Source organism: Chenopodium quinoa, unplaced genomic scaffold (assembly GCF_001683475.1).
Source record: "Chenopodium quinoa cultivar QQ74 unplaced genomic scaffold, ASM168347v1, whole genome shotgun sequence".
Taxonomy (NCBI): Eukaryota; Viridiplantae; Streptophyta; class Magnoliopsida; order Caryophyllales; family Amaranthaceae; genus Chenopodium; species Chenopodium quinoa.
Window position 1 is genome coordinate 3,030,323 of NW_018745177.1, and position 71,115 is coordinate 3,101,437.

Here is a 71,115-nt window from a genome sequence, read left to right on the forward strand (position 1 = left end):
CACATTACAGCCTTAACAGAAGGCACTAATTACGCTAACAATAAGGAAAGAGCTAACTATGAACAATATACTAGGCTATAAACATGGTAACTAAATTATCAACATTGACCAAAGATATATTAGAATAATATATCTTAACAGTTAACACACCCCCATAGTCTAAGCGGGAGGAGGACGGACACTTAGATTATCCTTAAAATCTTCAAATAGCAACGAGGGAGCCCCTTTGTGAAAAATCTGCAATTTGGTGCCTTGAAGGAACATGAAGAACACGAACCTCACCCCGGGCTAACTTTTCTCGAACAAACAAAATATCCATCTCTATGTGCTTTGTTCGTTGGTATTGCACCGGATTGCCAGAAAGATAAATAGCACACATTGTCACAATACACCATTGTTGCCTTTTTAATCGGACAATTTAACTCCAAAAGTAAGTTTCGAAGCCAACACGACTCAGAAACTACATTAGCAACGCCCCTGTACTCTGCCTCAGCACTAGACTTGGATAGAGTAGGTTGTCGCTTTGAGGACCAAGAAATCAAATTATCACCCAAATACACACAATATCCGGATGTGGAGCGTCTAGTACCCGGACACTCGGCCCAATCAACATCTATATATGAAACCAGAGATGAAATAGAAGACGGATATAGGTGTAAACCATGGTCAATAGTGCCCTGAATGTACCGAATAACCCGTTTGAGAGCAGCCATATAACTCTCCTTCGGATCATGCATATGTAAGCAAACCCGTTGGACCGCATAAGATATATCTGGTCTAGTAAAAGTAAGGTAAGGTATTGCAAGGCACCTGCAAGACTACGATATAATGTAGGATTGGCACACGGTGAACCTGTGGAACTGTCCTTCGGTTTTACCTCAACGGGTGTAGCCGAAGGTTTGCACGAAGCCATCCCTGCTCGGTCAATAATTTCCTCCGCATATTTGCGTTGTGACAAAAATAATCCACCCTTATGTCTTGTCACTGCTATGCCAAGAAAATAATTAAGATGACCCAAGTACTTCATAGCAAATTCCGAGCTAAGAAGGGACATAATAGAACGCCATAGAGTATCAGAAGAAGCAGTAAGAATAACATCAACATATAAAAGCAAATGAGCCACATTTTTCCCATGACGATAAATAAATAGGGAATTGTCACTCTTACTATTAGTGAAACCATAGAAGCAACAAAATCTGCAAACCATTTATACCACGCCCGGGGTGCCTACTTAAGACCATATAAAGAGCCCCGCAATAAACACACATAATCAGGGTGAGTTTTATCACGGTACCCAAAGGGTTGATGCATATAGACTGTCTCCTGAAGCTCACCATGTAAAAAAGCGTTCTTAACATCAAGTTGATGGATCGACCAAGCTTTAGACAAATTAAGGCTAAGAATAGTACGAATAGTAGCCGGCTTCACAACCGGACTAAAAGTCTCCCCACAATCAATGTCAACCTGTTGTGTTTTGCCATCACCTACAAGACGGGCTTTATGCCTCTCAAAAGAACCGTCAGATTTTACTTTGTGAGTAAAAATCCACATAGAACGAATAACATTAACATCCGGCGGACAGGGCACCAACTCCCACGTCTTATTTTTGATAAGAGCATTAAATTCATCATCCATGGCCATTTTCCAATTCGGGTCACGAAGAGCAGAAATGGGGTTACGAGGCAAAGGTGATTTCGTAACGTTAGTAGTCATTGCACTAAAATTATTATACTTTGGATTATGCTCGACTATACATACCATGTCTACTACGAGTCATGATAGTAGGAATAGAAGGTTGCGGATGTGAAATTGGAGAAGGTGGAGCGGCTGTGGGCTGTGAGGAGCAAGCTGTCGGCCTTGCTGCATGGGTAGGCCTCTCCTGGGCCGTGGTTGATTGAACTGGCCCACAGTCCAGTTGAGTCCCATTCTGCCCACGGTCCAGCTTGATAGCCAAACTGGGCTGCTGGGAGGAGGAGGATGTTGCGGCCCAGTTTGTGGTGATGAAGGAGATGTGGTGTGGGCTGGTGTGGACGGCTCAGATGAAAATTATACCCTACATCCTAGTGTAGGATGGTCTACCTACACCCCTGATGCTACGCCGTTTTGTAGTTTGCGGGGAGTACTCACGAGCTAATTCATGCTTCAATTCTTTCCTTTTTTTTTTTTTTATTTTTTTAATTTCTTGTTTCTTATTATTCAAGCTATGTATATAAATGATTTTAAACCCAATATTTTCTCTCTCCTCAATTGATCAATTTCCATTTTTCTACCTACATTCTCTCTAGTTAATTCATCTTCTTCATTTGATTTTATACTAATTTTGCCGTTTATTTTTCCTATGATTTTGATAATTGTTGTTGATCATCAATGGCTGATTCTTCCTCTGCTAATTTCGATCGTGATTACGAAAGTATGTTTCCGTCTTCTAGAGTTCGATTGATTGATTCGTTTGTTCATCAACAATGTGAGTAATTACAATCATAATTTTGTAATTTTTATCATCAATACATTGTTGTGTTATAATGCTCTGTTTATTTCAACTTAGTTTATGTATTATTATTCTTTTCGTTGCTTCAATTTTCAAAATTTGATTATGATTATGATGAACGTTTTTGGATTGTTCATACTTTGTTATGAATATTTCGCTGCTTCAATTTATTTCATTGCTCTATGTTTGAAAATTGCGTGATTTTGTTTTTATGCTTTTATTTTTATTTTTTTTTTGGATCATTTTTATATTTAAAATTAATCAATTATGTGTTATCATTTGTACTTCTTAATTTTTTTATGTCATATATGATTATTTGTTTTTACCATTTTTTCTTGATAATATTATGTGTCAAAATTTTCCATATTGATCATGTGCAATTTTGCTATTGAACATTGTATTTGTTAATTATTGTTCATTTTTGAAACATGTTATGTTCATTTATAATTGTACATTAAAACTTTGTGCAATGAGAAAAAAAACTGATATTTCATATCTTGCTAAGGTTTTGATCTTATCTGTTTATTTAAGTGTTTGAAATTGAACATTTATATATTTTAATATGATCATTTAACTTTTATTTGAAGGCGAAGGATTTAGTGTTTAAAGGATTTAATATGATCATTTTTTGAAACTTGTTATGTTCATTTATAATTGTATATTAAAACTTTGTGCAGTGGGAAAAAAAGCTGATATTTCATATCTTGCTAAAGTTTTGTTTTTCTTATCTGTTTATTTAACTGTTTGTAATTGAACATTTATATATTTTAATATGATCATTTAATTTGTTTTGCAGTCGAAGGATTTAAATATTCCTATAAATAAAAGTGTTGCTGGTGTTTCTGCTGCTCAAGCTCAATGTAATGTTCAGATAAAAAAAGGTGGTGCTGGTGTTAAAAATGATGCTCAAGTTAATCCAAGAGTACTAATGCGTCTACAAAATCTCAAACTAGATATTTTGTTCCACCCGTAGTTCTTGGCATTGTTCCAACTTCAACTCAGGATTGTTCAAACTTCAATCTAGAAATGTTTAAACCCCATTCCAGAAATGTTCAATCGACAAATGTTTAAGTTATTCCTCCCACGGTTCCAATAAATGATCAAGGTGCTCTTGTTCAAAGTTCTTCAAGTGTTAAAGACATAAGAATTTGTTTCTATATAGTACCTTTTTTAGTATATTGTTTTTTTAAAATTCAACATATGTAAATGATTATTTATCAATTTGAAAATGAACAAAAGTAAAGAACCAACAACCAATTCATAAAACCTAAAAATTATATATATTTTTTCATACAAATAAAGATTAAAATGAAATATCAATTACAATAATTTTTTTAACAAATAATATCTATAAGTCTATTTTCCTCCAAAAAAAAATCATCTATAAAACTATATACTTCCTCCGTTTTCTTTTACTTGCAACACACCTTTTAGGCACGCAATTTTAGGAGATGATTAATGAGGGTAAACGAGCTATTTTATCAATATAATTTTTACACGAAGATTAGAATAGGGTTAAGTATCATTTGTAAAAATTATAATGAATAATTTATCCGTTTACATTACATAAACCCGACCTCAAAACACGTGCCACAAGGCTGTGTTGCAAGTAAAAAGAAATGGAGGAAGTTTAAGATATGATCATATACACATTCATTAATGAACATATACACTTTCATAAATGAACATATAACATGTACTATTCATTTGCAAACTTCCTTGCTTATCTTCGATTTAACCTATATTTAGTGTTTTTCTTCAAATAGCATCAGTTCCGCATCCTTGCTTCCTAATTTGGTTCACCTGTTGAACAAAATGAATTAACAAATGTTAATTATTATATACACTACTTTATAAATGAACAATATATCTTACATTATTGAACATTTATCACTTTTACACTATTTGGTTTCAAATCACAAATCTAACTCTCATTAAGTTTAGTAGTGAATGTTTCTATATGCTTCATAATTTATACTCCGCAGTTTGTATAATCAGCGTTGTTAAGCCATTTTATCTTCTCCAAAACAACTACGTATTCTTCAATTCCATGTGCAAATTTATATCAAATGTGTAACTTTGGACATCACTACAATATAGCTAGATTGGTTGTAAGATATTAGTTTTAATGCATACAAATGAACATTATCAATATTATACATGAGGATAATGTATAAAAGAAATGAACATTCGTTATTTAGGCATATAAATATATATGTAAACTGAAATGAACCAATATTAACATATATTTTAAAATGAACATTACTTTATATGTAAATGAACATTATGAATTTCATAAATGATCAAAAGATTTGATAGAATAAATAAGTCAGTTTCTCAACTCAAATGAATGATTATTTATGCATTTCATAAATGTGCATAACATATCATAAAAATGAACATTATTTATTTAGGCATATAAAGTCAAATATAAACTCAAATAAATTCAAATATACAAATGAACATTTATAATTCTATATATGTTCATATATTAACTCGGAATCGTAGAAATGTTAACATCTATACCATAAGACTTTTTAATATCTTTTAAAAGTTCTAGATCTACAACTTGAGACTTTTGTTCGTTGTTTTTTTTAAAAAAAAATTTCTACTCTTGTTTAAATAGGTTTTTGAAATAATACTTACGTTTCTTCAGACTATGCCTTGTTATGTTCAACGAACATGATTCTTCTCTGAATCATCATTCTCTTTATCTCTCTAATTCGAAATATATTTTTCGGTTCTGTAAAAAATAAAAAAACAGAAAACATAGTAGATTTTAATGATTTTTGCATAAAATAGTTCTAATCAAGTTAGATTATGTTTCTGAACATGTAATTTCAAAATGAAATACGTAGTAGAAAAAATAGGTTCATACAAAAATTTTTAGTAAAATTACTTACTATTTCTGTGAATGTTGTTGCGATTGTTGAATTTCTTCGCAAATGTAGACATTTGAAGGAATTTAGCAATATTTTGAAGCAATTTTGTAGTATTTTGAAGCAATTTTGTAGTATTTTGAAGCAATTTTGGTTCATATTTTCTGGTTTTGATGAGAGAGAAAGTCTAGAGAAATGAAGAAGAAGGTTTTAGAGAGAATGGTGGGTAGTTACAGTAGGTTAGTGGGTTATGGGATGTGGGTAACATGATAAACGCATCGTTTAGAGGGGGGTGTAGGTATCCCTACCTACACTAGGGTCTAGTGTATACCAATTACGGCTCAGAAGAGGAAAGGTAGTGCATCATATATGGGCTAAGTCCCTCATCTAAAAAATCATAAGCCTGGGAAGGGGGAGTATACAAATTTGCAAAAGGAAACACACTTTCATCAAACATAACATGTCGGCTAATGATGATTTTATTAGAAGATAAATCATAGCACTTGTAACCCCTATGATTCGTTGGATACCCCAAAAAACACAAGGTGTAGATCGAGGTTGTAACTTGTTTATGGTAGTGGACTGAATTAAGGGGTAACATAAACATCCAAAGACACGTAAGTGAGAGTAAGATGGTTCCTTTTGATAGAGAATTTGGAGAGGAGACTTGTACTCTAGTAATTTACTTGGAAGAATATTATGAAGGTAAGTTGCCATTTGCAAAGCATGATGCCAAAATGATGGCGGTAAAGATGCATGAGCAAGAAGAGTTCGAATTATATTATTTAATGATCTTATTTTTCTCTCGGCTTTTCCATTTTGAGAAGATGTATGTGGACACGATAAACGGAATGACATACCATTAGACTCACACAATGCCCAAAAAGGTCCATTATCATACCCCCTCCCATTATCACATTAAAAAGTTTTAATAGGTCGTTCAAATTGGGTTTTTATGAATGCTTGTAATGATAAAATTTTGTCAAACACATCCGACTTTTTGGCTAAAGGAAAAGTCCACAAAATTTAGAATAATCATCTAACACAAGCATATAATAACGATGACCCGATGAACTCAAAACCGGAGATGTCCAAAGATCACTATGAACAATATCAAAAGGCATAGAAGTGATAGAATTCGAAGACAAAAAAGGCAACTTAACATGTTTTCCAAGTACACATGAACGACAAACACTAGAACTAGAAGAGTGAGTACATTCAATGTGTTTATTATTACTAAGAGTTTTTAAAATAGAAGAACCCGGATGTCCCAATCGATCATGGCAAATAGAAGATGCTAAAGCTATAAAGGTTGATGGAGAAGTCTTTGAAAAAATGCTAGTGATAGGATAAAGGTCCCCTTGGCTATCACATCTCATTATTGGGCTCCCCGTCCGATAATCCTTCACAGAAAAACCATAAGGATCAAACTCAACAGACACACAATTATCTTTCGTAAATTTCCGAACAGAAATTAAATTTTTAATGAGTTTGGGTGCATGTAGGACATTATTAAGGGACAAAGGTGGGTTCGGGGAAGGTAAAGTAGTATGACCACAACCACGAATTGGAATAGTATGACCACTACCAACAATAATACCATTATGATGATTGCTCAAATTAAAATAAGACGAGAGATTACCGTTGGAGGAGGTCATGTGAGAAGTGGCACCGGTGTCCATATACCAAGAAGGATCGGGTTGGTGCAACGTCATAGTATGCAAAGCTGAGTCAATATCCGTAGGACCATAGGAATTGGACTGTTGAGCAACAAAAGCTTGTTGAGGACGTGGACCAAGGATACCAGGCTGCTTCTGTGGGCCTTGTGGACGGGCCCAACCTTGGGTTGGATAAGGAGAAGGTGGGGCTGCCCATTGAGGAGCCCACCCCCAAGGTTGGTACCCGTAAGCAGGGAACTGCTGCCATGGAGGGGGAGTCATCCAAGGCTGTTGTTGCTGACCAGGAACACCACCGGAGGACCGACCACCACTGCTGCCGGAGGACTGGCTGCCATCGCTGGAGGACTGTCCGCGGCCACCGCCACCCGAACCGGTTTGTTTCCGGTTTTCGGATTTCTTGTGAGGCTTGTTTTTGCCACGGATTCCTCTAGAATCACCACTAGAATTTGACGATTCTCGTGGAACACTCGCCACCATAGCTGATGCCATTGCCGCCTGCTTTGCCTTACTCGCTTCCTCCAAAGTGAGCATGGAGCGTGCTTGGTAAAAATGCGGTAGAGGGTTACTCTGCCTAATCAAAGTTGCAACACCATTATAAGGCTCCGAGAGACCCGGAACCAATTGAAGTACAAGTCGGTTGTTATCAGCCGGTGCTCCAACATTCTTCAATTGACTCTTAAGGCGCTGACAATACGCCGAAACACTAGGGAAATCTTCCATATTGGTGTTGGAAAACTCTTGTTCAAGAGTGACGGCACGGGAGTTTTGATTGTCTTGGAAAATGTCACGCAAACGATCCCAAGCCTCCTTAGCCGTTGAATCAGGTTCCATGATAGTGTTTAATAAGTCACGCAAAATGGTCGAATAAATCCAACCGAGGACAGTAGCATCCAAAATTGACCACACTTCCTTCTCCTCGTCTGTCGAAGGTGCAGGGGCTTTCTTTTTCGGTGGGATTATATGGTGTAAAACCTTATGAGATTTCACGTGGACTTTAAATAACTCCGCCTACATAGAATATTCAACATTCTCCATCTCAAGAGTGACGGGAATATTGGTTTTGATATACTGACAGTCATGGCAGGGTGAAATTTGGTGTCTGACATGGCTGTGATGAGAAGAGGGAAGAAGAAGAGGAAGAATAGAGAAGAAGAAGGATAGAGAAGGGGCGGAGAGCTAGGTTGCAGCGGAAGTTAACCTAGGAAATCTGATACCATGAACAATATACTAGGCTATAAACATGGTAACTAAATTATCTTATTAAATGCAACATATAGGCCATGTTATTTTGAGCTTCTGGGAAGAGAAGAGCAGGGGTCAGCAGAGTAGAGCAGATTAAATTTCAGCAGAGCTGAGCAAAGCAGATTTCAGGATAGCAGAGCAGAGCCGAGCAGAGCAGAGCAGAGCAGATTTCAACATTATTATTAATACTATTATTTATGTTATTATTATTAATGTTGTTGTTGTTGTTGTTATTATTATTATTATTATTATTAATTATTTATAATTAATAATAATAATTAAAAATAATAATAATTATTATTAAAATTATTATTATTAATTATTATTAAAATTATTAATATTATTAATTAATAATAATTATTATTATTAATTATTAATATCATTATTATTATTATTGATATTAATAATAATAATTATTATTATTAATAATAAATATTAAAATTATTATTATTATTAATTATTAAAATTATTATTATTATTAATTGTTATTATTATTATTATTAATTATTAAAATTATTATTATTAAAATTATTTTTAATATTAATAATTATTATAATTATTCAAAATAATAAATTATTATCATCAATTACAATATTAATTATTATTGTTGTTATTATTAATTATTATTTGAAAATTAAGCAGAGCAGATCAGAGCAGATTTCTTTTGAGTAGAGCAGAGCAAGCCTACTCTGTAGCGACTGAAAATCTGGAATCTTTCTATTTTATAATAATCTACGAAACCTCAGATTTATGACCTCCCAAAGGAGGGTCGATATTGAGTAGAGCAGAGCAGCTCTAAAGAACGGGGGCATAGAATATTGAAATATATATACCGCAAATGTCTTTAATTAGTCATTAGGACTTTAATAATGTTTGTTGGTATTAAATTATAGTACTGGATGTTATAGTCTTGGTATGGAGATATTTTTGTATTAGTATCAACAATCTCCTAATCAAAAATGGAATTTTCTCCAAATAAAGTGCTACCACATAAAACAAACCGTGGGTACCTTATTTAGGTCAGGTGTTTAACAAATGCCAAAAATGTTCCACCATAAATTCTTGATGGAATCAACTACTCCTATGAGATTCTATTCAAAATTTTCCTTGCATGAAAACTAAAGTAGCAACTAAAATACATGGAGTGCAATTAAAAGCGACAGCTGCGCTACTAGCCATACCAAAAAGAAGAGGAAAGTAGCTAGAAACACATTCCATCTGTCAATTTAATTAGTTTTTTTTTTTTTTTTTTTTTTTTGTATAGGTCAATTTAATTAGTTTCACATCTTTTATTTTAACATGTACTCGTAATTAATTTATACTCTCTTATAAAAAATAAATAAATAAAAATAAAAATAAAAATAAAAATTATACTCGAACTCTATCCATTACAATATTCTTTCTCATTTGGAATTTTTTTACTGTAAAAAATAAGAGGAGTTTATTAAATTCTTCTCTATATAACAAATATCTTCATACGGAATCCTATTTGATTGGTCTCCATAAATACATTATTAATTTTTTAAAATTTTTGCTGATATGAGATTAAATATATTTGCTTGCGATGAAAAATTTGCATCGCTATACGCATACATGTTAACCATTATGAAACTGAGAGAGTATTTTTTTTATACTCCCTCCGTTTTTTTATATGCATTATTTTTATTTTTGCACTATTCGCATACCATGGTTGACTTAATTTATTCACCTCTATAAAATACATAAATGTTATTATATAATATATCATTAGATTAGTCATAATGTCTAGTTTCATAATATAATTTTGTTACAATTTTTTTTTACTAAAGCACGATTAAAGATATTAATAGTCAAAGTTATGTCTCGACAAATGTGTCGGTCAAACTGATGCATTTAAAAAAAAACATAGGAAGTCATTTTTTATTCCGTAACAATGTAAATTCCATATTTTAACCAATTAACTCAAATTCATAAATTTTTGCTCGAATCAAATTGTTGAATTTAAGTTGAACGGTAGGAGTAAAAAGATGGATGTGATCTGAACGAGAGTTAGGGAGATATCTTTTTTTTTTTTGTGTCTAGAGAGTCACAAGGCCACAGCTCACAAGGGCAAGTGATGAGATTCGATCTTAGTATCACCTGGAACCAGAAGGAGGGCTCTAATCAGTTGAGAATTGAGATATCCTTCATCGTCTTAAAGATTGCTATATTTAACTTTTTTCAATCTCCAAGACACGTGTTAAAATATAAGAGTAAACATAATGGTTGCCTACAATCATTGTGGTTATCACTTATTTATTAATTTCTCTATCTTGCACTTCACTTATAACCACTCTTATACCCACTTACTAACCAATGTACCCCAATGGTTGACCATGGTTACACATTTTTCTCTCTCCTAATTTTACCCAACCCCATCATACAATGACCAAGCTTGATATTTCTATTTCACACAATAACCAAGCTTGATAACCTGGTTATTTTCCCAATCGGGTTATTGCTTTTTTTTTCTCTCTCTCTCCTTTATTTTTAAATTATTCTTCCACATTCTCTCTCCTAATAACCATCATAAATGGTTAATGGCTAGATATGCTCTTAAATATACTCTATAAGTATAACTAAAGTAAAAACTGCTTATATCGGCCATGTTTGGTAATTGGCTTTTTGGTTAGCTTTTGGCTTTTGACTTTTTTAGGTGGTCAAATAGCCAAAAAATGTGTTTGGTAATTGGCTTTTTAGTCACAAAAAAGTTGGCTTTTAAGCCAAAATGAAAAAGCTGCTTTGAGTAGCTTTTTTGTTGGCTTTTGGCTTGTTGGTCCACAAATTATCTAATAAACCGCTAACAACCAACAATTAATTTACCAAACACTTTTATAAACAGCCAGCTTAAACAGCCAAATTCAAAAGCCATTATAAACAGCCAAACATTCTAGCTAGTCAAACAAGCCAAGTGAACCAACCAACAGCCAACCGCCAACAGCAATTTGCCAAACAAGGCCATCATCTTTATACACATGTTATAATCTCATGAAATAAAAAATATCCCACCAAAATTGCTTATGACTTATCTCTTTTCTTTCCTATATTTTTCCCTTCCAAATTCAAGATTGGAGAACACAATTCTAAATAAGAGCAAATATAGCCCTATGTCTTAAGACAATAGGCGATATAATCAATATTTAATTTTGTGGTTTTAAGATATTTTGTGGTTTTAAGATAAAACCTTTTTTTTTATGCATTTATGAAGTTTGATCTTAATAAAATTTGAAGTGGAGTCTTGAAAATTCAAGACTTTTTTTTTTTTGAAAAACAAGAATATTTCATTAATTATAAGTCATACGACATCTACAATGATTCGACGTCAACAAATACATAAGATATTGAATCAAATAAAATTTCCCTTCATAAAAACTACAATATAATCGTCGAGTAGATCTTGTACTATGGAACATCTCCCGCTTATATCACTGGGAAATACAGTCTTGTTGGAGAGACAATTTAACGATCCTTTATAACCGTGAAGATGTCTTCTGATTTATCTGTTTGTATTCGAAAACTTGATAACTTTTTCACCAACAAAATAATTTCACGACAATCTATATATTAGATCTAACATCATGGATTCAAAACTAAGAAATTTCTTCTCCGAAAAGAGGAGATAAACCTTGTCTTTTGAAGGAGATTGAAAACTCTTTCTTTGAAGGAAGAAAAGTTCCCCGTAAAAGGAGGAAGCATTATCAATAAACCTGCAAAAACTTTAAAGAAGCAAGGATTGGGGCTTCCCACCAGTTAAAACCGATGGAAGCCCCTTCAAAATTCAACAATGGGAGCTAGGGTTTTAGAGAGAGCAAGGAAGAGATAGGAGATAAATTATATTATTTTGCCCATTCAAGAACCAACTTAACAATCAATTAACTTTTTTATTTTAAAAAAAAACATTAATATAGTTTTTTTATATAAAATAAAAAATGAGTATGAAGATGAAGAGTTAAATCTAATCAAGTCTTAAAGAGTATTAAAATAATTATAAATTAAAAAAAAACCTAATAATTGATGTCACAATGGATTAATGTTTTAAGACAAGACTACTCTAATCTTGCTCTAAAGACATAAAATTGTGAATACCATTCAACTTAAAACGCATTAAGGATTCTTCTCTTCTAAAAAAAACCCTCTTAACGTGAATCAATTTTTTATACTCTATTTTGTTGATTTTTTTATAAAAAAAATATTCTTCTCTTCAAAAATTCCTCATTTTGTGAATGAATTATTCTACACTCTTTTTTGTTGACATTTTTTTGTAAAAATATATTCAAAATTATGTATTCCACAAATTTTGATCTAGTAATTTGATATTTTAAAAGTAATAAACATAAAATGAAATCTAATAAGATCCTATTAGTTACAATAACTCTAATATTAGTGATTTGTGGTCAAAGTTTTGTGAATTTTATTTGTGACTTACCAAGGGCTTGTTCTAATTACCTGAAAACAACTTAAGTGAACTGAACTAAACTGAACCGAGCTGAATAGAGCTAAAATGAATTGTTTATGAGAGAAGAAAATTAGGAACTGAACTGAACGTATTGAAACTGAACCGAACTGATGAAGTGGAATTAAGCTGAAAAGAACAGACCCTTAAGTGCAATGAATCAATTAATGAGAGAAGTAATTTTTTTGGGAAGTGAATGAGAGTGCGTGTGTGTAACTTGAAGCCTTAATTTTTAGTTTTTAGTATTTATTTAATTTATTTTTTAAAAAAAGTGAGTCTTACATGAAAGTAAAAAGAAAAGGGAACGGATGTAATAAGGAGAAATGTGTTTAAAAAAACAAAGGGTGGGAAACAGAAAAGCATATTAGACAAACTAAGGGCTTGTTTGGCATCGTTTTTTGTTTTTAGTTTTTTTTTTTTTTTTTTTTTTTGAAAAGCAAAAACCAAAACAGGAAACAAGCAAAAGATGTTTCCACTTTTTTGTTGTCAGTTTTCAAAATTATCATGATTTTAATAAGTTTGACTAATTTTTAATTCATTATATGACATATATCATATGAAATTAAAAAACAAAAAATCAAAAAACAGAAAACCACAATGATGTAAAACAAACTCTAAACAAGTAAACATGGACAAATGAAAAAAAAATAATAAAAAAAAATTTGACAGGGTATGATTTTTTTTTTTTAAAAAAAAAACTCATAATTATCAAGAAACTAAATCTTTTTAATTACTTATCTCGTTGATTAGGAGGATACAATGTCCAAATTAAGAACTAGCAGCGATTAAAAGGATTACTAACCATATAGACTTTTTAAAAGATATAAAGGAACATCAGAATGTCCACCTCACAAGGAAATTTCTAATTTATAAGAACCTTTGCAATTGGTATACTTCCTCTGTTCTTTTTTTATTGCACCATGAGGGATTTCACGTTTGCCAATGCATTTTTTTAGCTATGAATATCTTCAATTATACTTTTGTAAAAATTATAAAAAAATTGATATTTGAAAAGAACATTTCAAGACAAATCTAACTAGATCCCACATGACTATATTTTTCCAAATGGATTCACAAATGATGGTCAAAGAAGATTAAGTGAATAGTGTAAAAGTCCTAATGGTGTAATAAAATAAAAACGGATGAAGTATATAATTCATTAATACCTTTTAGCATTATATGTAGTACCACTTCGATTACCATTACTATATTCTTTTATTGTATTCCGTACAATAGTTAAAATTGTTGTAATAATGGAGTAGTCTATTATAAATAGTATAGGAAAATCAAGCAAGATTGAAAAGGTGATCTTACAAACAAATGAAAAATATCGGTGTATTGTGATGCAAATCACTGACTTGAAAATGAAATTCTGGCGCAACTACGGTGCTCAATTGTATATGTCGGCACGTTCCCTAAGGATAACACACCACTTCCACACAAAGACACTTTTGGGTGGAAGGTTGAAGTCAAATATCTTATGCCAGATGGAATTGTGTTTAAGCTATTGTGTTTGATTTGTATGTATATTAAAGTTTATAAAATCAGAAAAATCATCCTTCAATTTATATGGATGGAGGAAGATAGAAGATCATAGAGGAATATTTTCATCAAAGGAGGAATAAGATCAGAATAAACATAGTGATTTAATCACCACAATAGCCTCTTAAATGGGGGGTTACAAAGAATCAAAACCAGAAATCAAGAAGGAAATAATTGTTGAAGTCCAATAGGCAAGTTCGTGCTCGGTCGGGCGAACTACCAGCGAATTTCCAGACATCTCCTCGCACCCGGTCGGGCGAGCACCCAGCCAAAAACCAAGCTGCTCTCGCGCCCGGTCGGGCGGCAAAACTCCAAAATTTTACGACTCTTCTCGCGCTCGGGCGATGCTAGCCCAATCGGACGATCATCTTTGACCCTTTGAATTCCCTTTCTTTAATTCCAACTAACAAAAATGACACCAGAGAAGAAAAAAAAGCATGACAAATCATGTATGCAACCAGGCTCCACGCATCTATGTGTCACCATATTCATACGCGGATGCACCACCGTTGCTCCACCTTGCGTAGATGTGCAATGGTCTACTTGCATGGACAATAATTCTCGGCAAGCTTTTCTTTTTTGTTGTGAAAATGCTCCCTTCGTGATGTGTGGCTGCGCAAAACCTTATGTTTTCTAAAGTTCGTAATCTTTGTAGTGACACGGTTTGCTTGAACAAGTTAGTGCGAACGTGCACTCCCTCAAGTAAATACGAGTCACACATAACAATTCTTCACCTTGACTTGAATCCAAGAGATAAAAATTACGAGTTGATGCTCACCGTGAAGAATAAATACTCGTATATATCTTCCACTATATACAGAAGTCCATATACCTAAAATTAAATTTATTGAAACTTATTGGAACTATATATATTCTAGTTGTAATTTTGCAAGTTGAACTTAATTGGGTAATTCTTATTTGAATTTATTTGAGCTTAAATTTTAATAATTTATCTTATACGAAGTATGAACTTCTCCAATCTATTTGAACTTATTTACTTGGAATAAGTGAATATAAGTTGAATATAGTAGGATTCAAATACAATAAGAACTACTACATTTTAAGTGTTCGCAATTATTGCATAATTTTTCCATAAAAGGAAATCTAACATCATAAATACCTAATATGTCTATACTAGTGTTAATTCCTACACAAATTTTTTTTATGTGGTCGGCCACACAGTGTAACCAACAATTATGGGGGCTACTTCATTAGTGTTATAATTAAAGGTTTACTCGGTCAGTAATTCAGTATTACAAGGCTTATTTGGTCAATGTTATAGGGAGCAAGGTACTTTTGCTCAAACAAGCTGAACTCCATTCATATTGTGACATGTGTAGAACTATCTATTTTTTTAAAAAAAGATTATTTTAGTTGTTGCAAACTACAAAATTATAGTAACTCACCTATTTGAACACTTTGTATGTATCTAAAAAGTGTTGTAGCTTAAAAATTGATGTAGTAAACCAAGCTACAAGGTAACTTACGACTTACCATTGGAGATGCTTTGACCTACCGTGTTCTTTTCACGTTAAAGAAATACGAAGTAATGTCCAATAAATTAATTTAAGTTTACAGGCTAAAAGAAATAGGTTAGGTTATTTAAAAATAAGTTTTAATTAGCAAAAATCAATATACTTTTAAATAAATATAATACAAAATTAGTCTAAATAATTTTTTAACGGTAAAAAATAATATTTTGTTTAATTATTATCACCTTTTACATGTAATATCTCTAAAACAAACAACGTATTTAATGTATTATTTATATTACACAAAGTATTAGGTGAGCCGCACACAATGTTTCGTCGGTCGATAAGGTATCGTCATCTTCTTGCGAAGAAAAACAAGTTTCCGCCTAATGACAAGTTGGTGGTGGTTATAGCGAAGGAGAGGAGCGACGTTATCCACGACGGAATAGAGAGAAAGTTAAATTGCTTGAGATTCTCAGATTTTTCGAAAAATACACAAAAAATTGAATTGGGGCTTTCTTAAATGATGTATAATTACCCAAAAAATCGAATTGGGTTTTCTTAAATGATGTATAATTACGAAACATTTTATAAGTCCGGACTCACGCAATACATTTTCTTTAAATTATCATCAAAATCAACTATGGAGTACAACGTTTTCTCTTGGAATCTTCATACATCTAAAATAATGAAATTGATTAGAAATGAAAATTCTAGAAAACAATAATTTATTTATCAAATGATTTGGAGTAGAGGTTTATTTTAATTTTTATAATAGTGGAAGAGGTATAGAAGGTGCCTACAGCTCTCCAATTCCAACCGTTTTTTGGATTTTTTACGAAAGTAAGCTTAATTGGCAAACAATTTACCAATCTAGACGCGTGGCCAAACTATTTACGAAACTGAGCTTCTGACATAAAACGCTGCCTCGGTCAGCGTTTTACCTTTGGTTATTATTTTTTTTTATAAAATTTCGTATTATGTGAAATACAAATTTAAAAAAAAATTGGAAATACAATAAAACGCTGACTCAGTCAGCGTTTTTCTTGTATCCATAACAGAGAAAAACGCTGACTCAGTCAACGTTTTTCTTGTATCCATAACAGAGAAAAACGCTGACTGAGTCAGCGTTTTACACCTAAGCATAAAACGCTGCCTCACTCAGCGTTTTATCTGCTGGCTGAAGGCAGCAACAGCAGGCCCCCAACAGCAGCCAGTGCAGCCCCCTTCCACATCCACCACCCTCTCCACATACACCAACACCACCACCCTCCTCCTCCACATCCTCCACCACCCTCCTCCTCCACATCCACCACTACCATCACCCTCCTCCTCCACATCCACCACCACCACCACCACCACCCTCCTCCTCCACATCCACCACCACCATCACCCTCCTCCTCCACATCCTCCAACACCTCTACCACCCTCCTCCTCCACATCCACCACCTCCACCACCCATCCTCCTCCACATCCACCACCTCCACATCCACAATTTATTTTGAACGAAATGAGTCAAACGTGGACAAATAAGGAATTTGAAATTCAAACAAGACATAAATTCATTCAAATAATTATTCAAATAATAATGTAATGTAAGTGTTATGTACAACAAACTAGAGAAGGTCATTACAGCAAATAAATCAGATAATTCTATCCTATTCTGACTCATCAATTTGGTGTAACGGCTCTCTATCCTGTATGTCCACTCTCGGCCTTTGACGACGGCTGTAGTGACGGACCGTGGTAAATGGGTTCGGGCGTACTAGCGGAGTCAGCTGGCTGGAAGATGGGTCATCAGGATGACGTAGGGGCGCGGAACTGCGAATGTCGTACTCCTCTGCGCCCGTGAATGACGAAGGATCACCCCCACAGCTACTCTGGCCAGCCTCGAACTTTGAGTGACTAGAGTGGCCGCCATGATCGTCCTGGGGGTGGACGAGATAGGCGTGACCATATCTCTGCAAGGTAGCCATGCCCATATCTCGCACCCGCTCGACCTGTGCTCTGGGCGGCTCAAGTATGCCTGGAAGGACGTCCGACAGTGCGTCAACCATCGCCGTCATATCCAACGCCTGCAGTAATTAAGGATGAGTTAGTTGAATGATATACAAATTTAAAATTGATAAAAATAAGTTAATCAAATACACTTACATATCCCCTGATCACGTCAAAGGATGGATGGTAATGTGCGGATGGCGGTGTGTAGCTGGGGTTGATGAAACGCCGTGTAATCCGCATGTACCACTCCATGTATGAATCGTATGGATCCATAACGCCGTGGATGGGGTCACCAGTGACGACGAACTCCAATCGTCGATGCCACAAGTTAATGTACTGGGCATGCTCCGTCCGCCAGTTCCTGTCGCTCTTTCCCCGACGGTCAATGCGGTGCAGCCGGGCACTAGTGTCACACTGCTGGGGGACAGTCTGTCGTAGTCCAAACTATCGCATGACTCGATCTGGTAGGTGACCCTCGACGACCTCAAAACAGATCAGGGGAACCCTAGAACGCCACTGCGCCTGATGATCTAGCAGATGTGGAGGCATGGCAGCAACTAAATTAGCTTCATACGGGTCCCATGTCATCTGCGATAACACATAAAAAGTAACATAATAAACAGGTTAGTGCATATTAAATATGTTAAGAGTATACATAATAAATAACAATTTCATAAACAAATTAAAGATTTCACCTGATCCTCGGTCAGTCGATCAAGGGCGTCTCGGTAGTACGGCAGGCCCCTCGCCGTATGCGCATATGTCAGCTTGGGGACCGCCCATCTGCAAGCGTATGCCTCGTTAGCGGAAGGCCGTGGTGGAGGAATGTACCGCTCATACTGCTGGTCCTGATCCTGCTGCCCCTGACGATGTATAGCAGGCCTACCTGGCCTGCCTACATGGATGTGCTCCCAAGACCAATACTGGACATCAAACACACAAAACTAGGTTAATTGTAAACTAAGTAAGAACTTTCCGAATTAAATTGTTAACAGATAGGTAGGTTACCTGAAGCAAAAATAACGGTCCGCTGATCTCACGAGAACCCCGGCGGGATGCTCTACACATATGGCGATACAACATCGCCAGACAAGCACTGCCCCAGCTGTAGCCACGAATATGCTCCCAGTCGTGGTCTACCAGCTGCAGGTAAATAATCTGTAAATGGCTGCCACTCTTGCCACCGAACAACACACCCGAGATGAGCAGAAAAAGGTACGCTCGAGCATGTCTCGCAATAGTAGCCTCATCAGCACCATCAGGCAACACACGAAAAGTGTCGCGTATCCAGCCGGTCCTCAATCCGCCGCCCCTGATATCGTCCGGTCCTGGCTGAACCCCGAGAACCTGAGCTACATAACCGGGGGGATCGGCCAACGCAGATCCAGACACCGGACTCCCATGAATGGGAAGCCGTGTGAGTATCGCCACGTGAGCTACATAACCTAGGTTTTTAAATTTTAAAAACAAATAAGTGAGAAGTACTAACAATGTGATTATAAAGAAGAGGAGAGGCGCGGCGGCAGCAGGCAATAGGCGGCGGCGGCAGACAGCAGGCGACGGCAGAGCTTTGAGGAAGATAGGCTATTGCGTGAGGAGGAGTGAGTTTGAGTTTTTAGTTTTGAGGAAGAGTGAGTGCGCGAAAAATATACCAGGCAAAACCGCTGACTCAGTCAGCGTTTTAAGGGTTGTTACAGTGACAAAAACGCTGACTGAGGCAGCGTTTTTATGTATTTCCATATTTTTTTTAAAAAAAAATTGTATTTCACTAAATAAGAAATTTTTTAAAAAATAATAACAGAGGTAAAACGTTGACCGAGGCAGCGTTTTACCTCAGAAGCTCAATTTCGTACATAGTTTGGCCACGCGTCTATATTCGTAAATAGTTTGCTAATAGGGCTCAGTTTCGTAAAAAATCCGAACGTGGACAAATCAGGTTTCAAGAAGTATGTTTTAATGTTGGTGTTTTAGACTGTTTACTAGGAATTGACAAGTGTAGTCTCTAGATTGTTACAGGTTTACAAGTGTCCACTTTTATCACACCCCTAATTGCTCAACGGCTCTACGTGGTTTTTTTTTTTGGATTTTTTAATACTACCTCTATTACATATTATTTAATGATACAATGACCGAGGCAGCGTTTTATGTCAGAAGCTCAGTTTCGTAAATAGTTTGGCCACGCGTCTAGATTGGTAAATTGTTTGCCAATTAAACTTACTTTCGTAAAAAATCCCCGTTTTTTACGCACACGACATCACCACTTCTTCCTACAAACAAAACCCCAAATGAGAGCCAAAATAATCTAAAAAATTTGCAAAATTCACAGTAAATAAAATTAATTTATACAAGTACATTTTTCAAAATTCCAATTTAATTCAATTTAAATTTAATTTAATTTCCCAAAAAAAAAACCTGAAAAGCAGAGAATAAGAGAGAGAAAATATAGACAGAGTGGCCGTTCCCAACGGCCACCCCCCACTCTCCCTTCTTCTCCCCTTGGCCGGCCTACGTGCTCCGATCACTCTTCCTCCCTTTTTCCAACCCAATTTTAGTTTTCATTTTCTTTTAATTAATAATAAATAAAATCCTTCATTTTATTTATTTATTTATTTATTTTTTAATTTCCTGGAAATTTCCCAGATAGAATTAGTCAATCAATTCATCAAATTTAATTTAATTTGGTTATTTGATTGATTACCCACATCTCCATTTTTGTTCTTTCCTCCAAATTTCCCTTTTTTTATAAAAAAATTTAAATTTAAATTTGTGGGGTTATTATTATTTTTTTCCCCCTTCTACAAAAATAAATAAAAATCAATCGAAATGCAGAATAACATTTTGTCAACGATGCGAAGTTTGAAGCTTATAGATGGTTGCAAAAGCTCACAAGTTTACGCCATTAATCCTAACTCCGCCACCAATGGAGGCGCTAACAGCGGCGACGGCAATGGCGGCGGCGGCGGTGGTGTTGGTGGTATCGGCACGGGTGAGAAGCTTCTTCATCAACTCCAAGATCATCTTCGAGTCAACTCGGTTCGATCCAAAACTCGAACATCATCGAATTTAGATGCAAAGATCTTACAAGCGAATCTTGTTCAAGAAGCTTTGTTGCCCTTTGGTTTACCTTCAACAGATCTAGTAGAACCCCAGGTAGAAACTTGTCTTAAATTTGTTAATTTTGTTGAAACCCTAGCTGATGTTTATAGAAGAATTGAGGGTTGTCCACAATTTGAGAAATCGTTGGTTTATGTTGAGCAATGTGCGATTTTTCGAGGATTGGCTGACTCCAAATTGTTTCGGCGTAGTCTCAGATCAGCTAGGCAACATGCTGTTGATGTCCATACAAAGATTGTGTTAGCAGCGTGGTTGAGGTTTGAGAGGAGGGAAGATGAGTTAACGGGTTCGTCTCCATTGGATTGTTGTGGAAGGATTACTGAATGTCCTAAGGCTAGTATGATTTCTGGGTATGATCCCGAGTCTGCGTTCGATGAGTGTGTTTGTCATCATCGTAGGAGGGATTCGGGTGGTGGGAATGGCAATGAGGGTTGTGTTGATGGGGTTGTGGTTGGGGAAGAGGGTTTGGGTGGTGTTACTAGGGTTGAGGATGAGGAATGTTCGACGTCTGAGGAGGATTTCGATATGGCATTCGTTGTAGGAGAGGAGGAGGTGAGGTGCATTCGGTATAATATCGCCTCGCTTTCTAGGGCGTTTAAGACATTGTTGTATGGGAGCTTTGCAGAATCAAGGAGGGAGAAGATTAATTTTACTCAGAATGGGATATCTGTCCAGGTTATTAGAGCCTTGGAGTTGTATAGTAGGAAGAAGAAAGTCGATTCCCTGGATCCGCCACTGGTTTTAGAGCTACTGTCTTTGGCAAACATGTTTTGTTGTGATGAATTAAAATCTGCTTGTGATGTTTATTTATCATCATTGGTTATTGATAAAGAAAGTGCTTTGACGCTAATGGATTATGGGTTGGAGGAGGCAGCATCTCTTTTAGTGGCTGCGTGTTTGCAGGTGTTTCTGAGAGATCTTCCTGGTTCGTTGCACGACCAGAATGTGATGAAATACTTCTGCACTCCGGAGGCTAGGGAAAAATTAGCTTCGACCGGGCATTCTTCCTTCCTGTTGTATTATTTTCTTAGTCAAACTGCTATTGAAGAGGACATGAAGTCTAATATAATGGTAATGTTGTTGGAGCGTCTGGTGGAAACTGCAATTGTGTCGTGGCAGAAACAACTTGCATTTCATCTACTAGGTTGTGTATTTTACGAGAGGAAAGAATACAAGGATGCCCAGAATTCGTTTGAGGCAGCTGCTGAAGCAGGTCATGTTTATTCGATAGCTGGTATTGCTAGGACAAAGTATAAACGTGGACACAAGTACACAGCGTACAAACTGATGAACTCATTAATCTCTGATAACAAGCCCTCTGGGTGGATGTATCAGGAACGGTCGTTATATTGTGTAGGGAAGGAGAGACTGGCAGATCTTGAGAAGGCGTCGGAATTGGATCCAACCTTATCATTTCCTTACAAGTACAGAGCGATTGCGCTTTTAGAAGATAATAAATTAGGAGCAGCCATCTCTGAAATTAATAAAATTATCGGTTTCAAGGTCACTCCAGACTGCCTTGAGTTGCGGGCTTGGTTTTCTATTGGTTTTGAAGATTATGAAGGTGCTCTCAGAGACCTCCGTGCACTTTTGACTTTGGACCCAGACTACATGATGTTCCATGGAAAACTGCCTGGAGAGCAGTTGGTAGAGCTCCTTCGCTCTCATGTCCAGCAGTGGAGTCAGGCTGATTGCTGGATGCAATTGTATGATAGATGGTCCTCCGTAGATGATATTGGATCTCTAGCTGTTGTGCACCATATGCTAGCAAATGATCCAGGGAAAAGTCTCCTTCGATTTCGACAATCTCTCCTTCTCCTGCGGTGAGTACATACTACATACCTTGAAAGTTTGTCCACTATTTTCTGTTTTTATAAGAGGAAGTTAAGCTTAGTAAAGTTTTCTGCAGATATCAATATAAATCTTCTTTGTGATTTGTCTACTCATTAGCCATTTTTAGACATCTGTTAACCTTGTGGCCAATGTTGTGAATCACAATCTCTTTTGCAAGTGCTCAATTCTGAAGACTGCTTTACATTCGTTTAACATTTCTGTTTTCTAATATATTTTTTCCTATTGCTGTAAGCGTAGAGAGAAATCACAGGGTAACGTAGGTAGATAGATAATAGTTTATTTTAGGAACTATAACATAAGGGACTTTCTGAAGTGGAATCCTTTCAAAATTTTGACCTGGAATTATCTAAGCTCTATATGGAGTTTCATACCTTGTCTGCTCTGGTAACCTCCACATTGGTGCCATGTTAATCCATATTTACACCTCGTGATTTATAGCTTTTGTTTTGGTCGTCTCATCCTTTGACTTTTCCCTTACGTTCTCTTGTCCTTCTACACCATCTTCTAGTATTGTGTGTTTATGACTTACCCAAACTACCATGCAAACCGACATCCTTTATTGCTGCTAAAGGTTCCCTGTGCAAATTTTGCCACTTCCTTTTGATAACCTTTAGTTAGTGTTTTCATCTATCTTGCTCTGCCTCTGATTGTTGAAGCAAAGTTCTTATTTACATGTCATGCTGCTGGTTTTGTTAATTAAATACTCCAGTATTCAGTGTTCTGGATGTCACTACTTTTGTTGGTGGAATCTGTTATTGTTTTTTGTTTAGATGTGAGGTACATGATTTATTTTTATCTCTCAATTAGACTGTTTCTCTCAGTTAGAGGTATCTTGTATTCCAGGAAGGGAAAACCCTGATAGAATTCTGTGCTTACCATCCTGAACTCCTGTAGACAGTGAAGAGTAAATTGTCTTAAGGACCAAAAGGGATTATGCGATTGAAATTATGCCAAGTATTACTGCAAAATTGTGAAATTATGTGAATTTGTTCTAAATTTTACTGAATTTATGTGAATTTTGTTCTAAATTTTACTCTTACACCCTCTATTGCTGCTAAATGTACCCTGACGAGTCTTTTCCCTATTTCCTGAAACATAATTGACAGGTTAAATTGCCAGAAGGCTGCAATGCGTAGTTTACGATTGGCACGGAACTGTTCCACTTCTGACCATGAAAGGCTCGTTTATGAAGGGTGGATCTTATATGATACAGGCCATCGTGAAGAAGCTTTAGCAAAGGCTGAAGAGTCCATCACCATCCAAAGATCATTTGAAGCATTTTTCTTGAAAGCATATGCTTTGGCAGATTCAAACCTTGATGAGGAGTCTTCATCTTATGTTATCCATCTCCTGGAGGAAGCTCTTAGATGTCCTTCAGATGGTTTACGTAAAGGACAAGTATGTATATTATTGAAACACCTGTTGGTCTTATGATTTAATCCATAATGCTGTTATTCACCCAGATCTGCTTTTCTGCAGGCTTTAAATAATTTAGGTAGTGTCTATGTAGACTGTGAAAAGCTGGATCTTGCTGCTGATTGCTACATGAATGCTCTTAACATTAAGCACACCAGAGCACATCAAGGTCTAGCAAGGGTCTATCATGTCAAAAATCAGCGAAAAGCTGCATATGATGAGATGACAAAGTTGATAGAAAAAGCCAGGAACAACGCATCAGCTTACGAGAAACGTTCAGAATATTGTGACCGTGAAATGGCAAAGAGAGATCTTACCATGGCAACACAACTTGACCCCCTGAGGACATATCCATATAGATACAGGGCAGCTGGTGCGTTTACTAATTATCTTATTCTTTCTTTTCTCTGTTTTTTTTCCCCTAATATTTAAAGGTTATATCTTTTGGTCTCTTCATATTTTCTTCTTAAATAATCACCTTAATTGAACTCATTGAAGTTTGCAACTATCAAAGTGAAATTTTGTTGATAGGGATTAAAACTCAACTATTCCAACAAATATATATAGGTGCAATTGAAATAATGTTGTTCTTGTGACATTATCTGTTAGTCCGTCACGTACAATGACTCACTGCGTTAGAATGTATCCCTTCCATTGCATCCCCTTTCTTTGCTATAATTGGTCCTCCCACAATTGTCACAATATGTAGAAAAGGACCAAACAAACAAAGAGAGAAGTATTTGCATGACAAAGTAGAGAGAAGAATGTGGATTGGGCATTAATGTTGAGCTATTCTACAATAATTGTGTTAATGTTTATTAATTTGGGGAAGGGGCCATCCTTGTTTCTTCTAAATAATTGCACTAAAATATTGGGCTTGCGAGCTGATGTAGATTAATAGTATTAAACACCTTCACATCATGATAGGTGGTGCATTTTTTGTTATGCATATAGATGATTGAAAGCCGATTTATGTGTTTTTTTCTTTTCTTTTCTTTTTTTGGCTTGTGTGTGTGAAAAATTCACACTTCATCAGCCATTCCATTACATCCACTTCAAATGATTTGTTTTTTTCCCCTCCTGAGTCCTGACTTTATCATTTACTACATCTTGTTCTTAATTTATAATTATCAATTTTGTTTTGTACTTTGTATCATACAAAGACAGAAGTGCAGCTCCATACATGACATTGTAATTCCCCCAATTGTTTGAGAGGAAGGAGGTCAGGTAGCTGAATGTTTATCCATCAAAGGCACTGGCTATCCGCCTCTCCCTAATTTAAGGATAAGAAGTGATAGATTGAGCCAATGTTTGAGTACCAGATACTACAGTGCTGTAAATAGTTGATAAGTTGATAACACTGCATGTCAACCCTTTTTTTACATCATTTTTTTAAGAAAAATATCCATGTAGGCATGTATAAGCACCAAAATTACGTGAACATTGTTAAACTTTCTTGGTATTGAATACCCATCACAATATCATATAACCAGAGTTCTGAACACAATAATCTGTTCAAGCCTCTGGAATCTTGATTAAAGCACCATGTCATTTCAACATGTCAATATGTTTTATTGAAAAAATTCTTGGAGCTTGGAAAGATTTCAAATAGCACATCTATACTTCTTTATTGTCTGGTCAGGCTTGTATGATGTTTTTTGTCGATATAGTTACCTGCATTATAAAACTCTCAATGTTTGGAAATTCAACTTGGATTAGTTTGCATTGCAGTTGTGTAGAAGTAGCTCAGCAAAGCTTTACCTTACTATTTGTGGTGGACTCATAATTCTGCATTTATTTTACTCCATTGTAATTCACTATTGAAAGTGAAATAGGGAAAAAAAAAAAGTGAATTTCATTGTGGAGGGAGAATTTGATCGACTGTGTCATCATTGCTTGGATGCTTTAAAAACCTGTTTTGTTCTTTTATTAACTGTTTAATTACCTGCAGTACTAATGGATGACCACAAAGAAGAGGAGGCAATAGCAGAACTATCAAAAGCTATTTTCTTCAAACCAGACTTGCAGCTACTCCATCTTCGAGCTGCATTTCACGACTCTATGGGCAACAATGCTGCCACACTTCGAGATTGTGAAGCAGCTCTTTCTCTTGATCCCACCCATGTAGATACACTAAAGCTTTATAGTGAGGCCCGAGAACGAATTTCTGATGAACAACTTAGCAGATGTGATTCCATGAACAGAAAAGATGCACCTGACATTCCTGGCACCCTCAACTATGCTTCAAGAGCATTTCAATGATAAGAAATTGGGCCACCATTACCAGTTGGCATTTGCAAATATGTTAAAAGATTGGTTACCGGCTTCATGTATAAGGTGTTCAAAAGAGAAATGAACATCTGAATTCGAGGAAACAGGATGAAAGAGGCAAGTCGAAATGTAAATATTATATCGACTTGGTTGCTGTGAGAATAGCAGCGACTTAACCCACTGCTGCAGCTTGTTTTATGCTGCAGCTGAGGATTTTAATTTTGTGTAGATGGCAGCTGTACACAGGGTTTCTGTCCTGTTGTAACATTATGAATATCCTCTTTGTATTGTTTTGCATTGGAGAATTGGTGATTTTCCTCCCCTTGAATGACACAAGGAGGTTTGTACTTCATATAAACTGTGTTGCTTACATTGAACATTCTTCTCGTAATCGTACCTAGCTCTGCTCCACCTTCAGTCTGTCTATAATCAGACTTTAACACCAACTCCTTTGCTGTCATAGTTACGGATTGGACTTATTTCATAGTCAAGACTCAAAGAGTCAAGCCTTTGAGAAAGTTATTCTTAACCTGAAGTTATTGTTACTGCCTTACTGGTAAAACTTACAAAGTTACAAAGAGTTTACAAAGTCCTCTTTTTTATTTTAATTTATTTATTTATTTTTTCTTGTAATTATTGTAATTCATTAATAATCTTTAGAAAAACATGGCAATATAAACTAGTATTAAAAAGGTTTCATCACTACCTCAAAATTATTAGCAACTTAGTTCTGAACCACAATTTTTTTGTAGAGGTCCTGTTGAGCCACCTGTGACTTGCCAAAAGCAAAAAACACAAAATTAAAAAAGACTTAGTTGAATGCACGAGAAATCACAGCTTAAACTCCTTTACAATAAATCCATCCAACAACCATTACCATTTCTCATATCTCCCAAAAAATCATACTTCAAACTTAACATGATCAAACAAAAGTATCACTTGTTCATAACCCAACATATATCCTGTAAGTTTAGAGAGTAGATATGAAAGACATTGATACAAAACGCCCGAGGAGGTTAGATCTCAATGCTCCACTCTTGTCAACCAGACGATCTAACTTTACTCCGGCGACTGTTAGAGATATGAGATCTAGCTTAGAACTATCGCGTACAGGCTCCCTACGTGGTTTTTCTAATAGGGTGCCCTTCTCATGGGAGCAGAGTCCTGGCAAGCCTAAATATGCTATAACAAGTGATCATAATGGTGTGGAAGAAGGTAATAAAGTCTTGCCTCTTCCTAAACCACCTCCAATCCGTTGGCAAGAAGACGAGCCAACATTAACCAACCACAAAGACGGTGACAAAGGAGACTATGGTGAAGGTATAGCTGACAACGTTGACAAGAAGAAGAACAACAACGACAACAATGATGATGGGGGTAGTTTTTCGGATGCTATAGACTTGTTCTCCCTAGCAGAGTCATTAACTACTAGCGAAAGACTCGATTTGGAGAGTGATTTTAATGGAGATAATGGATCATTGTCACCAAATTTCATGATCCAAAGATTTCTTCCCGCAGCAACTGCATTGGCTGCATCATCATTGTCAGCTTTAGCAGCTAACAAAGATAAAAACAATCATCCTAGTAGTGATAAGAAATATATGGGGGTGCTTTCGAACAGCAATCATTTTAGGGATGGATCATGTGTTCCTAGAGTAGCAGGGGAAGCATACTCTTCAACTAAAGGTTGTGGGTTTCAAATCTTTTTTCCATGGCGCGCTAAACACAGACTATGTGGTGTTAAGAGTCCAGTGCGACGCGTTCATGCCAACATGAAACGTCAAATTAGCCCAAGAAAGAAGTAAAAAGAAATTTAAACTGGCAAGATACACGAATCTAAAGGTTCTCCTATCTCAGGGATAGAAATAAGTAATCATATGTAATAGATTATTGTATGTAACCATTGTAGTGTCAAGAAATGTAAGATGTCCATATTAATGGAAAATATAATGTATTTACACTATATTGAGCAATTTGAGATGAAATTTTAAATCTAGTTTCAACTAATGCACATCAACGTTGTGCAAAATCTCTTATACGAAGTTGTTTCAAAAAAAAAATATCTTATACGAAGTAGGTTCATATGTGGTTCTTGTTTTCAAAATTAGCATTTATAATGGTACATATAATTAATCCCTATATGCTTAAAATTAATCCCTATAAGGTAAGAAAAACACAAGCGTGTATATGAAATATAAAAAACTAATTAGACTATATTCTCATCTTTATTCTAATAATAAACGATAAATATTTGTTGGTGTAAATTAAAAAGCCAATGAGAAAAAAATATATATATTTGTAAAAAATTATATAAAAAAATGTTGATGAACTTATGGAGTAGATTTTATTATTCGTTTCATTTAAAATAAAAAAATAAAATTAAAGCCTTTTATCAGTCTGGCTTAAGTTTGAACCTTTGAAGCCAATTCTTTAAAAGAAAAAAATAAAATCAAGAGTAGTTTTCCAACAAAAAAAATTAAGAGTAATTTCAAATTTTATAGGGGGAAAATTAAAACTAAAAATCCCGCCTTTGTCCGGTCTTCTCAAAACAATCCCACCTTTGACATCAATATTCTATTAACAGGCTATGACTAGTTTTGATGGGTTAGTAACCTATTGGAGAAGGTAACATACCACGTGTCGATTTTCTATTGGTCAAAATATTGAAAAAAAAAAAAAAAAAAAAACTCCTTCCCTCCTAGCCTTGTTCCATTTCCTCCTTCCATGGCTTCCCAACCACCTTCCCCTCCCTCTTCCATAAATACACCGTACCATTGCTGCCCCACAAATTGATTGTTAAAGTAGAGAAATCTTGGAGAAAACGGCTTAGCCTTTGCATTGATAATTGACACATATATATATACAATACAATAGGAAACCTAACAAGATAAACTTAACATAAATACACCAAAACCGACTCTAATACTCCCCTTCAAGTTGGAGCATGCAAATCGCGAATGCCCAACTTGCGTGACAGAAAACCAAACTGCTGTCGTCCAAGAGCCTTGGTGAGAATATCTGCCAACACTATTAGAAAGCAGGTCATTTCCGACGGACGAGTTCCGACGAACACGTTATTCCGCCGAAAAAACCAAAATTTCTGACGGATTTATACTTCGTCGGATATTTCCGACAAATTTAATAATTCGGTCAGAAATCCATCGGTAATTTCCGACGGAATATAAATCCGTCGGAAAATATGCACTTTCCGATGGATATTTCCGTCGCAAATTACTATTTCCGACGGAATTTAAATCCGTCGGAAATTTCTGACTCGGAATGTATTTTTTAAAAAAATAATTTAAAATAATAAAACCCTAAATCCCTAATGCATCCCTACCCACTTTCTCTTTCCGCCTCCTATCTTTCTCTCTCCTATTCTCTGTTTCTTTTCTCCATCTTTCCTCTTTCCTCTTCTCTTTTTGGCCTCTTCCTTCTCTCCTATCTTTTGTTCTTCTTTCCCTTCGATCTCAAACCACCACCACCACATCTTTCTTTCTTCCCCTCCTATCTCTAACCACACCTGCCCACAACACCGGCGCAACAACAACAACAATATCGGAAACTACAACAACACAGCTGCAACAACAACGCACAACCATAACATCCTTACAACAACAACGGACAACAACAACAACGACTTAACAACATCCAGATCTAGTTGTTTTTTTTTAAGTTTGAAAATAGTTATTTTTAATTTCATTGTAATTTTAGTTTATAAATTTTGTTAAATAATTGTATATTTGTTTATTTCTTTAAATTTATTGGGTAATTTCGTTGTTTTGTTTTGGTAATTTTCGATTTTTTTGCCTAATTTTAGTTGCCAATTTTTTTTGGTAATTTTTGTGTAAGCTTTGGTTAATTTAATTAATTTTGGTTAAATTGGTTGTTTCGGTTTAGTGTAGTGGGGTTTGGTTGGGGTGGTTTCGCTGTGGGTTAGGGTTATCGGTGGTGGTGGTTTCGGTTGTGGTGGGCTGGGGTGATTTCGGTGGTGGATCTGGGTTCGTTGTTGGGGGGAGGTTATGTCGTGGTGGGAGAATTGCAGTTGTGGTGGGGGTGAATTGCGGTGGTGGTGGGTTTAATATTAATGGTGGTGGTGGGCGGAGAATAGGTACGGTTTAGGGGTGGATTTTATTTATCTATTTTATTTTTTGACCTTTCTGACGAAAAATTCCGTCGGAAATTTGCGACGGAGTTGTTTTCCGTCGGAAATTTACAACGGACTATTCCGGTGCCGGAGTAGTTCTTTCGAGAGAAAAGTCCGTCGAAAACACGTTTCCGAAGGAATTTCCGACGGAAAAGGTCTTTTTTCCTACAAAGTGTTTTCCGACGAATTTTAGAGTGTTTCCGACGGAATTTTTCCGTCGGAAATGGCCTGTTTTCTAGTAGTACAATTGATGACCAGTCGAAACATATGAGGTAGAAATATGACCGTTTATCAACTTATCACGAACAAAATGACAATCTACCTCAATATGCTTCGTACGCTTATGAAATACCAGTTTCTTAGCTATACGCAGGGCTGACTAATTACCACAAACAACTACGTAGGCTTAGAATGATTAACGCCGAGAACAAACAACAACTACTTCAACCATTTCAACTCACGAGTAGTGAATGCCATAGACCAGTATTCGGCTTCAGTCGATGATGTGGATATGGTAGGTTGTTTCTTAGTCTTCCAAGAAACAGGGGAACGACCTAAGAAAACAAACTAACTTGACAAGGAACGCGGAGTCAACGACCACGCCGCCCAATCACTGTCACAAAACGTCGTCAAGCGTAAATCCTTCATAGGTCGCAACAAAATACCTTATCCCGAACTACCCTTAAGATAGCGCTAGACACGAATGGCCTCATCCCAATGAGAAACCTGTTGAGTTCTCAAACATTGTGCCAAAACATGCACTGAATAACTCAACTCTGGTCGAGTGACCGATAAATACACCAATCGTCCGACCAAACGACGATACTGCTCCGGTTTAGCAAACGACTCACCGGAAGCATGTGCAAGACGATGATTCTGCTCCATCGGAGTGTCAATGGGTTTACAACCCAACATCCTTGCTTCAGTCAAAATATCTAGAGCATACTTTTGTTGAGAAAGAAAGATGCCCTCGGATCGGAACTCTGAGCAACCATAATGCCTGAGAAATACTTAAGCAGACCCAAATCCTTCATATAGAAGCATTTGTACAAATAGGCTTCAAATCGAACAATAGCATCATGAGAAGAGCCTGCAATGATCAAATCATTGACATAGACAAGAACATGCAAAGAAACACTGCCTTGAACATAGCTAAATAGAGAGTAATTAGCATATGAGTTTTTAAAACCAAAACCTCGCAGTGCACTAGACAACTTCGAAAACCACTATCTCGGGACCTGTTTCAAGCCATATAAAGACTTCCGCAACCTATAAACTTTGCCAGGTTTTGGAGTACCGTACCCTGGAGGAAACTGCATATATACTTCTTTATCCAAATCACCATGAAGAAATGCATTATGGACATCCATTTGATGTGACTCCCAATTCAATGACACAGCAACAACTAATAAAATTGTACCATACTCGTCTTTGCAACAGGAGCAAACGTCTCATTATAATCAACACCTTTAACTTGTCGGTTTCCATGAACAACCAAACGAGCCTTGAGACGTTATTACCACGAGAGCTACTAGCATCACTAGCAAATTGAACCTTGCCCTTACCAGATGACTGACCTCCACGACCACCACGACCTCCACGCCCCCACTCGGGAAGCCATGAAGCTCAAAACAGTGGTCCTTATCATCACCAGAATTCTTATAATAAGTACACTTTATCCATTCGGAAGTTCGGCCGGAAGCCATACCTGTGTCATTGAAACCAACAGTTGCAAAGGAAGAAGAGGTCTCATGTGCCTCAGACACAGATTGCTTACGCTCATCAGCAATAACCTTAGCATAAGCAACATTCATAGAAGGCAAAGGATCACTCATCACACAAAGTAGACACAACAAAATCAAACTTCTTAGGTTCCAAACCAAGACAAAACTGATGCAACGACTCATTCTCATGCAACTTAGTATATTCTTTCGCAGCGGAACAAGAACAATCAGGAAATTTCACATAACTAGACAACAAATTCTGCAATTTATTCAATTCACCATAATAAACTACAACAGAACGATCTCGTTGCTTGCAATCATTAAAATCATGTTTCAATTCAAAAATACGAGGGCCATTACCAAGAGAATAACGATCACATAAATCATCCCATAAAGTTTTAGCATCATCAGGAATAATGACAGTAGAACAAATACTAACATTAAGAGTATTATAAATCCAAGCAACAACAGTAGAATTAACAATACCCCACTAACGATACTCGGGATGTTTAACGTCTGGCATGACAATAGAACCATCTACAAACCCAAGCTTGCTCTTGGAACGAAGGTTGTTGCGAATCGATCTCGACCACTTTTGATAGTTGTCGACGGTATGCAACACAGGACAAATCGCCAATTGAGAACCCTCACTCGGATGAAGGTAATAATCAGTTAACGGCTCGTACTTTGGAGGAAGAGGAGTTAAATCGTCGCCAACCATCACACCAAATTAGGAGCACATAACCACACAACACGAAACAAGAGACACGCACCACGTACACGACGAACGCAACACACACACACACTCACTGTTGTGCAACAACAAGACAACAGCAACACCAACACACACAGACTGCACTAGCACGCACCACACACACGAGCACGCACCACACAATAGCAGACCGCACACACTCGCAGCTTGCAACAAACTGCAGCACTACACAGACTGCACCACCGCACCACACAAGAAGCAAAAACACACCAAACACACCCACATCATGCAGCAACATAACCACGCACACATGCACTACAAAACAGCAGCGCGCAGCACACCGCACAAAATGAACAGCAGCACGCAAGTAGATGCACACCACACACACATACACCGAGCACCACAAACGCAACACCTAAACGAACCAAAACTTAACCACAGTCAACGAACAAAAAATTAGGGAATTTTAAAACCATAATATAGTCCAAATTAAAATAAAAAATTATAGAATTAATTCTTAAAAAAATCGAAGCCTAATCTTACAAACAAATTAATTTGCGGAATTGATTTGAAAACAAACCAAGGATCGAAAAAAAATCTCTAGAAATTAGGGAGGTTGTGATACTATGTTAAAATAGAGAAATCTTGGAGAAAACGGCTTAGCCTTTGCATTAATTAACACACACACACACATATATATACAATACAATAGGAAACCTAACAAGATAAACTTAACATAAGTACAATATTAACATAAATACACCAAAACTGACTCTAATATTGACAACCACCATCCAACCACCCCGTCTCACGACAACAACAAACCAACAACAACAAAATCCCTAAAACACCTCCCAACATGAGCAAGTCGACCCCAATTAAGAAAAAAATAGTTTAATTTTGAAGCTTTTGCCTTCAATTATTATAAACTATCTCCTCAATAACTAAAAAAAATGTATTTAATTGGATGAATTGTATAATTTATTTGATTTTGTGTGATTTGATATAGTGATGAGTAGAGTTGCAACAACAATTTAGGGCTGCTTGATTGGTATTAGCGAGGAAGGAGAGTTAATATGTGTTGCAGAATTGATGGGTGGGGTTATTGTAGTTGGCTAGACATGAGCTTTTTGGGGGGTTATGGTGTTTAAACTTTAAAGGGTGGGATTATGTGTGGGTTTGAATGTGGAGTGGTAGGAAAAAGATAGGTGACGTGAATGTTCTAATTCAAGGTGGCGACGGTGGGGATGTTGGTGGTGTCAGTGGTACGGTGGTTGTGGAGAGGAGGGAGAATTAAGAATAAAGAGCAAAACAAAATTATTTTTTTTTAAAAAAAAAAACTTAACATGTAAAACAAGTTGTAGCTCAAAAGGACCGTTAAAAGAAGATGAGGGGTGAAGGTGAGATTATTTCTAGAATAATTAAAGCTGAGATTGTTTTTGGAAGACTGGACAAAGGTGAGATTATTTCTAGAATAATTAAAGCTGGGATTGTTTTTGGAAGACTGGACAAAGGTGAGATTATTCTTTTCCAATTTTCCTTTTTATAGGGGTAGGAGCAGTTTTTTTTTTATTATTTTTTTAAGGATGTGTGGGAGCAGTTATGATAAGGTAGTTTATTTTTTTATTTTTTATTTTTTATAACAAATAATATTTGATACTTAATTTTTTATTTTAATCATCAATAAAAGAGGTAATATTGAAAATTGAGAAGGACAATTTGGGGATAGTGAAATTTATCACCCAAAAAGTCTTTTCTCTTTATATATTACTAAAGATAGATATAATTATTCTTTTATACGAAATGCATATAATGACATTCTAGTCATTGACGCATTAGTATTTTTAATCATAACCATATGTTCTCAATATTAATCCTACACCATATATTAAGTTGATTAGATAATTAATCCCTACATGCTTAGTGTACCATAGAAATATTCACTATAGTAAAATAAAGGAAAATTTATCAAAAACCTCCATGCAAAACACAATTTTTTTTTTAAGAAATCGTCTTATAAATTTTTTGTTTGCTAGAACACACCTTAACTTTTATTTTTTATTTATTTATTTATTGGCAAAAACACACCTTATGTCGGATTTCAGAATATTCAAGTTTTCATAATTTCTCTATTTACAATTATTTCTCCCAAAAATATTCTAAGTTTTCATTTTCAAATTCAAAATTTAGATTTCATTCTCACAATTTCAATTTTCAAATTATTTTATTTTAATTATTTCCTTTTTTTAAAAAAAAAAACTCTTAAAAATCAATTATATTTTTCGTCATTTATTTTAAATTTGTTATGTTTAGTTGTAATATTTATCTTATGGTCATCTTATTTCTTGAAATGTTCTTTATATGATTTAATGATGTTATTTATCAAAAAAATAATGTATTATATGATTTAATGTTGTACAATAATTAATTATTTACGTTATGTTCTTTCTTTATGTCCCTTTATTATTTAATATAATGATATACTCCGTAGGTTTATTAGATCTTTTGATAAACTATTTTAAAGATCCATGTTATTTGATTGAAATTGCAATATCTTCTTAAAGCTGGATACAGGGCTTTCGGAGACCTTCTTCCGTCTTCCCTTCGCCTGGCGGCGAGAAGAGGGGGTGAATGAACTACTGAAATGTATCTTCTTTTTCTATGTTATTCATTGGTCGGTCCGTCGATTGTAGAGGAATGTCCACGGTCCTGCCTTTGTTCCAACTAGACCTTTAGAAATCGAAAGAATCCATACTCATATATTATCTTACAAGATTCCTTTTATTTGCTTAAAAGACGAGAAAGCTAACCAGAAATGAAAGATGAAATAACTGGTCCAGCGATGACTTTTCAGAAGTTTGACACCACATTGCTTTATAGTCAAGAAAGACAGGGGGCTCTTTTTCAGGCTGATCATTTTCATTAAGGCAAAGGATGCAATAGCCTTGGCCGAAGCCAAAAAGAGGTTGACCCACTTCAGTGCTCCCCCCGTGGGTTGGGGGTCGCATCTGTATACTTTAGCTACCACATAATGTTCATTTATTTTGTAATGTTCAATAAAATTTTGCTTTGGATCATGCGAGGTAATAAAAAAATAATGTTCATTATATTATATTATTATCATGTTCATTATTAACATTACGAATGTTCTTTATAAAGTCGTCTTTGCCACAAATTGTGATGTGTGCTCCAACACTTTTTTTTTTTTTTGAAAAACAAGGCAGAGTTGTTAGCTAGGTGTGATTCAAGGACTGGCTTGGAATGGTGGACATAGGCGTGACTAATAATTGTCCATTGATTCGGAAACAATTATTCACTTGTTAGTTGAGCATTGCCCAACTAACTCCTCTTTTATTCATATGGCTAGACTGAGTAAGCAGCAAGGTTTCATGAAAATCATCCTCGAAACGGATTGCCCATCTCTTTCCAAACGACTTGAACAAGGAGCTGTTTTTCTTTCAGAGCTGGATACTGCACTTGGGGAGATTCTTGAAATTTGTAGTGTGTTTGATAATGTAATTTGGTCTCATGTTAAAAGGGATGGCAACTTCGTTGCGCATCACCTTGCTAAGTTTATTCCGTTTGGGGTTGAACAAGTGTGGGTTGAATGTTGCCCCCCAGAAATCTCTCTGTGTGTACTTTTTGATACATTGTCATCTATATAAGTTTCTCCGGTATGTTTTTTTTAAAAAAAAAACTAAAAAGAAAATAATAATAAAATAATAAATAAGTTTATTTCATCCAATAATCTTTATAGTACTTCTATTACACCACATATTTAGAAAAAAAAAATGTCATTATTGATCCTCATAGTCTCATAGATAATTCAAAAACAAATTTTAAAGTCAAAAGATTTGAACCATCTCATCAAAACCCCTAAAAATTGGACCCAAATATCTAAAATAGCCCTACTCAAAAAAAAAAAAATATGACCGGTGCTAAATTTGAAATTCTAGGGTTTATTGGGGTAAAACGGGCAGAACGGGCAGCAATACCTCTCGTTGTTCCCACAAAACCACAAACAACCACCTCCTCCCGCTTCTTCGACACATTCGAAATACCCTCTTTTTCTCTCTCCTCTTTATATATTTTCATCGTCTTCTACCTCCTCCTCTTTCTCTCTCTTCTCTGCCCCTTCATTTTCTCTCTCCTCCTTCACCTTCTTCGATTCTTTCTCTCCTCTCAAAATCTTCATAATACCACTCAATTAGGGTTTTCAGGGTTTAGGTTTTTGCTTTCTAAGGTGCTGTTGTTATCAACCCTAATTTCTCGTCATTTTATACAGGAACACTTTGTGTTGTGTTGAGGTAACTAACTTTTTTCTCTCTTTTGTTATGTTTTTTTTTTTTTTTTGTATTTTTTTTTTGGTTGTGGAATTTGATTTTGGATGTAATTTGTGATAGATCTGCTGTGTGTTTGGTTGATTGATTGGTTTTTTGGTGTTTTATTTAGGGTTTTTGAATTTTTCAATTTTAGGAGTGGATTTCAATGTTTCATTTGATTTTGTTGATTTTAGCGGTTTTTTAGGGTTCTTGTTATGTTTAGGTGTGTTTTGACGTTGTGGATTGAATTTTGTGCCTTTTTGTTTTATAGTTGATAAAAAGAAATTGCTTCCAAATGATAGTTTTGAAATTATAAAGGTCAGTGATTTTGTTTAATATTTTGAAATTGCGATGATATATTTGATTAGCATTTGATTTTGCTGCAAATTTTGAAATTTGGACATTAGTTGTTACAGCGTTCAATGTCGAGTGCAGGGTTTGATGTTTCTTTTAGTTGATTATCTTGGAAGAAAATTTGACGAATATATGTTTGATACTGATACTATTACTGGCTTTTCTGCTGGATTTTAGGCGTTTAGCAATTAGTGTGAATGTTTGTTCAGCAATGTGTAATTGTTTTTTTATGATTCCAGTTCAAACAATTTTAATTGCTTTGTCATCCCAATGATTTTAGATGAGAAATGAAATAAAGATATGTTTTATTGTTGAATTGATGGTAGCGAATAAATCATACATTGGGCATGTCAACTAATTAATGACTTGGGAAGGAAAACATTAGATAATAAGGTGAAAAAAACCACTCTTTCTATACCAAAATAAGTTACAACATCTTGACATACATGCCAAAAGCAACAATCCAAGGTATATACAGTTAATTATTAGTAAAAATATGAAAAAGTTGATATTATGAAACTTTGAATTAACTCCTATTTAACAACATATTTCAAGAAATTTATTTTTGTTTTTAATATGATGCTAACTATGATCAAAATTAGTATGTAAATAGTGAAAAAAATACAGCGTGCTTTTATTCCGTGATGGATGGAGTAGTATTTTAGGGTCATAAGGAGCTTTTCCCTTTTTTTTTTTCAGATTAGGACTTGTTCAAGTGTCTGTTGTCTCGGTTTGTTCTTGATAAATATTTTATGATGTTGGTGTTTTGAATTTTTATGGTGTCATGTTTTTTGTTAATTTTTTTTTTTAATTTGGTGTTCTGCTCCGTTAGCTGTTGAATTTTTAATATGCTTATCTAAAGTTATTATACCTTAGCATACTGTTCTTGGCATAATCATTTTTCTTGATATGTGATCACTATTGTCCTCTTACATGCAGTGTTAAGAGAAAATGTCCATGGATATTACTTCATATCTGCTGGCAGCACAATCACCTGATACTAAAACCCGCACAGAGGCCGAGGCTAGCCTCAGGCAGTTCCAGGAACAGAACCCTTCTGGTTTTCTGCACGCATTGTCAGCTGAGCTTTCAAATGATGGAAAGCCAATGGAATCTCGTAGGTTGGCTGGTATAGTGCTGAAAAATTCATTAGATGCTAAGGATGCTTCTCGGAAGGATCATCTTGTGCAACAGTGGGTGGCTATTGATGCTTCTGTGAAGGTGCAAATCAAGGAGTCACTTTTGAGGACATTAATGTCTGTGACACAGGAAGCATGGCACACTTCATCTCAAGTAATTGCCAAAATTGCTTCCATTGAAATTCCAAGGAAGGAGTGGCCTGATCTGATTGGATCTTTGCTTAATAACATGACTCAACCAGATGCTCCAGCTTCATTAAAGCAAGCAACACTAGAGACCCTTGGATATGTTTGTGAGGAGACATCCCATGAACAGCTGGAGCAAAGTGAAGTGAATGCTATTCTGACAGCTGTTGTTCAGGGAATGAACTTTGCTCAACATAGTGCAGAAATTCGCCTTGCAGCAACAAAGGCACTATATAATGCTCTTGCTTTTGCAGAAACTAACTTTAAGAATGAGATGGAACGGAGTTACATCATGAAGGTGGTTTGTGAAACTGCAACATCTCAAGAAGTAGAGATTAGGCAGGCTGCTTACGAATGTCTTGTGGCAATTGCATCAATGTACTACATAGTGCTTGAACCCTACATGCAGACTCTCTTTGAGCTTACATCAAAAGCAGTAAAAGGGGATGAGGAGATTGTTGCTCTTCAAGCAATTGAATTTTGGAGCTCCATATGTGATGAAGAAATCGATATTCAAGAATCTTATGAAGGGCAGAGTGACCAGTCTGATCCCTCTCATTCTCGCTTCATCGAGAAAGCTTTACAGTTTTTGGTACCAATGTTATTGGAAACTTTATTGAAGCAAGAGGAGGATCAAGACCAGGATGACAGCACTTGGAATCTGTCTATGGCTGGTGGGACATGTTTGGGTCTTGTGGCGCGGACAGTTGGTGATGCTGTCGTGCCGCTTGTGATGCCTTTTGTCGAGAGTAACATATCTAGCCCAGAATGGCGTGCCCGTGAAGCAGCTACATATGCATTTGGCTCAATCCTCGAGGGCCCTAGCATTGAGAAGCTCTCACCACTAGTTCATGCGGGTCTGGAATTCCTGCTTAAGGCAATGAATGACCAAAACGATCATGTAAAGGACACAACTGCTTGGACATTGAGCCGCATATTTGAGCTGCTACATTGCCCAGCTTCTGGATTTTCAGTCATTAATGCTGCCAACCTCCAACCTATTCTGGGTGTTCTACTGGAGGGCATTAAGGATACCCCACATGTGGCAGAGAAGATTTGTGGTGCTATCTATTACCTTGCACAAGGTTTTGAGGAGGATGGAGCAAGCTCATCTACCCTCACACCTTATCTCCCACAGATTATAGCTTCTCTCATCGCAGCTGCTGATAGAACAGACAGCAATGACTCTAAACTACGGTCTGCTGCGTATGAAACATTAAATGAGGTGGTTAGGTGTGCTAATGTGCCAGAAACAGCTCAAATTATTGAACAGTTGCTTCATGTTATAATGAACAAATTATCACTGTCTTTTGAGCTTCCAATTGATAAAGAAAAACAAGGGGATCTGCAAGCCCTACTCTGTGCTGTCCTACAGGTCATCATCCAAAAACTTAATTCTGATGAGACAAAAAAGATCATAACAACGTTTGCCGATCAGATCATGATCTTGTTCCTCAGAATATTTGCTTGTCGCAGTTCTACAGTGCATGAAGAGGCTATGCTTGCAATTGGTGCATTAGCTTATGCAACTGGACCAGGCTTTGGGAAGTACATGCCGGAGTTCTATAAGTATTTGGAGATGGGTTTACAGAATTTTGAAGAGTACCAGGTCTGTAGCATTACAGTTGGTGTAGTTGGTGATATTTGCCGTGCCCTGGATGATAAGATATTACCTTATTGTGATGGAATTATGGCCCTCCTTCTTAAGGATCTCTCCAGTGGTGACCTACATCGTTCTGTCAAACCACCAATATTCTCTTGCTTTGGTGATATTGCTCTTTCAATTGGAGCACAGTTTGAGAAGTACCTTGGGTATGCTATACCCATGCTACAGAGTGCATCTGAGGTGTGTGCTCAGATGGACACAGATGATGATGAGATTATGGAGTACGGCAACCTTCTCCGGCGCAGCATCTTTGAGGCTTACTCTGGAATACTGCAGGGTTTGAAGGATGCTAAGCCTGAGCTCCTTGTTCCGCATGCAAAACATCTTCTGCAGTTCCTAGAATTTGTCTTTAGAGACAAAAATAGGTGTGTCTGAACCCTACCCATTCTTGGTGTCATATCACTTTCTTTCATATTTTGTTCTCGTCTAATCTTAATTATGTTCTGGTTGTGGTGCAGAGATGAGAGCGTGACAAAAGCTGCAATTGCAGTCCTGGGAGATCTTGCAGATGCACTTGGTCAAAATGCAAAGATATTCTTGAAGGACTGCTCATTTTGTGTTGATTTCATCCACGAGTGTCTCGAATCTGGTGATGAGCAGCTTAAGGATACCGCATTATGGACTCAGGGGATGATTGGTCAGGTTATGGTTTCATGAGAAGCAGTATTTTAAATCGCTGCAGGAAAATTGTCAGCATGCGTCATTGCCTCTGTTCTAAGCCTTGTTGGGGGGGGTATCAGGTATGGGTTATGTCAGGGTTTAAGAGTCTGAGGTCCAGTATTCACGTCGTGTCTGACGTAAATTTTGGTCTTCGCAAGGTTTCAGTCACCTAAGTTGTTTTGGTGTCAAGATCTGGGTCGGGTTAGGGGTTGGGGTACTTGGGGGGAGGGGTTGATCCTTATCTATATATAAGGTCACTGAATTAAAAGGGGTGGCCTCCTATTGGCCTTGTGAAACTTTGATTAATTCAATGCATCCACTACTTTGGTGGTTTGAGTCTATTCTGTTTGCTTCATAATTTCTCCATCAATTATTTTTTAGTGCATTAATCATGTGGTTTATGAACCTATGCTGTCATTGGAATGCTTTGTGCTGAAGTATATAAAATTAATGTCTATAATTTGACTTTTCTTGTGCCTTAATAAGGTGCGATACTGTATTAAAATGTGAAGTTCTAGTGTTCACTTTTTAAGTGGTACATTTGGCTTACTTCCTAGTGTTCCAACGATTTAGTTCTTTCCCCACCATCTGAGGGTAGGACAAAATTGAATACAGATGCAGCTGTATGAGGTGATGTTGTAGGCCTGGGATGGTTGTAAGGAACTTGGTGGGGGACGTGCTGATGTCTGCAGGTCGAGCAATTTATGGTGTGATGCCTGCTCTCCAAGCTGAGGTCCTTGCTTTAAAGTTTGGTCTTCAACTTGCCTATGAAGCCTGGTTTTGTTCGATTGAAGTTGAAGTAGACTGCCTGAACCTTGTGCACTTGGTTAATGGCTGCTCGAAGGAAATTTCTGAAGTGCAGATTATTGTGAACGATATTTGTGCTATGAGTAGTCTTTTTAATATTGGTTTGTTTTCACATGTTAGTAGAGAGGTTGTAATAAACCGGCTCACTCCATGGCCAAATGTGCTCTCCTTCGAGGAGAGTCTTGTTTGGATGGAGGATTGCCCCCCTGCTGTAATGTCCTCTGTCCTGCTTGACAGAGCTCCTTAATTCTACCTGCTGCCATTGCACTTTGTCAAAAAAAAAAAAAAAAAAAAAACACCGATTTAGTTCTTCCCAAAAGAGGCATCATTAATTAGCCTTAATATACCCTGGTTTCAAAATGGAACAGTTTGGTAGCCTTAATATAACTCTAGCTAAAACTTATGGAGTAATTAACTCTATTATTGCTAAGAAATTACCATGTGACCGAACTAATAAAAAATAAGTAATTGCTTTTTTTTTTTTGGAAAATGTTATACATAGCCCTTAGGGCTACATATAAGTATTAAATTTACACTTAAAAATCGTAAAAAGTTAAGAAATCATCATAATATAAACATTAATTACATTGATTATGGATTCCTAATTTTATACAAATTCCTAGAGTGTATTTAATGCTTATATATAGCCCTTAGGGCTACATATAACATTTCCCTTTTTTATGACTAATGATGATTAGTCAATGCTTTAATTCAAAAATAGATTTTTTCAAAAAAAAAATAAAAAAAAATCAAAAATAGATAGTTACTACTCTGTATTATTTTTAATGTTAAACTTCCAAGGCTCCAATAATCACGTTAGAGAATGGGAAAGCACGTATATATCTTCAACTTCGTGAGTTGGAATAAATGCAAATTATATCTCTTACTTAAATTGCATTGCATTAAGTTTATAATCTCATTGCACAAGGCAAATGGCTGGATCAGAAGCACCCTTCAAATACTTCGTGGTACATTTTCTTGAGCCTTTCTCAAATTTGTGCATATGTTGTTAATAGATGTAGTAAGCTTTTATGATCTTGTCATACCATTTCGAAAAATATGTAACTTTGTTTATTATAAGCCTTATTACAAAATATTGTAACAATTTCTACTGATGAGAGATTGTTATATACACTCAGATGTACGGTACACCTGGGTATTTTGTATTCATTTTGATGATTGTTTTTCATTTAATCATCAAATGAAGAGGAAAAATTAACCTTAATTTAATTGGGTGTACGTACGGTCATCCGGGTGTATGTAACAAATTCTACTGATGATTTGAATATGTAGCTTGTTAGTTGTTACCGTATTTACAGAATATGTAGCTTGTTACCGTATTTACAGATAGATGCATTTACAAGCTCTCCTCTAAAGGTTAATCCGGCGGTGGTGTTCTTGTTGGATAGAGAGAAGGATCAAGAATGCTTGCAAACAATGGCTCAAGAGTTTAATTAGTTGACCTGCTACTTGACAAAGATGACTGATCTGGAAATATCATTAAAGAGACCTAGATTTAATTTGAGATGGGTTGGTCCTACTTCCGAGGTATAACTTTTTTCTTTGAAACTCCACCCATTTAAATATAATTGCAATAATTTGAATAGCACATGATGATTTACATGTTAACTAGCATATGAAATACGGAGTACAATTTTACTCGAAAATTAACACCTACTTAAAAAAAAAAAATGGTAAAATTTAGTATATGAACAATGAAAAAAGTCAAACACGTTAATTATTTAGGAACAGAGAGAGGGAGTACATTTAAATCCTACCAATACCAAATTCAAATACTCCCTCAGCCCATGATTATCAGCACAAAACGTCCTTTTTGCAGACTCTTAGGCGAGGGAAATAAGAGAGAGAAAGTGGTCCCATATGTTTAAGTTTGTTAGTGGGTTAAAATGAGTGGGTGATTGGAGAGAGAAAGTGATTCCATATGTTAAGTTTGGTAAGATTGTCTTTTTACACTTTAAAATTTACTAAAAAAAGGAAATATAAAAAATTGTTGAACATAATAAAAACACCCATTTATGGAAAATGTTGCAGATAATTGTGGGCGGAGGGAGTATAATAATTTCTGTTTTTTTTTTTCCCTCTCATATTCTGTTTTCTTTTGTTAATTTCTTCCTTATTAATCATCATATTAATGTCATTTCTTCCTTATTAATCATCATATTAATGTCACCAGATAAAAATTTGCGGGCATGGAACCTTAGCAAGTGCACATGCAATATTTTCCACAGGGATGGTCCAAGGCAACGAAGTCGAATTTGTCACAAAATCTGGGGTTTTTATGGCTAAGAAAATTTTGGAAAATCAAAATGGCGAAATATTAGAAGTAGATCATGATCAACTTCATCCACATAAATTTCTAATTCAGTTGCACTTTCCCTTATATCCAGTGGTGCAACTTAAATCCCCTGAGATGTTATTTTTCCCTAGATCCCTCAATGGTCCATCTACAGTAAATTGCACGAAAATGTCATCAGGAGAAAATGATCTTATAGTAAGTTGAACTTTCTTTGATTTTGTTAGGTATAGTATGTACTCCTCCGTTTCATAATTCTGGTAACTAAATTACACATGAGTATGTTAATAGCTAATTTGATTCGCGGGTTATGTATTATGATGTACATGTTGAGTTAAAGTCTAGCAAAGATGTTACAAATTTTGACCCAATATGGATGATATTGGTAAATGGCCTGGTAGAACAGTTGCTATCGCAGCAATTGCTCCTCCTCTTTCTGGTTTCGGTTTTATTTCACGTCTATTTGCTCCTAGGGTTGGATTTATGGAGGTAAAGCCTTTAATTTACTTTACCATTGCTCTTCCACCATTCATTACTCACTAAATGTAAACTTTTAATATGTATTGTACGTATTTTTTTAGAGAAACAAAAATGGATTTCTTTAATATTTATAAGAGTACATTTTCTTCATTATTTGAATTTGGACTTCTGAGATTTGATTGAATTTGATAGTTGATAACCTTATTCTTACACTAGATTGGACTCGATTAGTCCTAATTAAAGCTATTTAGTCTTTAATATTCATTAGGGTGAAGAGAACACGACTTTAATTAAAAAAGTGTGAATAATGTATAGATAGTTTATAAATACTATATTAAAAGTCAACGAATTTTGATCAGGATTATGCATGTGGAAGTATACATTGTGCATTGGTGCCCTATTGGAGCAAAAAACTCGAAAAATCTGATCTCAAGGCCTATATGGTTCGTACACCATCTTTTATTTTTCATACACAGTCATACTACTCGTATCAATAATTGGATAGTGGAGACGTATGCACAGTCAAAATGAGCATTGTACATATACGTCTCCACCATCATATCTACACTACTCGAATCACAACGTCAAAATATATGTATTAATTTGTGATTTTCTCCTATGTATGGCAGGCATCTTCAAGAGGAGGAACTTTAATGTTACATGTCAATGAAGAATCACAAAGTGTTTTTATAAGTGGTGAAGCTGTTACCGTGATGGAAGGTTTATTTCTTGTGTAAACCTTAGGTTTCTTTTTTTTGTTTTAAAACAATTATTAGTTTGAATAATCTGTGCGGCTGTACAAATATACAGTGTGGTTGCTTTGTTTTTATTACGCTTGATTAGCTTGAGCACTGGCATTAGATTGGCTTAGAGCAATCAAGTCAATAATTTAGACAATTTTTGGTAAATAATTGTTGTATTTTGTAGTCTACCATTTTGTTTGTACTAAGAAAACCTTGTAAATTGGTAATCTTTAATCAGATATTTGATCTGTGGGCATCACATTTATCTTAAAATGTTCAATGAAAAATAAAATATGTGTACTGTAGTATGTATTGTGCAAAGTGTTATTAAAATTAGTGGAGACCAGAGAGTAACAATAAAATTGTAGTTATTGTAATAAATCAAATTTTATCCCTTTATTTATTTTAATTTACATAAACTGTTGATTTGGAATTTAGGTTGACTTTTTAGTTTTTTTAAAAAAGTGATGATTTTTTTTAAGAAAAAGCAAAAACAAAAATCATTCTTTCAGTTTCTCCTTCATCAATATTTTGTTTTGATTTTCTCCCATCTAACGTATTTCATCTCCATCTCCATCTTTTCTTAATTGCTCATATTAATGTTGCAATTTCTTCATCGTTACAAACTTACAATGCTCTATTCAAGCTTTAACCTGCGGAGCTGAACTGGCTTAATCTACGAAGATGTGAGAGTTAAAATTGGTGGGAAACTCACCTTGTGACTTTGAGGTCATAAGTTCGAACCCCACCAACTACATTTGCTTGGGAATAATGAGATTCCTTTTCCTCCCCCCTCTAGTCCTCTACTTTTAAGCTTTGACCTATAGAGCTAGACTGACTTCACCTGTGAAAAGTGTCGGTTAAATAGGGTATTTCATCTTTACTCTTAATAATAAAAAATCACTATAGTAAACCGTCCTCACACCTTACACTCATCTGGCCAAAAGTAACAAATTAACAACAGTAATAAGCAAAATTTATTTAGGTGACAAAATCATTGTTCTTAAAACTTTTGAAATCTAATTGCGGATGACCTTTGTCATGCTACTACTTTCATCGGCAACTTGTGATTTCTCTATTACAGGCATTACAGCAGCATTCTTCCAAAATTCTGCTAATCTATTCAGCCTAATTAGGCGTACTAATCTTTCAGTTTATAATTTAATACTATTCTTTCAAGTGCTCTTGATCCATCCTAACCTTAAAGCTTTCAATTGGTATCAAAAGAAAAAGGCCAAGCAAGAAGGCCATCGACCATATCCTTGCTAATAGCCAAATAAGGCCATTATATCTATGACATCAAAGGGCTGAATTCTGCTCTTCCATCTTCAACATTATCACAACCTGGATGAATTTTTCAATACCTATCATAAAAGTCGAGACAGAAGGGTAAATGCCTTCCGAAGATCAACAAGATAAACTTGTTGGCAAGGTTAAAATAGAAAGATTAGCCGAATCAAACCATAAAAAATGTCTAAAAGACTAGAGATCATAATTTCCAGCACCATTTTCTTTGTTTACCACCAAGAACTAAGCCTTCCAACAACCTCTCAGCATTGCAGATATACTAGTGTACTGTTAAAAGTTCTGCATCCTACTTCCCATACCAGCCATGAAAAAAAAAATATATATGAGAACTACTCGAAATATATCGAGACCTGGGGAATATCAACATCGTTGTCTTCTTCATCTTCACAAGCAACCACCACATCAAAATGCTTACGGTTCAAAGGTAGCTCAGCCTTGGCGACCTCCCTGGCAAGATCAACCATCTTCTTGTCCATTCTATCTTTATGCCTCGGGAACATACTATTGTACAGCAAGCAACTGCCATAGGATACACTGTAAGCACTAAGCCCCTTGTTCTGAAGCCAGTCAAGGAGTTGTCTCAATGTCGGATTATCCCTCAGAATCCAACGGTCCCAGACTGTCCAGCTCATGTCCTGGTGCTTGATCACTTTCGGTGGGACCGGTTCAGCCATTGAGAATAGAGGGAGTGCGAGGTTGGCAAAAGTATTGCGGTAGTCCTCCACTTTGTGACCTCCATCCAAGGCTTTGTAGAGCTCCAGACAGACAAGACCTGTAGCCATGGCCGTGGATGTTGCAATAGCAGGGATAATCCTACCAGCAATGAACTTTGCCTTGAGCTTGTCAACCTCAGGAATACCATAGTTTCTTGCCCTCATGTTAGCAAGTCCAGCAATCATATCCATGTGATAATTGGTATCATCATCCTGCCAATGTTTTGTAAGCTTTTTCAGTACATACATAACTAAAGTATATTTATACAGGGAATTAATAACCTTAGAAAATGCAGAGTACAAGACTAAAGAGTCTAGAGCTAATAGAAAGTTGATATAACTTATAAAGCATTGACAAAAATTGGTGTGGAACGATAAACAAATTTTCCATCATTGGCATATTATCTCACCGTAATCTTGGAGCTTCTCAGAACTTCGTACAAACAGATATTCACTACTGGTAATTATTAGAGATGAACACTTGCACTACAATTGTACTCAATTAACATGTACCTTAGCCCAAAAAGAAAACAAAGTTTACAGCAAGAAGAACAGGAAAATTAAAAGTGAAAGGAAAATTAAGCCCCACAAATTCATTATGCAATTTAAGTCTAACCCTTTATATTAAGAATCAAGAAGCAACTACCTCTGTCTAAAGTAAACCAATAGACCATAGAAGTACAGTCTAAAGTAAAACAATTGATCATAGAAGTAAATTGTATTAATACAAAATCAAACTCCAATGATGAACTTCTGTAACCCAAATCGATTAGTTTTGTAATGAAAAGAAAACATTGAGAACAAACTTCTTAAATCTTATTGCTGTAAATTGATATATAAGGAGTTCTTCATTTGATTTAATAATAGAGGATAAAAAAGCTCATAAAACAAAGTTGCTGTAAAATCAAGAAACTGACATTAATGAACATTGTGATCATGTAATTATGAAGATCTAAATATCTAATGGGCCAAATTGATTCTCATTTCTTATTAGATCTACTTTGGTGAATTCAAGACAACAATATGGTAATGGATTCAACATCTAGAAACAATTATACAGATATGAAATAGAAATATTATGCATGTCTATGGCCAGTAGTAATAAATGATGCTTACCTTCTCAAACTGCACTGGGTTCATCCTGAAGCTAGAAGAGAGCTGGCCCCTGCAGTTCTCTAACCTAGCGACCAATTGTTCAATCACCTCAGCATCATCTATTGAAGCATTAGAAAGGCTTGTAGCTTTCTCATCCGTAACAATCTTCGCATCCTTCTTTGGCTCAAAATTAGGAACAATCACTTTACTGACAGCATCTGCTAGTTTTTGGGGAGATCTGATCCAGTCAGGTATTGGGATACCAAAAGTCTCTGCACGCAATACAGATGCCGCCACCACAAAGTTGAGGTGGCCTGCATCCTCCACGGAGAACTGCAAAGGGCGTGGAAAACGTTTGGGAGCAGACCAGAATGGGGCACCTGTACTGGTTACAGCATCTTCAGGGAATGTAAATGTCAACTGCTTCACGCGGTCCGAGAAGTAGTCTTCAAACCTAAAACACATAGCATACATGAATGTTAATTCATTAGAGAGACAACATATCAACAATGTAAAAGAGCACTAATGAGCCAAGCCCTAGTACCTCAAACGTGCCCAGGTAATGCAGTCCTGGAAGTCTTCACATTTCTCTTTGTCAAGGCATTCAATCACACGTTCTAGGGTTTCCCTAGCCTGAGCATCACCAGATTTCCTCATGGCAGATGCATATTCATCAGGGTTATTCAGGAAGGCGTTTACTTCAGCAGGTGTCTTCTCAAGCAATCCTTCAAACTCGGAGCGTGCCCAAGTCAAGCAATGGTCAATGTTGTGGGGAAAAGAATGGACAGTACACATAGGTGCCTGTCTCTCAGGTGGGTCACGAGAAGCACCATAGTTTTCTGTCAGATGAGGAATAACCATCTGTGTATTGCACCTGGCACCAAGGGTCCCTGACTCGAGAAGTGGTTTCTGGAAATACACACACCTTTGATCAACATAAAGCCTAGCATTGACATTGTCCAGAGCATTGATAACCACATTCAGATTTTCCCAAAAATTGTCATCAAAGACATTCTCTGTCTCAGGGCTTGCACGATTTTGAAGAGCTTCGATACGAAGATGTGGATTCATAGCAGCAGCTGCTGTTGCAGCAACTGTGGATTTTGACTGCCCAATGTTCCAATCACGGAAAAGAAATTGTCTGCTGAGGTTACTCTTTTCTATAACATCATCATCTGTAATTGTTAGTTTCCCTTGGCTTCCACAAGACACCCCCATTAAAGCCAGATTTTTCAGGAACTCACAACCCAGAGCACCAGAGCCAACAACAAACACTTTTACATCCTCAAGCTTTTTCTGGAGCTTGGCTCCAAAAACAGAAATTTGGGCATCATATCGACTGTTCAAGGGCTTCAGATCCCTTGGATCCAGTGGTTCAGTGGGAAGAGATTCTACAGAGTCAAAGTAGAAAAACTGCAAACAAGCACAATGCAAACATAAATGCATTAATATCCAAATGAAAGGTATGCTGGAAAATATTGATATGGGTACAACTATTCAGCGATTTCCAAGAAGAGAGAAAACAATACGTTGGAAACGGTCGGAAAATTTGGAGTTTGTTGAGAGAGAGAGATGCATGGAAAGGTGGCAGAAAGGTTAGACCCGACCAGTCAAGCAATTTTGGGAGATTTGATTTAACTTTAACTTCTTTTTTTTTTTTTTGGGGGGGGGGTTTTTGAAGAAGAGATGCATGGCCAGGTGGCAGAAAGATTAGAACCAACTATTTCACTTATTTTGTGTGTGATCGGAGGGTAGGATGGGGATGCCTATAATTTAAACATTAAATTATACACATGCAACTCAACGTGATTTTTCTTGTTTCACAACAGAAAATTTGGAGGGCTACTTGTACAAAAACTTCCAAGATTTAAACATGCATCTGACTGATTCCATTTTAATATGGAAAGGTCGATTTGATCATTAATGCGATATGTAGGAAATTTAGGTAAAGTAACACTGAAACAGAAAACCATGCCACAGGAAGAGAGGGTGGAGATGAGGGCACATAAATAAAGAAAGCAAAAACGGAAAATTGTAATTAAATTGTTATGCAAGGAACAAAGCATAGAGTACAGCGAAAACTTCGAAATTTTTTGGATAAGGTCCCATTTAGTCACAGTAGATACATACATGATCTCATATTTGTTCATGAGCAGCAATTCAGGTGAAATGAAGAAACAAACCTGGAAGAGTGGATGGAACTTCCCAGAGCATGCTTTTATAACTTCTTGCCCAACAATGCCGCCAAACATTGCAGCCATAGGATTCAAAACAGCCTTTGAACCGAAAGCGAACTGCCTAAGCAAGTCTTCATTGATATCATCAAGCTTACCATCAGTTAAACTATCATTAATTTCTTTAACAAAAGATATAAGCTTGTGAGCATCCTCCTCGGATCCAGCAACAGGAAACCGACCAAATGCTGATATGTACTTGTCTAATCCTTGAAACGCCAGATGAAGAAGTGGTGGGTGATCAAACTTTGAGAAATCGCTAAGTAGGAAATCGCCGGGATCCTTAAGAGCTTCACGGAGTGGTTTGAAATTCAACACCTTTGGCTGCTTCACCTGCGTCACAATACCGCCTTTCTCATATGGGTTAAAACCTGTGGTATCTTCATCAAGAGTGAATGAGTAGGGCCTAGCATTCTTGATTTTCCTAGGCTTTCCATCATTTAATTCTGTCATCCCATAGACTTCTGAGAACGTAACCAGATCCCCATCCTGAAATTCAAGCCTCTCATCGTCCACACATGAAATCAGAGCAGGATTGTCATTACTGATAGATGCGATAATACCGGTGTGTGGATCATTTCCATCCACATCAACTACAGTAAATTCAGGTCCAAAGTCACAGAAGACACTGCCAAAGAGGCCACATACTTCTGACTTGATGAAAGCAATAGGAGGCTGATGGTTGTGGCAATACTCATCAAATTCAACTGCTTTATCTAGACTGATATTTGTAAACACAACAGCCTGCAATATATAAACAGAGGAATAAGATATAATACAAAGGAATCAGATATGATAATTATGCATAACAGGAGCTAAACACTTAATAAAGCATCCATAAAGAAGCTAACAGGACAGCCAGTAGTCACAACAAAAGAGCACTTCTGGCATTGCAAACTATTCAAGCACCAGAATTATGGAGGGAAAGAAGTAAATGCCACCTACAAACTTTGCATAATAAATCAATTATAAGAAACCAGCCCCTCAACATCGATGATGTTGACTTCATCTGCAACTCTCACAAATTCATCTCAATTTACACAAGGCCAATCAGTCAGTAATTCTCTTACAGCTATTAGTAAAATTTCTAATAAAAAAACTAGATTTCCATACATCATCTAGTAGACATCTACAACACACACTAATTCCTCAGCCTACATATTTCACTCGGTCAATAATTCTTTTGCAGCTATTAGTAAAATTTCTAGTAGACTAACTAGATTTCCATACATTTTCTGCAATACAACACTAATTCATATCAGTCTACATACAGTCAGTCAGTATATGTAATCCTTTTGCATAGATATAGTACTGCTAGGATGATAATTTTGTTTTTGCACAAAATTGTGTGCTGCACTAGTGCACTGATTTAAGCAAGTCTGCACCAGCATTGCTTGGTTTTTTCCTACCCAAAACCAGTTTCTATAATAACTTTTGGCTGTGTTTTCAAAACTAACATATTAAACAGAAAACTTGAAATCACTAGTCAATATTCAATCTGTCACAAAAACATCAAATCAGTTATATATTTTATCTATCAATGCAAAAACCATAATTGAAGGAAGGCAATGTAGCGCTAGTAGAAGCAAGGCTTAACCAGGAAAAGCTAATGGGTATACATCAGAGAAGGGACAGTTCAACAACTACAAGCAACTGACAAAATTTTCAACATCACCATCAACCTCATCAGTAACATCAACTGCAGCAGAAAACCAAATGTTCAAGTCATCCAACAGAAACAAAATCCCCAATGTCAAGCTCATCTACCCTAAGTATAACATTAGAGCCAAAAGGCCAAAACCAAAACTTGCATTTGCTTTAAATAATACATTGAAGAATTATTTATAGATACACAGAGCATTGGAAAAAAATTATGTAAGGTATGTTTGGGATAACCCATTTGTGTAATGAGAGGCATATTTATGCTTGTAAATCATTTCAGAAAAGTAAAATAACTAAGAGCAACAAAAAGGATGAATAATTTAAGAGAAATTACAATTTACAAGGCAACCTTATGTGTAGGATTTAAGGGCATTCATGAAGATAGGCAATCCATATATTCAATGAAATAAATTGCTTTAGAGCGCTATTTGAATCACATAGCCATATCAATTTGCAGACTGACAGTTAAGGTTGTTTATATTTTCAAGGATTTCAACTTCATGTGGGTGTTGCATTGTAAGTTTAATCCTGATAATTCCCTGTCATCTAGCCATGATGGACAGACAGAAAATCTAACTACAAGATTTTGCTTTTTATTTTATTGAAAGCCAACTTATTGAACTTTGTCATCAGAGTTGTAAGTTTGTAACACCTGTTAGACTGTTATACAATAAAAATAGCAATTACAATAGATTAGCAGAAACACTTTGGAAGAAACAGAATTTGGCAAATTTTTAATTGGAGATTAATAGTTGTGATAAATTTGCAACATATGCCTATACTACCAATGAAACTTCAAATATGGTGCACTTAGCGCCCCAAGGAAGGAGAAAAAAAAACTCTGCTAGAATTGTAAAGAACTTAACAACACCCTTCCCCCACAGATATTATGATGTACTTTCAGGTCGTGGACAAATAAGTGGCTCTGGCAAATCATAATTCGTTAGGAAATGGCATTCCATCCTCTATAGTGTAAAACCCAATTGCTTTACTGTCATAACCATATTTACCTACTGTTCCACAAATAACAGGCTCAATGGCTCATGCCAAAATAAGTTCATGTTTGGCGAGGAAGAAAATCTGCTTGCCAACAAAAACACTTCAATGATACATCAACACACATTTGGAGTCTTTATCAATACCAAAACTAGGGTAGCTACACCCACCCTCTCTGATGTTACATCAAAATTATCAGTTGCCTAACCAATGTTTTCCAACAAGAGATTTATACAGCTACGCCTTTTCTCAAGTAAATCAGAAATGTCAAGAGTTGGAGCGGTCCAAAATTAAATTTCCTGAATGAAAATCCATAATGAGGTTTACCAATATCACACTCCTTAATCTTAAGATTCTTATTAGTCATACTGTACTACAGTACCCTTTGCAGGAGTAATATAATCAAGAACTAACAAAATTAAATAAGCATAGAATTGTACAGAGTCCTTACAAACAATGTTAATCAGCTCAATAAGACCTTCATTAATGATGAAATGGCTTAAAAAGTATTTGCAAGCCAAACAGTAATGTACTGCAAATAGCACACAAACAAGGTGCATGCAAAATCTAAAGTTCTAATCATCTATATACATGATGAATGGGCAGACCCCTACACTAATAATGCAGCAATTAAGTGTCAGGCTGTATGGATATAAATATGAAATAGGCGATTTCAATCTGTCAGCTATTTACCTGAAATTCAGAAAGCTTTTCCTTCGTTATTTCATTGGTTAAAGTAGAAACAACCACAGCATTATTCAGTTCTTGCAACTTCTGAACAGAAACAAGGGCACGATTCTTTCCCACATCTTCCTCTGAAAATATAAAATTGCTGGACAGATCCCACAACTCCACAACTCCTTCATCATGCAATGTCACAGACTTAACACCAGCAAGGATAAGATTCTTTGCTGCAAGACCCATGTTCACAGCATTATTACGTAATTAAATAGCATATATTATCACAAATGATGAATGATGCTCAGCTTTTAGACAATGGTACATGCAAGAATAATTCATGCACCAACACTAGTATCTTATCAAAAAAAAAAAAACTGGGTAATTAGTACTTCGTCTGTTCCCCAAATAATGCAACATGGGGATGGAACACGGTTTTTAAGAAGTGGACAGAGATAGAGAGGAATAAAGATATAGACTCATTTGATGTGGAGGGAGAAAACATGTGCAATACAATATTTGTAAAGCTTCTTAAAATGGTAATTGCTATAGTATTTGTGGAACTGAGGAAGCATGACCTTAAAGAAACAATTAGCATTGGGTGCATGCGATGCACGGTTTATAAATCACATTATTAATTCCATAGGAAAAAAATAAAAAAAACAAAGACAATTCAATTAGTAATAAAGGGCTCATTTACTAATGGACTCAAACTACCTCCACTTATGAACATATGTACCTCTCACTCAACTCCATCAACTATAGACAAAATACAACACACTACTGTTTTTCACTACTCCAAATATTCAATCATTTAAGCGCAAAACTAATAAAACCATGCAGTTTGTGTTTTTATCTACTCAAAAACACATTGCAAACACCATATCATTATATCAACATCAGATAAAATCTACTCCACTACCACAATTTAGTTGAACTCTAAACACATACAGACATTTTAAGCCATTGCTAAAATTTGCCTATTCATTTACTACCAAAGTACCTATCCAAAACTTCTTAAACCACTTTTAGATTTAAATCACATAAAAACCAACAACCTCCAAATGCTTAATTCAAAATGAGATAAGCCTAAGTTCTGGTCACTTTGAAACACTGGTAAATAAGGTAACTACATTCACAATGATCAGTGATCTTTCCTTTGCCATTATTTTAAATTTTACTTATCTTTACATTTGTCTTTGACCAATATTGTGAAACACCCTTCCTTTTCCATTTTCAAACATTACGATTATCCATCATTAAAATGAATCAAGGAATAATAACCTAAAATCACCGCATGTATAACATAATATAAATAACAATATATGGGGAAAAAAAAAAGTCATAAAATGAATTAAATTAAAAAAAATTAGTAGATAGAGCAGAAGAGAAAGAGAAACAATAAGTATACCAATTTCAGCACCGAGGCCTTGCAAACCAGAAACTAGGATATTAGAGGCGAAAAGACGACGCATCGTCTCACGGCCATAGACGGCGAGCTGACGACTGTGCAAGTCCTCGTCGATGTCATTTGGATTGCTGTTGTTGTTATTAGTTCCTTTTCCATTTCCGTCACCGAAACCCATATTGGAACGCTCAGATTCACCGTTCTCCGATCCTTTGCTGTGACCGTTGGCAGACGCCGTTAAATCAACAGAAGACGAATTAGAAGAAGAAGCAACAGTAGCAGTAGAGATCAAACAAGGCTTCTTGAGAGCAACGTTGAAGGCGGTGACCTCCACAACTTCGTCGTCAGCCTCTCCTGCCACCGCTCTCTTAACTGGAAGCATATAGTGCTTTCAACTTCTCTGCACCATTTTTTTGACATTTGAACAATAATCAGACGTCAGAAAATTTAATCGAAATTATAATCGAACAACAAAAATCGATTGACGATTACGTTAAAAATCAACAAAACTAATTGATTAATTTTTAAAAATTCAATCGAAAAATTATGAATTAAAATGACGATTTAGCTAAACAAATCAAACATAAAATAAAATCAGATGAAAATTCTAAAATAAGATGACGATTTAGTTAAACAACATCAAAACTAACTAGCAAAAAATAAAATCCAATGATAAAATTCAAAGTAAAATGACGATTGAGCTAAAAAACAACAAACAAAAAATCAATTGAGAAATTCTAAAATGAACTGACGATTAAGCTAAATAAACAACAAATAATAAAATCGATTGAGAAATTCTAGCATAAAATGACGATTGAGCTAAAAAAAAAATCAAAAATCAACAAAAAAAATTGAAATGAGAAATTCAAGAAAAATGACGATTAAGCTTAAAAAACATGAAAAATAAACGAAAAGCAAAGAATCAAATGAAGAATTCGAAAATCAACAATGACGAAAATCGTAGAAGTGGAAAAATTAATGGAAGAATAGCTTGAAAAAGAAGCAAGTGAGAGAGGAGAGAGAAAGTACCGACTGCGCGATGAGGAGGTGGAAGATGGAGGAGAGAGAATAAGGAGCCAAGAAAGAGAAAGAGGTGGTGGGTTTGGTTTTGTTTGCTTGGGTTAGGGATATATTTTTTTGTGTTTAAAATATTTATAGTATAGTAATGGTAATGGAGTGAGGGTTTGAGGTTTGGACTGGACCTGTGGTTTAGGTATTTATGGATGGAGAGGTTGAAATGGGAGACGGTTAGTGCTGTAAATTTATTTGTGGTGTTTTTATTGCAGAACAAGTTTTGTGTGAGAAAAAAAAAATTACAAAATTAGACAAATGTCGTCGATGGTAGGATTCGAACCGATGCGATAGAGCCAATTCGGCCACTGGATTTATATTATTGGGCTTGGTCGCTTGGGTACGCTTGTTTTGGTCAATTTATGTTTTCTAACCTTGACTACCTTATGTTTTGATGAAATTCATTTATAGAAAATTAAAGTTAATTAATTACTGTTTACTGTATCAGTTTTCAAAAAAATAAAAAATTGATGTTTATAAATGTCTTAAGTAACTACGTAATTCCTCAAAAATAATACTCCCTTCGTTTCAATTTGTTAGTCTTATATACTATTTTGGGCATTTCAAAAAAAATCTACCCATATTGAATGTATTTCACTTTTAACTAGATTTTATTTCCTATTTTATACATATTAAATTCCGATAAGTTAAGTTAATTGATTGTGAATTTATGACATGACCCTAAGTAAATACATTATTCCCTTGAATTATGCAATTATGGTTGACTATTTCTTAAAAAAATCAAAACAATTTAAATAAAACAAAATTAATTATGAATTGTTTTTTACTTTAATGTTAAATTCCAAATATTCTCCTTTTACTATTTTATGTGATTGATTCCATATGGGACTATCATATTGAAACAGAGGGAGTAATAATTACTACGTAATTTTATATCATGTATGAGAAATACCGTTTTAAAGAAACAATTTTAAGGTAAAACAACTATCTCACATAGCAATTTTACCTGTGATACTATAATTCTTCCCCATAATAAACGAAACATGTTTATCAATGAGATAAACTGGGGCTCCCTAGATTAACTACTGTGGAACAAATTTTCTTCTTAAGTTGTAAGTTATGCATAGTAACTTGTAATTATATACAAGAAATAGATAGATAGATCGATAGATATAGGTGAATTTTCCTTAATTTATAAGTAGTGACGGTGTAACAAATATAACCAACTATATGGATAATTACAGCTTTATTCACAAGTAATTTTAAAAGGGAAAGATATTACGTCAGTCCGGACTGACGAAACGAACTTTTGATATTCTATACTGGCTGGATGATATCCTCTACTAACTGAATGATATCTTGTACTGACTGGATGATATCCTCTATTGACTATAAAATATTATGACTGGATAATATCATATAGCCAACAGAGGATATCATCCAGCCATGATACCATATATCTAATAGAGGATATCATCCATCCAATAAAGGATATCATAGACACACTCATAAATGATATCACATAGCCAGCACAGGATATCATCCAGATCCAGCCATGATATCATATAGCCAAAAGAGGATATCATCCAGCCAGTAGAGGATATCATCCAGCCAGTAGAGGATATCACCAACCAATAGAGAATATCATTTGGCCAATAAAGAATATCATAGACATAATCATAAATGATACTTCGTATCATATAGCCAATAGAGGATATCATCCGGCCATAGTATCATATAACCAATAGAGGATATCATCAAGCGAATAGATGATACGTATAAATCATTGGAGGATATAAATTATTTGATGGAGGATATATATAACTTGTTTGAGGATATGTATAAGTTGTTTGATGATATGTATAACAATGGCGGAACCTCCATTGAAAAACTCGTACTAAAGGACATGGGTATAACATAACTTACTCATTTCTCAACCAAAATACATGCATTTGTAATCAAAATGCTCACAATTCAACATACAATCATATGGGACAAACAATTTCAACAATTAAACATCACATAAGAAAGCTCCAATTGAATTTTTTGGGCATTTTTCAAAAAATCCGAGGATTAAACTTTCTCTCTCTTCCGCCATGAATGACATCGCTTCTCTCCTTCACCATTGATGTCGTCATCGTCGTAGTTGCCTATAGGAAGAGAAGGAGATCCACCATCATCGTCATCTTTGTCTTTATCGTCATCGTCATCTCCTCCGCCGCACAAACTATTTGGTCAAGCTTGACTTACCGAATAGTTTGTGTTTTAAAATTGTGTAAAAAAGGAATTTATTCATGAGGTTAGATACATATTTTTAAAACTCTCTTTTGATAAATTGGATGAAGAGAAGGTTTTGTGTGAGTCCGTTTCACGTGAGTCCGGTTTATAATGCATACTCCCATCCCCTACCCACTGTCACTGGCACTGCCCAGCCCCTTCCGGAGGCCTTCTCCTTCCCATTCTCTAGTGCCGACGACCCTCCCCCACCCATCCCTGAGCCAAAGCGAGAGCGAGGCGGAGGACAAAGAGAGCGAGTGCAACGCCATAGCAAGGTCGATGAAGCCGAGTTCGCCGAGGATTTTGGTGATGGAGTAGATAGGGTAGAGAAACTCAGGCGAATGCAGAGCTTCGGGGGAGGAGTACGGAAATGGCGGCGGAGGAGAGACGGTCGAGGAAGGTGAAAGTGAGGTTGAAGATGAAGACAATGTGAAGGCTGATGTTGATGACTGAGCATCAATGGCGGCAAGGAGGACTGAAAGTGAGGTGAAAATTGTAGGAGTTTATCGGTACGAATGCGGTGGAAAACATGAATCATATTCATATAGCACCTAATCCCAAGATCATGCATAACACATAAAGAATTAGAATTAATACCTTTGAAGCGTGATTCCACGTGCGATCGAACAAGAACAAGGGAGACAAAGAACCTCAAGCGTGATTCCTCTACTTGGTCCACATGCACAGATTAAGTCCTCCACTAATGCTAGTTAGTTGCAATTGAACCCTTCAATTGACCTTCTATGGAGTAGAACGAGCAACGAACAAATCACGAACCACCGCGAAGGGAGGAGATGGGCGTGTGGTACAGAGAGAGAGAGAGGTTTGGATTACTGGTTGCTTGGTGCACAATTAACTGTTAATTGTGTTGTGTCATACAACCCTAGGCATGGACTTTATTTATAGATCTCATCTCTAAATAAGAGTCCATGACAAAGCCCAAATCCTAACTCTAATCTAACTATACTAGCCCAATCCAATTCATGATTGGTTACTTGTTCATGAGGCCCATAAATGGTCCTCTAACTTGCTTAACCCAATACCTTTGTTGTGTGACCTCATAGGATCCATTCTAGTGGGCTTTGGACTATTTAACTAGCCCAAAGGTCAATGATCATAGTCTAGAAACAGATAATGACGACCCAAAAGAACGAACTTATTATCTCCATAATAGTGATCCTTGATATATCTAGTAATTGCACTTATCGAAGACAGAACTCCTTCAATCTCCCACTTGTCTGAGACAAGTGCACAATATTCAAATTCCTTAAGTCAATGTGTGTCGATTTGATAATATGATTGCATCTCATGTCGTGATCATATTAATCTACAAATCTTTTCTTGAGAAACTGAGTTAGAATTACAAAACAAATGATTACTTTGTAGTCCATTTGAGTACGGCCATACATTTTCTGAATTCTCCCTCCTTAAGGGGCGAAGACACATTTCTAATTAAATAGGTAGACTCAATCCAATCTTGTGGCAACCAAGGCTCCCACTAAAATCATGAGGTAACCAGGAAACACCCTTTATAATCTCCAGTTATGGGAAGACGTTTGAATGTACACATGAAATCAATGTTCCACTCATGTCAAAGGAATCCACTAATATATCTGGAAGTTCTATGCTTGAACTTCAAAGTAGGTCTATAGTTCGATCATGCATCATTCATGCATACCCATGTGATTGCCCGAGCTTCACTACGCTCCTATAGCCCAAGAAACAGCGCTATCCAATCAATCTTACATGCTAGTCCATTCAAAGAGATCATTTATGTCCACTTTAATGACTCTAGACTAGGAACTAAAATAATGTACGGATTTTGTTCACCTGTGGGGTTTCATTCACCAGGTTATTTAAATAAATTAACCTGACGAGCCCATCAATCCATAATTATTTTGGAAATTTTATTTAATATTGAAACCACAATTAAATAAGAGAAATAATAAATTTATGATTAAACATAATTCTGCAAATGAATGTATTACATATGTAACTTATTTTTCTCCAAAAACAGATACAACTTTTAATTACATCATTTGCCTCAATCCAATTGCACTAGTGTGCTTCTCATGCTTAGGTAATGGAAGGGGTTTAGTAAGTGGATCAGAGACATTCTCATCCGTATGAACTTTGCACATCTTGACATCTCCTCTGCCAACGATCTCTCGAATGAGGTAATACTTCCTCTCAACATGTTTGGATTTGAAGTGTGACCTAGGCTCCTTTGATTTAGCAATGGCGCCATTGTTGTCACAATGCAATTCGATTCCATTTTGAGCACTTGGTACGATATCCAGCTCAGTTAGGAACTTCTTTATCCAAACTGTTCCTTAGCTGCTTCAACAGCAGCCAAATACTCTGATTCTGTTGTAAATTCTGCTATAGTGCTTTGCTTCGAACTCTTCCAGCTCACTGCTCCTCCACTCATACAGAAAATGTATCCAGACTGGGATTTAAAATCATCTCTGTCTGTTTGGAAACTCGCATCCGTATAACCTTTGACAACCAACTCATCTTCGCCACCATATACTAGAAACATTCCTTTAGTCCTTCTCAAGTACTTAAGGATGTTCTTGGCAGCTGTCTAGTGTGCTTCTCCTGGATTTGCCTGAAATCTGCTACACATGCTTAAAGCATATGAAACATCCGGCCTTCTACAGATCATGGCATACATTATTGACCCTACTACCGAAGCATAAGGTACAATCGCCATACGTCTCATCTCGTCTAGTGTAACCGGACATTGAGATTTACTGAGCGTAATGCCATGAGACATGGGGAGAAATCCTCTCTTGGATTTTGACATCTTGAACTTATCAAGAACCTTATCAATATAAGTCTCTTGACTCAGCCCAATCATCCTTCGAGACCTGTCTCGATGAATCTTGATTCCCAAAATGTACTCGGCGTCACCCAAGTCTTTCATGGAGAAACAACTCTTCAACCAGTCCTTGACTGACTCAAGCATTGGTATGTCGTTCCCCATGAGGAGTATGTCATCTACATACAAGACTAAGAAAACTATGCTGCTCCCACTGGACTTCTTGTATACACAAGGTTCCTCTTCGCTTTTGAGAAAGCCAAACTGTTTGATTGCTTCATCAAAACGAAGGTTCCAACTCCTTGATGCTTGCTTCAATCCATAAATGGATTTTTGAAGTTTGCATACCTTTCCAGGATTTTCTGGATCTTCAAAACCCTCAGGTTGTGTCATATACACTTCCTCCATCAAGAACCCATTCAAGAAGGCGGTTTTGACATCCATCTGCCAAATTTCGTAATCGAAAAATGCAGCAATCGCTAGAAGAATCCGAATGGACTTAAGCATTGCTACTGGAGAAAAGGTTTCATCATAGTCAATACCATGAATCTGTTTGTATCCTTTTGCTACCAGTCTTGCTTTATAGATGTAGGCATTTCCATCCTTGTCTGTCTTAATCTTGTAAACCCACTTGCAACCAATAGGTTTTACCCCATCAGGCAAGTCCACCAGGGTCCACACAGCATTTTCAGACATTGATTCCATTTCGGATTTCATGGCCTCAAGCCATTCATTTGAGTTGGGGCTTACCAAAGCTTTCTTGTAGGTAGAAGGTTCCTCATTCTCCAATAAGAAGATTTCAGAATCCTCAGTTAACAGAACTTCAACAAACTGTTTGTTTCTGATTCTGGCAGACCTACGTGGGGTAGGAGCAACAATAGAAATGTTCTTTCCAACTTCTAGAAGATTTTCGCATGAATTAGATTCAAGTGGGACGATAGGAATCTCGCTAGTCGAATTAGCTTGCTCCGACGCATGATTAATCGACTCATGCACCCTCGCCTCTGATGTGGTGTTATCCACATCCATTTGTTGCTCGTCTCGAATTTCTTCGAGAACCACTTTACTCCCACTTGGCTTTCTAGAGAGGAATTCCTTTTCTAGAAATATACCATCGCGAGCAACAAACACTTTGTTATCTTCGCGATTGTAGAAATAATACCCCATTGTTTCTTTTGGGGATAACCCACAAAGAAACATTTGTCTGATTTAGGTTGTAGTTTATCGCCTTGTAAACGCTTTACATAGGCTTCACATCCCCAAATCTTGAGATAAGACAACTTTGGAACTTTTCCAGTCCATAACTCATATGGTGTCTTCTCAACTACTTTGGATGGGATTCTGTTCAGTATGTTCGCAGCTGCTCCTAATGCATATCCCCAGAATGATATGTGAAGATCAGTAAAGCTCATCATGGACCGAACCATATCTAGTAAGGTCCTATTCCTCCTTTCTGACACCCCATTTAACTGTGGCGTCCCTGGAGGAGTTAACTGTGAAATTATTCCACAATTAATTAGATGTTCATCAAATTCTTGGGTTAAATATTCACCACCACGATCAGATCGTAATGCCTTGATTGTTTTCCCAAGTTGGTTTTGTACCACATTCTGGAATTCTTTGAACTTTTCAAAGGCTTCCAACTTCTGCTTCATTAAGTAAACATATCCAAATCTACTTAAATCATCAGTAAAAGTAATGAAGTATCTATATTGACCCCTAGCTTTTGAACTCATTGGTCCACATACATATGTATGTATGAGTCCCAAAAGGTCACTTGCTCTTTCACCTACACCCGTAAAGGGTGACTTAGTCATTTTACCAAGCAAGCATGACTCACAATTTTCAAATGATTCATAATCAAAAGAAGAAAGGAGTCAATCCTTTTGTAATTTTTGGATGCGCTTTTGGTTGATGTGACCAAGCCTACAATGCCATAGGTAAGTTGGGTTTGAACCATCTGTTCTTTGCTTTTTATGATCAATGCTATAGACATGAGTTGTATATTCTAAGACATACAAACCGTTAATTAATTTTACGTTAGCATATAACAAATTTTCTTTAGAAATAAAACAACATTTGTCTCTTATTTCAAATGAAAATCCTTCAAAATCTAAAACAGGAACTGAAATAATGTTTTTAGTTATTGTTGGTACATAATAACAGTTATTAAGCACCAAAATAAGCCCAGAGGGAAGTCTCAAGTGATAACTTCCAATAGCAAGTGCAGCAACTTTTGCTCCATTTCCTACTCGAAGCGTTACTTCCCCTTTTGCTAACTTCTTACTTTCTCTCAAGCCCTGCACGTTATTAACGATGTGAGCACCACAACCGGTATCAAATACCCAAGTGGAAGATGAAGTAAGATTAATTTCTACAACAAAAACATCAAGTAACTCTTTACCTTCTGTTTTCACTGGTGTATAATGGGGATACCCTGGTGTATGGCGAAGCCAATCACCACAATAGAAGCATTCGCTTTGTCTCCTCTTCAGGTACTCCTCAGCATGGTTGAGTAAAAGGTTGACTAATGTCACAGTCGAGCCCTCATCATTATGAGTGAGCCTAACTATATCAAAACCATCGTGGAGTGAGAACAAGATAATATCATGCTCGGAGTCATCATCGAACGGTTTCCCAAGGACGTCCATTTGATTGAACAAATCAATCATTTCAAGGACATGAGTCCTTACTGACTAACCAGGCATGAGTTTCTTAGCCATAATCTTACAATGAACATTGTAAGCCTCATACCTAATGTTGTCAGTCCAGGAATAGTAAATCTGAGGGATCGAATTAACAATCTTTCTTACATTATAATCTCTGAAGCCTCCACTTCCTAATGCCCCAATGCCACCTCAACAAATAGCACGAAGAAATTGATAAAAGTTGGTTACCTCATAGTGCCTGAATCTTCTTCTCCAACAACTTGGAATAGATTCTAAAATGAGTTGTCTGATTTTCTCTGCATCTGAAACAATTTCAGTATGCCTTTCAGCTTTATAACCCTTAGTATAATCGCTCTCAACAGGTACATTTAAACGAGATTCAAGCCCATGGCTTGTGAGAACTCTTCTCAACTCGCTTTCCCATTCCCTGAAGTTTCTGAGATTCAGCCTTAAATTAAGTTTCGTTGGCAAAATAGCGTTGTCGTTATGGTTATTCATCTACAAACAAAAACAAAACGAGGCAAAGTTCAATAATTATGTTTAAAAAATTTAAAGTACCATAAGCGATGTTAATAGTTGGTAACTTTAAAACATTTATTCAATTTTAATTGATCCCTATTGAATAAAATGATTCCAAGATCCTTTAATTGTGCAATAATTGACCGGACTTTAGCCCTACCATCAACCATTACATTTTCAAGGTGAGTAAACTCTTTACTGATTACAACTCTTTGTAATTCTTGGTTGAATAATTGCCCATCACATGTAAAATTTTATTTAAGGTAAGAGATAGAATCAAATCATATTTTAGTTATGAAAGATAAATCATATTTATCTTCCATGGTTATCCTAACTAATTTAGGAGATTCTATCCTAATTGCTAGCCAATCACATAATTTTAATTCAATTATTATCCAAAATAATTATGGGATAATCATATTATTTAAATCAATCTTTATCTTTTTGGAATCTAGCTCAACAATCCTTAAAATTTTCAAAGATTAAAACAAATTTTAAGATTTGAAATTATCTTAACAAACTTTATCCAAAATTAAAAACTTTAATTAAGGATAATTATCAAAATCAACTTTTGAAATTTGATATTATCCTCAAAATAAAATCAGATTTTATTTTGAAAATATTTTAAAATAAAATAATTTTAATAAAACTATTTATTTATTTTTAATTTTGCTGCCACGTCAGTCAGGGGAGAACCCCAACCAACGCAGCAACAGGGATCACGCAACCACAACTGGGAATAACCCAGCCACGGCCAGCAACCTGTCCGAAAAAAAAAACGCCTGAGATCGGCAGTCCGAGGAAACCACCTTACCAAAATCGATTCCCTCTGCCAAGACGACCTCCCGAATACGCCCTTTGCGGCTGAGGGATGCCGTCGCAACCAGGCTGGTGCCCAGCCACGATCGACATAGGCCGCAGCAGGCAGCCGTGCAACAGTTGCACTTTGCTGCTGCCACCTGTCAGCCAGGCACCGCCCTGACTTCCCCTTTCGACCACCTGGGTAGCCTCCATGGTCCACTAGACGGTGATCCGACCACCCAGCCACGGCTGCCCCTCCCAAAAATCAATTATTTTCCCTTTTTTTTTAGAGTTTTAATTTAATTTAACAACTCTTGTAAAATTAAATTAAATTAGGTCTTTTAAAATAAAACATAACATTTATGCCTAATTCAATTTTGAAATCAAATTCACAATTCAATTTCAAATCTAGGGTTCGAAAATTATCAAAATTAAGCACAAAATCAAAATTTAGGGCTCTATTTTAATCATATTTTTCGAAAATTCTAGGGCTTAAGTCAGATTTTACTAGAATAATTGAGCAATTTAAATCATATTTAAACAATTCCAAAAATTAAATCTCATTTAATATAAAGATTGAACCATAATTAAATTATTCTCCCTCCTAATTGAATTAAAATTGTGGACTATCAAAGAATTAATATTCAATATATGTACATGCATAGGCTAACTGATACCACTGTAGGAGTTTATAGGTACGAATGCGGAAAACATGAATCATATTCATATAGCACCTAATCCCAAGATCATGCATAACACATAAATAATTAGAATTAATACCTTTGAAGCGTGATTCCACGTGCGATCGAACAAAAACAAGGGAGACAAAGAACCTCAAGCGTGATTCCTCTACTTGGTCCACAGGCACAGATTAAGTCCTCCACTAATGCTAGTTAGTTGCAATTGAACCCTTCAATTGACCTTCTATGGAGTAGAACGAGCAACGAACAAATCACGAACCACCGCGAAGGGAGGAGATGGGCGTGTGGTACAGAGAGAGAGAGAGAGAGGTTTGGATTACTGGTTGCTTGGTGCACAATTAACTGTTAATTGTGTTGTGTCATACAACCCTAGGCATGGACTTTATTTATAGATCTCATCTCTAAATAAGAGTCCATGACAAAGCCCAAATCCTAACTCTAATCTAACTATACTAGCCCAATCCAATTCATGATTGGTTACTTGTTCATGAGGCCCATAAATGGGCCTCTAACTTGCTTAACCCAATACCTTTGTTGTGTGACCTCATAGGATCCATTCTAGTGGGCTTTGGACTATTTAACTAGCCCAAAGGTCAATGATCATAGTCTAGCAACAGATAATGACGACCCAAAAGAACGAACTTACTATCTCCATAATAGTGATCCTTGATATATCTAGTAATTGCACTTATCGAAGACAGAACTCCTTCAAAAATAACCATGGAAATGATGCCAAGGTGAGGCAGAGACGCCATTGTTTAATATTTGATATATATAACCTATTATCTGACAATTATAATATAATAGGAAAAATTGCTCCCATTAATCTGAACTTTGCCTCGTCCTCCGAAATTAATCCCAACTTTCGTTTATTATCTATTGCACCCAACTTTAGGGGGTATTAATTTCTATTGCACCCAAATGACTTGAAACCGGTTAAAGAGGTAAATTTTGCTGGCTTGTGATTAATTGCACACGTGTCGCAACCAGATTGGTTCAAAAGTAAAAATCAAAACTTAAAAATTAGTTAAAAAAAAAAAACAAAACCACCCCGTTTCCCCTGGAGCACCGGCCACCCCCGTTTGCCCCCGAGCACCGGCCACCAAAGCAGCAGCCGGAAATCAGAGGGGAAGGGCGAAAATCGGAGGGTAAAGCTCCAGAATGGCCGACGAAGCGGAGAAGAAGCCAATCGAGGTCGAAAATGGAAGAGGAAGGGGGTGGATGGAAACGAAGGGGAAGAGGGCGGAATCGGAGGAAGGAAGGGAGGAAAGAGGGCGAATCAGAGGGAGGAAGGGGGTGATCTGAAGAAGGGGACGAATCGGAGGGGGCGGAAACGACCACCCTCCTGCCGGAAACGGAAGCTGCTGGGGAGGGGTTTTCGGGGGTGGGGAAAGGGAAGGGGTGGCTGGGCGGCGGTTTCCGGCGGTGGGGGAAGGGTTTTCGGGGGTGGGCGCAACTTTCCGGCGGGGTTGGGGGTGGTGATGTAGTGTTTTCCGGGATAGGGGTGGGGGTTGGGTTTGGCAGGTTTTTATTTTATTTTATTTTTTTAAATTTTTTTTTTGACCTATCACGTGTTGACACGTGTCTAGGTAACATGCTACATCAGGTTGGATGACCTGTTGGGTGCAATAGAAATTAATACCCCCTAAAGTTGGGTGCAATAGATAATAAACGAAAGTTGGGATTAATTTCGGCGGACGAGGCAAAGTTCGGATTAATGGGAGCAATATTTCCAATATAATATCTGATATTTATAATCGAATATCTGACCATGATAATCTAATTTCTGATAGTTAAGACCTAAGATTTGACAAGTATAATCTAATACCTAATAAGTATAATTTAATATATGACCATTATTATCTAATTTTGACACTTATAATCTAATATTTGATATTTATGATCTAATATCTGACTATTATCAATTAATTTATGACAAGTAAGATTTTTTTTCCCTAAGAAAATAAAAATATAAAAAAAAATTACTTATTTCTGTTTGTATGACCGGACTCACGTGATTCCGTTCTGCACAATACTTTTACTTGGATAGTTGGATGAAAGACAATACCTATTTGTCCTTGAAATTTATATATAAAATACTCTCTATGTCTATTCAAAAGAGGAAAAATTACTCTCTTTGTGATCAAATACGCACATTTAAAATATGTAGCAAATATTTAGCTAATTGACTCTATTTTGATAATCCATGTTTCATTTTAATAAAAATGTACTTGATATAAAGAAGAAAACTAATATATTTTGATAGTTTATTTCCCAATATTACTTGACAATTTTTTTTACACTAACTAAATTAGTGTTAAATTGATGATAATTTTGAAAATTATATAGCCTAGAGCACAACTAATTTTCTCCTCAAGTTGTAAGTAATACTACACGAAGTAATTTAACTCGTAACCCTCTAAAAGATGTGGATGTGGACTATATCCAACGAATACTTGATACACACTTCATTTTAGACCAAAATTATACTCGTATTTCATTACGGAGTACAATATGCGTAGGAGTCAAGACCGACTACGACATTCAAACGTTATCAATTAATGACACTTCAATGTGTGACACCAACTCCAGAAACCAAAAATTCAGACTAGTTTACACATCTTGTATGGATAAATATTTACATCTACCCCTACTTTCATACTACAGTCAAACTGCAAAACTGATGAATGAAGTCTCCTTTACAAATGCCTTTAAATAAAAAAAAAACTTGAAATGAAATAAAGATAGTAACATTAGTAAGTAATCTGATATCTGCAGAACTATACATCAATACATACATCATGTCTATTTAAAGCACCCTTTCTTCTTTTGTTACACTTTGTTCTTTTATTCATATCATATCTATGCTCTTTACTTCTTTACTTCTTTACTTCCCTAAAAACCCTGTTTTATTAATGTCATACTCAAAGCTACCCTTAAAACTAGCTAGCTTCATTTACACTCAATAAGAGTTATTCAATGGCTTTTCATGTGTATCATCATCAAACATTTCTTTTATTTCTTCTTCTTCACGTATTTTTCTTTCAGTATAACTCTTGTTCATGTTATGCTCAATTTTCTGAAGTTAATGATCAGAAGGTTGATTTAACTTTGTATTACGAGACACTTTGCCCGTATTGTTCGTACTTTATTGCCCATGATTTGGTAAAACTCTTCTCTAATGGCCTCATTTCCATAGTCAATCTTAGGTTGGTTCCTTGGGGTAATGCTGCTGTTGAGCCTTCTGGCTATTTCCAATGTCAGGTACGAGTATGTTTTGATGTTTATGTTGTATTACGTATCGAAAATTCATGTTATGATACCTTCCGATCCTTGTGAGGGCCTAGGTAGGGGAACTACTCAACGAGCCTCATTTAGGCATATGCGTGTATAGAATCAATAGATCATAGTAAAAAAAGACATACATTCATTATTATGGATTTGTGCATAATTTTTTTTTTTTCTTTTTTGCAGCATGGATCAGGAGAGTGTTTGCTGAATGCTGTTGAAGCTTGTACCATTGATGCTTATCCTGATGTTGTAAGACCTCTGTTACTCTTATAAATAATTAATAAAAAAAAAAAAAATTAAATAAAAAAGGTTTGTAATTTCAATTCTGTAAATCTATGGCAAGTATTTCAAGACGTCTCAAAATAGTCTATGTAACTATTAAGTTTAAACGGGGAAGTGCATTCTCACTCGCACACTATTTGCACCGTCCAAGTGTTGAAATCACTGACATAAAAGGCATGTGTTTGTTTTTCCATAGACTGCATGAGCCAAGATATTGGTTGTCATTGTTTCCGTAGAGTTAAGGTCAGAGATCAAGTGGAAGTAAGGTTCCAAGATTGTGCAAAACTAGAACTGCAATGATATAAAGGATGGAGGCAGAATTCATTAAATAAACTGTCAAGAGTAGGAAGAAAAATTTATTAGCAAGATAATGACATGATTAAATTTGCATCTGTGGCAGAACAAGCACTACTTCTTGATCCAATGCATAGAAAGTCTAGCTTATCAGCAAAGAGAAGCGGAGTGGCAAAGTTGCTTCAATAAAGTATCACTTGATTCCAAGCCCATCTTCGACTGCTACAATCAAGGAAATGGTCGAGCGGTCAGTTACTCAGCTCGACAGTTCTTCCTATTTTATTGGTATTAACTGTCAAAAATCTAATATTTAGCATGTTGAATGATTCTGCAGCTTGAAGTACAGTATGCATATGAAACTAGTCAGCTAAACCCACCTCACGAGTACGTGCCATGGGTGCTTGTCAACAATCAGCCACTCCGGGAGGTGTAACTCTCTCCCTCTCTTTCTAGCATGCTCTTTCTCGCTCTCAAGTATGTGTAATCTAATGTGGGTGGTTGCAGGACTACCAAAATTTCATGGCGTACATCTGCAAAGCATACAGAGGCACGTCAATTCCTGCAGCTTGTAGTACGGCAGAGTTCATGATCAGCTCGTTTGGTGACAAGGCAATGGATACATCTCAACAGGTGAGCTATGTAGGAGGC

General features: G+C 36.1%; 8 protein-coding genes, 1 long non-coding RNA gene and 1 pseudogene across 9 annotated transcripts in view; 5 read left to right on the forward strand and 5 right to left on the reverse strand.

Moving 5' to 3' along the window:
- Positions 1-1,227: 1,227 nt before the first annotated feature.
- On the reverse strand, positions 1,228-1,761 carry LOC110710839 (uncharacterized mitochondrial protein AtMg00820-like). The gene has a single exon (XM_021889178.1). It carries the CDS (start codon positions 1,759-1,761, stop codon positions 1,228-1,230), a length of 534 nt encoding a protein of 177 aa, XP_021744870.1.
- A 2,231-nt stretch (positions 1,762-3,992) lies between these two features.
- LOC110710864 lies at positions 3,993-5,244 on the reverse strand. The gene is made up of 2 exons (XR_002509215.1): positions 5,135-5,244; positions 3,993-4,291 (listed from the first exon to the last, which is right to left on the reverse strand). It is a non-coding gene; the product is annotated as an uncharacterized LOC110710864 (long non-coding RNA).
- A 1,127-nt stretch (positions 5,245-6,371) lies between these two features.
- Positions 6,372-7,877, reverse strand: LOC110710840. Its single transcript, XM_021889179.1, has one exon. It carries the CDS (start codon positions 7,875-7,877, stop codon positions 6,372-6,374), a length of 1,506 nt encoding a protein of 501 aa, XP_021744871.1.
- A 12,290-nt stretch (positions 7,878-20,167) lies between these two features.
- LOC110710846 (ethylene-overproduction protein 1-like) lies at positions 20,168-26,806 on the forward strand. The gene is made up of 4 exons (XM_021889186.1): positions 20,168-22,711; positions 23,849-24,140; positions 24,222-24,531; positions 26,110-26,806. Exons 1-4 carry the CDS (start codon positions 20,598-20,600, stop codon positions 26,418-26,420), a joined length of 3,027 nt encoding a protein of 1,008 aa, XP_021744878.1. The 5' UTR covers positions 20,168-20,597; the 3' UTR covers positions 26,421-26,806.
- A 271-nt stretch (positions 26,807-27,077) lies between these two features.
- Positions 27,078-30,223, forward strand: LOC110710847. The gene has a single exon (XM_021889187.1). It carries the CDS (start codon positions 27,413-27,415, stop codon positions 28,232-28,234), a length of 822 nt encoding a protein of 273 aa, XP_021744879.1. The 5' UTR covers positions 27,078-27,412; the 3' UTR covers positions 28,235-30,223.
- A 2,180-nt stretch (positions 30,224-32,403) lies between these two features.
- Positions 32,404-33,021, reverse strand: LOC110710841. Its single transcript, XM_021889181.1, has 2 exons — positions 32,846-33,021; positions 32,404-32,734 (listed from the first exon to the last, which is right to left on the reverse strand). The coding sequence occupies exons 1-2, from the start codon at positions 33,019-33,021 to the stop codon at positions 32,404-32,406; spliced, it is 507 nt and encodes a 168-aa protein (XP_021744873.1).
- A 3,912-nt stretch (positions 33,022-36,933) lies between these two features.
- Positions 36,934-41,818, forward strand: LOC110710868 (importin subunit beta-1-like). Its single transcript, XM_021889209.1, has 3 exons — positions 36,934-37,319; positions 38,628-41,044; positions 41,138-41,818. Exons 2-3 carry the CDS (start codon positions 38,640-38,642, stop codon positions 41,334-41,336), a joined length of 2,604 nt encoding a protein of 867 aa, XP_021744901.1. The 5' UTR covers positions 36,934-37,319; positions 38,628-38,639; the 3' UTR covers positions 41,337-41,818.
- A 1,260-nt stretch (positions 41,819-43,078) lies between these two features.
- On the forward strand, positions 43,079-45,930 carry LOC110710848 (annotated as a pseudogene).
- Positions 45,931-47,010: 1,080 nt separating this feature from the next.
- On the reverse strand, positions 47,011-56,964 carry LOC110710720 (ubiquitin-activating enzyme E1 2-like). The gene is made up of 7 exons (XM_021889059.1): positions 56,807-56,964; positions 55,781-56,177; positions 54,385-54,602; positions 50,983-51,777; positions 49,344-50,212; positions 48,821-49,253; positions 47,011-47,917 (listed from the first exon to the last, which is right to left on the reverse strand). Exons 2-7 carry the CDS (start codon positions 56,157-56,159, stop codon positions 47,321-47,323), a joined length of 3,291 nt encoding a protein of 1,096 aa, XP_021744751.1. The 5' UTR covers positions 56,160-56,177; positions 56,807-56,964; the 3' UTR covers positions 47,011-47,320.
- A 12,090-nt stretch (positions 56,965-69,054) lies between these two features.
- LOC110710772 (gamma-interferon-inducible lysosomal thiol reductase-like) overlaps positions 69,055-71,115 on the forward strand; it is a 2,354-nt gene continuing 293 nt past the window's right edge. The window contains exons 1-5 of the mRNA XM_021889112.1: positions 69,055-69,864; positions 70,075-70,140; positions 70,574-70,714; positions 70,802-70,894; positions 70,972-71,115. The exon at positions 70,972-71,115 is cut by the window's right edge and continues 293 nt beyond it. Of these exons, the coding sequence (XP_021744804.1) occupies positions 69,580-69,864; positions 70,075-70,140; positions 70,574-70,714; positions 70,802-70,894; positions 70,972-71,115 (729 nt within the window). The 5' untranslated portion in view covers positions 69,055-69,579. The remainder of the gene's footprint in view (positions 69,865-70,074; positions 70,141-70,573; positions 70,715-70,801; positions 70,895-70,971) is intronic.

What these genes read in the sequence shown, in the direction of transcription:
- LOC110710839 (XM_021889178.1), bottom strand. Translation starts at nt 1,761, where the DNA reads ATGGTATGTATAGTCGAGCATAATCCAAAGTATAATAATTTTAGTGCA.
- LOC110710840 (XM_021889179.1), bottom strand. Translation starts at nt 7,877, where the DNA reads ATGGAACCTGATTCAACGGCTAAGGAGGCTTGGGATCGTTTGCGTGAC.
- LOC110710846 (XM_021889186.1), top strand. Translation starts at nt 20,598, where the DNA reads ATGCAGAATAACATTTTGTCAACGATGCGAAGTTTGAAGCTTATAGAT. An exon ending in ATGGTTTACGTAAAGGACAA is followed by an intron (nt 24,141 to 24,221) that starts GTATGTATATTA and finishes GCTTTTCTGCAG; the next exon opens with GCTTTAAATAATTTAGGTAG. An exon ending in ATATAGATACAGGGCAGCTG is followed by an intron (nt 24,532 to 26,109) that starts GTGCGTTTACTA and finishes AATTACCTGCAG; the next exon opens with TACTAATGGATGACCACAAA.
- LOC110710847 (XM_021889187.1), top strand. Translation starts at nt 27,413, where the DNA reads ATGAAAGACATTGATACAAAACGCCCGAGGAGGTTAGATCTCAATGCT.
- LOC110710841 (XM_021889181.1), bottom strand. Translation starts at nt 33,021, where the DNA reads ATGGTTGGCGACGATTTAACTCCTCTTCCTCCAAAGTACGAGCCGTTA. An exon ending in CGTTCCAAGAGCAAGCTTGG is followed by an intron (nt 32,735 to 32,845) that starts GTTTGTAGATGG and finishes TCTTAATGTTAG; the next exon opens with TATTTGTTCTACTGTCATTA.
- LOC110710868 (XM_021889209.1), top strand. Translation starts at nt 38,640, where the DNA reads ATGTCCATGGATATTACTTCATATCTGCTGGCAGCACAATCACCTGAT. An exon ending in GTCTTTAGAGACAAAAATAG is followed by an intron (nt 41,045 to 41,137) that starts GTGTGTCTGAAC and finishes GTTGTGGTGCAG; the next exon opens with AGATGAGAGCGTGACAAAAG.
- LOC110710720 (XM_021889059.1), bottom strand. Translation starts at nt 56,159, where the DNA reads ATGCTTCCAGTTAAGAGAGCGGTGGCAGGAGAGGCTGACGACGAAGTT. An exon ending in AGGCCTCGGTGCTGAAATTG is followed by an intron (nt 54,603 to 55,780) that starts GTATACTTATTG and finishes TGGGTCTTGCAG; the next exon opens with CAAAGAATCTTATCCTTGCT. An exon ending in AAAAGCTTTCTGAATTTCAG is followed by an intron (nt 51,778 to 54,384) that starts GTAAATAGCTGA and finishes TATATATTGCAG; the next exon opens with GCTGTTGTGTTTACAAATAT.